The sequence below is a fragment of the Tamandua tetradactyla genome, chromosome 7, assembly GCF_023851605.1.
Source record: "Tamandua tetradactyla isolate mTamTet1 chromosome 7, mTamTet1.pri, whole genome shotgun sequence".
Classification (NCBI taxonomy): Eukaryota; Metazoa; Chordata; class Mammalia; order Pilosa; family Myrmecophagidae; genus Tamandua; species Tamandua tetradactyla.
In genome coordinates, this window is record NC_135333.1 from 73,152,785 (window position 1) to 73,213,732 (window position 60,948).

Genomic DNA, 60,948 nt, shown 5'->3' on the forward strand with positions numbered 1-60,948 from the left:
TTTAGATGAGGCTATTACCCTAATCATGAACATTTAATCTCATGTAAATATGTAAACAATGATAGGCAGAGCCCCTACCAATTTAATTGACCCAGTGCTGAATGCAAGGTAGATGACGTGCAATCTTATTTGAGGACAACACTATGTGCTCCTATTAACAACTGAAATTGCACTAAGCCACACAAACTTACCTTCAAGGAACACAGAGAACACCAGCAGCAGAGAGAGCCTGATAGGACTGTAAGGAAATCAAGCAGCTCCCTCTATTACAACCTTCCCCTCCTCTGACTCCAGACAGTATTTCCTGCACTTAGATTTGACTCAAATTTCCAGTAGATTTTTATTCAGCAAGAGAACCCCTCCCACCCTAAACACTTACCCCTACAATCCACACTGATTGCAACTCTCCAACTCCACCAGAAGTTTCCAAATAGACCTCCTAGTATTAACCACCATAGGACCTCTAATTTCTCAGGCAATAGGAATAGCGTGTTGCAGGACACTACCCTGACAATTAAAATCAAGAGATAGCATGTCCAAACAGTTTCCCATACAAATTAACCAAACAGCTAAAGCTCAGAACTCTTGGTCAAATTTCAATGTACTTAAGGAGCCTTGGGTGTTAGATAATTGCATACAAAGCCCTAGATTACTTCTTGGCTGCTGAAGGAGGGGTCTGTGCACTCACTAACATATCTTCCTACATATGAGTAGATAGAACACTCCAAGTTTTGCAGATAATCAGGGACATGTACTAAAGAGGCCATAAGGTCGAAAAGATTGACTGAACAGATTGAACAAATATTATTTAACTGTGAAAAGGAATTAAATTCTGGTACATATGACAACATGGATAAACTCTGAAAACATCACATTGAGTGAAATAAGCCAGACACAAAAGGACAAATATTGTTTGATTTCACTGATATGAAATAAGTAGAATAACAAATTCATAGTCAGAAAATAGAATACAGGTTACCAGGCATCACGGTGGTGATCAGAATGGGGAGTTAATGCTTAATTCTGCAGAATTTCTGTTTGGGGTGATGGAAAATTTTGGTCATGGATGGTGGTGATGATAACACAACATTGTGAATGTAATTAGCAACACTCAATTATATATTTGAACATGGTTAAAAGGGTAAATTTTAGATTGTATATATGTTAGTAGAATAAAAAATTAAACAAAAAACAACATAGGACTGTACAATAGAAACAGTGAAACCTAATATGAACTATGGACTATATTTAATAATGCAACTGATAATAATATTTTTTCCTCAATTTTAACAAAAGTACCCCATCAATGTAATATGTTAATAATGGGGGTAGGAATATATGGGAATTCTGCCTTATCCTTATGACTTTTCTGTAAACCTACAACTTCTCTAATAAAAAAAGAAATTAATAAAGCTTTTAGAAATTTAATGAAGGGAAGAATTTATGTTTTTTGGTCTATTTGCCTGGCTTTTCCACACCTAACAGGTAGACTGGCAATAAATAATCATTGAAAGTCTAGCTTGATTGCTTATAGGATCCCAGGTTGTTACGATGCTTTATTGCTTGCTCTAGACTCAGGCATTATGAAATAACACACATCTCAGATTATAAAACAACACAGGGCCAGGGGATGCACTACTATATAAAGAGCCAAAGGTAACCCTTGTGTCTGGCTTTGTGTTTACTTCTCCCCAGCAGACTAGGAAGCAAACTGAAATTCTTACAATTCAATTGCTTTTAAAATGGCTCAAATATAAGAAATTTTTAACCATTTAATGTTGACCTGCTTGGCATATACCTGGCAAAATTTCACTCAACATCAGCTAGCCACCAGTAAGTTAAAATCCTGATACTGTAAAGACCTGGAGCTGCTTTGACCCTTCTTTGATCTCTGACCCAGTGTCTCATCACTGTACTGCTGAGAGATGTCACCTAGACAACAAGCCCTTGCTACCTTTCCCTGCTCGCCTGCTCCACTTTCCCTTCTGGGTGGTCCCTTCCACAGCACACTCTGGAAGGTCTCCACTAAGGAACTGCCCCTCCCGTGCAACCTGTTCAGGTACTGCTGAAATAAAGCTTATGTCTTCCTGCCATCTAGTGGTCAAATCTTTTCCTGATTCATTCTGAAATTCTAGAATTCACAGTGAGATCATTAAAAGCTAGTATTCATTTCATTATTAAGTCATTAAAAATATATATTGTGTAACTAACTCCAGGCGGTGTGCAAAATAGTAGAAATACATTAAGAATCAGGAAGAAAAAGCTGAAATTTAATATGACCCTGTTTATATAAACTTTACTTAAATATGTACAAGAGATACATATATTTATTAATATTTTACAGTAGCCTAACTGGAGATACCCAAGCCTGATGTATTACTAGCTAAGAAGAATCATAAAACTGAAAATAGAAACCAAAACGAGATCTGGGTGATTTAGAATTAAGAAAGTTGAACAGTAAAATTAAGGAACATGGCACATATATTACCATGTTTTTGAAGGTTCTGTGTTTTTACCTCTGCCGACTAGAAGATTTTGAAAATTTTAACTCTGAATATGTCACCCTTCTTTACTTTATAACTACAATATATAGAAGATGTAAATGTTGCTTTTCTTTTGTTCTTTTTTTGTGTGTGTGTGTACAGAGATTTATTTTGAAGGAATTGGGTCACCTAATTGTGGGGGCTGGGATGTCTGAGACTCACCGGGCAACTGGGCAGGATGGAAATTCCAGTAAGAGTTAATGATGTGGTGTTTACCCCACAATCTACAGGGGTGACCAGTAAGCTGGATGCTGAGAGAGGAGCAGCGGGTGAAGAGTGCCTTCTTCCGGAAACCACAGTTCCTGCTCTTTAGGCAGGCAACGTGTGTGTTCCAAAATGACCAAGACTGTCTTCTTTTCAGAACTTTTCTTTGTTGATAATCCCACCCAGGAAAACCAAATGTGATGCTGGAGAAAGTTATAGGCTCATGGTTTCCTTGGATCAGAAGTCCTGGCCCAGTGTGGTTCAGCTCGTTTTCTGCTTGGTCTCATCAGAATGAAATCAAGGAGTGGGCAGGGCTGTGTTTCTTCCCAGAGGCTCTAGAGAGAATCTTTTTCCAGACTTTGTTGGTTGATGGTAGAATGTGGTGGTAGACCCGAGACCTCGGTTCCTTCCTGATTGTGTTCAGCTTCTAGGTGTGTTCACATCCCTTGTTGTGTGGCTCAACCATGGGTTGAGTGTCACCTGTGCTTTGACTCTCTGTCCTCTCTCTCCTCTACCCCTACCTCTCTCTTCTGCCACGTTTCTCTGACTTAAATGTTGCTTTTCAAACCATGAATATATATAAAGTAAAGGACTGGGAATTGAGATGACAGTAAACTAATAAATATTTTATTTAGTTAGATTTTATGTCTAATTTTTATATACTACCATGCTTCCCTATCTTTTTCTTTTTTGAAGCTTTACCATAGCCTTTTGCTGCCCCTCCATTTTTTATCATCTTATTCACACCTTAAAAGTTCCTTTAGCTCCCTATATAACTTTTAAGTCAGAAGTTGACTTTTAGAAGTTGGAAAGAATTTAGATAATATAAGAAGGTAAAAGAAACAGTTTGAACCCAACAGATAAAAATAATAGCTCTGAACAACAGAGAAACTATTTGACCTCTTGATCAATAGAACAACTACATTGGCTAATTTCCCTCTTTAAAATGCAAAGAAATCTTACTTGTCCCTTATGTCTTGAGAGTATTGATATTTTCTAAATATCAGGGTAAATCTACCCATATAATATTAATATTTAAAAACAAACCCAAATTAAGCACAATTTAACTTTCACTTGAAACAGTGCAATTTTAAAAAACAACAGCTCCTCATGTGATGGTTGGGTTCCGGTGTCAACCTGATGAAGTGATGATGTCACTTGGTCTGGTCAGGAAAGCACTAGTCTGACCATTGCTGCAAAGACACTTCGTGGCTGGTTGATAAACCAGAAGGCCAGCTTATTAAATCATCATCAGTTAATTGCATCTGTGGCTGATCACATCTGCAGTCAACTAAGGCATGTATCCCCTTAATGAGATAATCCAATCAATGGAAGCCTTTTAGGGAAGAGGGATTTATTCACTGCTTCTTCAGCCAGCAAGTCTTGCCTGTGGAGTCTGTCCAGACCTGTCATTGGACCTGCCAGTTTCACAGCCTGCCTTGTAGATTTTGGACTCTTCCATCCCCACAGCCGCATGATACAACTTTATAAATCTCATATTTATAGATATCTCCTGTTGGTTCTATTTCTCTAGAGAACCCTGACTAGTACACTCTGTGAACTTTATCATACTATTCCAACTCCCAACCCTCTTGTATTTATGAAACATACCTTAATAATTGTAATGTATCTACATTTCTATGTAGAATGAGTAGTATAATCTGTCATCTGGATGGATGGTCAAGCATTTTATTAATGCTATATTATATCACTATATTTTAATAGATTTCAATGTTTAAGTTTATGGTATCTTAAAATAAATAATCATTTTACAAGTGACTTTATGTCAATTTACTCTGTAATACAATGTGATCAAACCAAAAATAAGGCTCTTTTCATACATAAAATACAAAATTTTCAAATTTTAATCAATTTTTAGATCTGCTGTTTAACTCTATCATTTTGGCTTTATTTGGCTATCTACTTTGTTCACATAGTCTCAACATAGTGCAAAATAAAATTAATATTGCCTAAGATAATAAATTTATTATAGAAACTGAAAGAGGAGACAATGGTAGCATGTTCCTACTTCATACTTCTGAGAATTTTACTAATTTACTAGTTTCAAATTTTTTCTCATTCCCAATGATGTCATGAGACTAGGACATGAGACTAGGACAGGCTGAGAGGTGATTTAAAAGCAAATAATTGAAGAACTGATGATAAACGTATTCTCTCTAACAGTGCCAACACATGAGTCTGTATCTTGACTTGTTAAAATGGAAGTCCAAGAAATAAGGTGGGTTCTACATGCAGATGATAATCAGCAGGGATTGGGTACGAATATTATTAGCAAAAGTTGCTTGTTACAGTTTTTTCTTTCTTTAAATTCTAAGAGGAAACAAAACTCTTACTATTGTTGCAAATATATTTCAGTTGAAATATTTACTCATCTATACTAACCAGCAGACTACTATTTTCAGATATAACAGACTTTTTCGTTTACATACGTGAGATATCAATGATATTATCTTCTTACCAAAGCATTAAAACCATTTAAGTCTTAACCTACCTAAGCAGTAGAAAATGAAATAAAATGAGTAGACCACTGTGACCAAGTGATTAGAAAGCTTGTGATTAGATGCCCAGTGATTGGAAGGGCTGTTGTGTGACCAGTGGATCAATGGAGCAGTCTTCCCCACACCATCTCCTTCACAAGCTATGGCCCCAATCTCTCCTCACTCTTTCGCAATTCAGCACCTTGGGAGAAAAATTATCTACACTTGCTTTCTCTATTTCCTCACTGCCTACTTACTTCATAAACCATTGAAAACTGCCTTTTGTTATTTTACCATGCCACTAAAACTGATAATAGTGAGGTCACAAATCATGTCTCCAGAGCTAAATTTAATGAGCATTCTTTAGCATGAGCCATATTTATCACTCCATCATTCTTGAAATAATGTTTTTCACAGATATCCCTCTTTTAATTTTTACACTCTAGCTGATATCCCTCAGTCTCCTCCAATTTTTTTTACCCATATCCGCAATTTCAAGATGACTATTGCTCAGATTTGGTGCTAGGTCTCCTCAAGCTATACATCATCCTGGTACTCTACTAATAAAGAGTAATTATCATGTATATTTTGCTGACTTGTATACATGAAGATGAAGAAGGAAAAATGACCATAATTAAGAACACTCAGAATTAAAAATAATAATAATGAAATAAAATAAACCTATATATTATTAAATTTAGGTAAGAATAAAAAACAAACAGCAAAAATGTAATCACTATGATGTATTGTGTCTACTTTAATATGTATACTAGTTAACAAGAATTAAGTGCTTCAATAAATTGAATATAAAGTAAGATCAAAACAACTGAAAGTATTTATTTCAATGCACAGACATTGTCACCTACTCCAATAATTAAAAGTACTCTAAAAATAGAATAGAATACAAGATTATTTTAAATACTGGGGAATAAAGACCTTCCTAAATATTACATGAATTCCAGGAGTTGTCATTCATTTTAATCTATATGACAAAAATCACTATAAACCAAGTTAAAAAATAGACTAGGTAAAAATATTTTTCAAATACATAAATCAAAAAGACATAAAGTAATTTCTGTAATGATTAAAAAGCAAACAAACAAATAGAACAATCAATGAATATAAAAAAAAAAACAGCCATTCAAAGAAGAATGTGTGACCAATAAACAATGGAAAAATTATGCTCGCTCACAGGTTACTCTGAAGAAGGAAGAGGAATTAGGAGAAGAGACTGTAGAGTTTGTTTTTATTCAGTATACTTCTACATTCTTTTTTTTCTTTTTCAATCATTCTTACATCATTTGTGAAAATTTTTAAAACCACAAAGTGTTAAAATGGAAGTCCAAGAAATGAGGTGGGTTCTACATGCAGATGATAATGTACTTCCCAGCAGAGGGCTAATGAATGTAAGTAGGCCATGCTATAGTCCTGAGTTCGGAATTTACACTGCCTGAATATCAATTAAAAAAAAATAGATTGGCCGTTCCTTCACAAAGTGTTTAAGTTTTATGATATGATGCAAAGGAATCCAGCCATAATAGAGGAAGAAATCATACTATTAGTAATTCCTGGGTCATAACATTTATTTTTCCACCAACATAAATTCCAATTGAAACTTGAGTAAAAACTCATAGAAGTTTCAAGTCAATCCCCTTCCCATGCAGATGAAACTCTAAGACACTCCAAAGGTCTACATAGAACTGTAAGTTCTCTCACAGTTACCCTCACAAATGGAGCAATGCTAAGGACACCTGTGCTTTGCAGGTAAAAATTAGATACACCAGATCATTCATCATTTCACTGATCTTCACTCCATTCGAGATCAGAGTTAACATAATTCTTCCCACAAATAAAAAATAAAAACTGCCTGGTGAAAAGAGTGGCAATCGCTTTGGGTCCTGAGGTATAAGAAAGAGCTGTTTATATTTGAACCCTGTAGAGCCCAGATTCCTTGCTGTATGTGCTTTGCCCAAATTTTTGTTCAGAAAAGTTGTGTTACATTTTTGTCATACTAAATTGCTTAGCATGCTTTTTGGCTTTCTTATCCTTCACTAACTTCTCATCCCGTCATTCACTGTCTTTAGAGAAAACTATATTTAAACGTTAAGACTAATGGTTTGCTGTTAGGATGCCTTCAGGGGGTCAGAGACAGTTTGCCTTTCAGCCAGTACCACCAGTCTTGTACTCAGAAGTGTACTTTTCCAACTCAGTCTTCTCTCTGACAGGAATAAGGAGTTAAAGATGGGGAAGAAAAAAATAAAAACTGAGCCTAATGGTCAGATATATTTTTAGCAGATAAATTACTACAGCCAGAAAAGAAGGGTATTATATATGAAGCTATTTCTCTGTCTCTCTACTCAACAAACATTTCTTGAGCACAAGTATATGCAAGGTACTGGAATGCAGAACAAAGCAAAATCACCTCAGGGTGTTTGCACTCTGAGGGGATGACAGATTTGTGGGGCACAGAAGAGGGGTTTCAACCTCAGACAAGGAGAGTAAGAGTTTGCCCAGGAAAGCTATTAGGATGTGGTAATATTTAAGCTGAGTCTCAAACAGGTCACACACAATCTGTGGAGGGAAAGTGTCTACCTTGCTTTCCATTATAAATCCAGCCACTTCATGGAACCCTCTACATGATTTAGGAATTAAAGAAATACATGCAAGAATGAATAACCTAATCACCTAACATTGAAGCAAGAATTTTATCAGGTAAAGAACAGAATTAAGGGTGTGTCAGGCAAAAGCTATAGCACATACAAAGTTAGAGAGGTATGAAATAGCATGCTTCGAATGAATAAATGCAATTTGGACCATATGGTATACCTGAAAAATTTTAATACAGCAAAGAAAAGAGCTTACTATAGTAGTATAGTACAAAGAGGACCAAATTCAGAGCAGGTAGCCTAGGTCTCAGCTTATCTCTGCCATTAATAGTTGTATGAGTTTCTTAGTTTATTCAGCAGCTTTAAAATGAAACGTTTAAACCATCTGATCTCCAACATCTTTTATAGCTCTAAAGTTCTATGATTCTACGGTTCATTTGCTTTTTAAAAATGGAAAAAAATACATTGTACTAAGTCTAACTGATTTTCAAATTAATTCTTGGTAATTTATACTTGTGTACGACTTAGGACATACTTTGTTAGAAAGTGTATTAAAAATACATATAGCATAGCACTGTATAAATATTTGAATTAGACCATGGGACAAATTATTGAAACCCAAAATTTCTAGGCTCCCTCTGTATAATCCAAAATTTAGGAAAATTAATTGATATCCATATTGATAAATGCAAAAAGCATTTAATAAGCAACATCCAAGTACTTTATGTTGTGTGCTCTGGAGAAAACAAAGATGAATCATCCCTGATTTAGAAAGAAATTATATTCTACATTTGACATACAATGATAGAGGCCACTAGAAAAAGTGATTTAGTAATGTAGAGGAGAAATTCCAATTTAGGAGATCAAGAATGGCTTCACAGAGAAGGCGAATTTCAACTGGGAGTATAAAAGGAAAAGTACAGAAACACAGGAATCTGCAGTGCTTTGCTGATGCTAAGGATGTTTTATGAAACAAAACCTGATCCATTAGGGTTGCTGTTGAGGTCAGAACACCCTGCTGTCTGCAATTTATCTGAACAACTCATCCCTTAGTCAATGAAAAATTGACTAGAGGGATAGCCTAGTCAATTATGAACACAGGCATATCTCATTTTATTGTGTTCATTTGTATACAGTTTGCAGATGAAACATTAAAAGCAGTGGGTTCTCTGCCTGATGCACTCAAATGACTGATTCCTGAGACATCAGAGTTTCAAAGAGAGAAAGAGTTTATTGCTAGGTGCAGAGCTGGAGATTATATGGCCTATCAGCCTAAAAACTTGTCTCCTGAACTGTAGTAACGCTGATAGTTTTACAGTATCAAAAAATGAGAAGGTTTTAGGATAATGAGTGCAATGGCTCTAGATGATGTAATTAGAGGTGATTTAATTATTAAGTGTGTGCAAATTCATTACATCCTTAGCAAGATAGTTTAGGAAATGGAATGGGTTAGTTCTGGGCTGACTCCAGTTCCTTCATTAATAAACATTGGAGGATGTCTTTTGTGTTCCTAAAACTCTAAAGTTAAAAAACAGAATTGGGTACAAATGAGGACCAGTCACAAGGTATTTACAATCACAGATAAAGACTATATAGTTATACAATCATTATCAAAGATCAAGACAACTGGATTACAAGTAATAAAACCCTAAAGGACATAGTATTCCACATAATGGAACTTTTAAATTATTTTTGTAATTATTTATTTATTTTTGCTTGGGCAGGCACCGGGAATCGAACCCTGGTCTCCGACATGGCAGGCGAGAACTCTGCCTGCTGAGTCACCGTGGCCTGCCCTTGATGGAATTTTAAACATGACATTCCAAAACAGGAAAACGCCCATGATGGCTTTGTGAGATGGCCTTTTGTTCAGATACCTTGCCATTTGCTTCCTAGGACACTTAAGCCTTATCACCAAAGCTTAAAACTTCATCTGTAGCCAAAATATAACTAATACTTCCTGTAATTCCCAATACCAAGGGAGCCCTTTTCCACTTGATTTGCAAAGGTAAATCATTGTCATTTCACAAATGTGTTACTTTCAGGTGTTCTAGAAATTTTTCATTTTGGATGCATAAAAGATGAAAAATGAAATGTTCAAGCTTATTACCTGTTCATCCTTATCCTCTGTCTCCACAATATAGGGGTTCAATACAGAAATTTCTACTTTCTTCAAGGTTTTTATCTCTGGGAGAAAAATAGTGGCTTTCTCTCCACAGCAGGGCCATTTGTTTCTGTGTCACTGCACTTTTCTTATGAAAATAAATAAATAAAAATTAGTTTTATTCTGTCCCTAGAAGGTTTTTGTACCTGGAAGTTGTGATCCAGATACCCTCCCTAGGCCTACAACATTATTGCTCATCCTGAAATCTGAGGACATAGTGGCTGCCTCAGAAATAATATATTTGCTGCTGGGAGGGAAAGTGTAGTTTTCTTTTTATGCAAAGCTTTCTCCAAGATGCCCTGGGTACCACAGCAAAAGGAAGTGCAAAAGGAAGAAACATTTAAGTACTTACCAAATTTATTACTCTTTTCATTTAAAAAACCTATATTAACCCTTTTCCTCCAGGTCTTCTCTAACTTCATAGAAGCACAATAATTATTTGTTTAAAGAAAGAAAACAATCCAGTTTTCCCTTCTCCTACTCATTGAATTTTTCTTTTTTTGCATGGCCAAGGCACCGGGAATTGAATCTGTGTCTCCAGCATGGCAGGCGAGAATTCTGCCACTGAGCCACTGAACCACCAAACCACCACCCTAGAATTTCATTTACTTATTTATTTATTTTATTTTATTTTTGCATGGCAGGCACTGGAAATAGAACATTGGTCTCCCGCATGGGAGGCAAGAACTCTGCCTGCTGAGCTACTATGACACGCCTTTTTTTTTTCTACTCATTGAATTTTGATCTCTGAAAAGTATAGGAAGAAAATGTATGTTACTAAAAAGTCATCCTCAGTGTTATTTTTACAGAGGCAAAACCAAGATAATTGAATTATACTTTAGCAGGAAGCTTTTAAGTCAATTGTAAGCGATGGGCAATATGGACAAAAGATGAAAGTCCTACCCCACAGTGCTTATTCAAAATTGAGAAATAAATATGGATATGATTCCTCTTGAATTGAACATTTCATATGATAATTTATAGAAACTCCAGGGGGGTTCTAGGATTTTCGGGTTGCTCATGACTTTAAGAGACAGGATGAATTGCTCTTGAAGTTCTGTGTTTTGAAGTTCCCCCAATAGAGTAAGTCAGGGGCTAGAATCCATTTTAAGCAAGTTTAATTTTCCATTAGCAGACTCATACATACATCAGCAGAGATTTGCGAAAGCTCAATGGCTAACATTGGCCTATGATCAAATATGCACCTCTTACTAAATAATTATACTATACCATAAATTAAATAGACAAAAGAGCCCATCTGCTATTGATCTGGCTCTAAATGAGCTTAGAAAATCATTTCATTTCTGCTATTATTTGCAAAATCAATTAGCTAATGGCCTTATGAATGGAAGTTACTAAAGTCTGATCAGGTAGAACTGCAATCACTTTGAATGAAAAATAGCTCTACCACACAGTTTTTGTAAATCATTAGCTCTCTGGTAATGGAGATTGCCTGGCAATAACTTGTTAAACTAATTTTTAATCACTAATGTTTATTTTTACTCTATACCTGAGCTTAAGTGGTTCTTTGAAAGCATATATTTTTATATGGATAACGGAGTTCTCATATTCCTGGTTTCATTATCCAGGATTCTATGATATTTGTAAGAAGTTTGGAAGTCAGAAATTCACGAATATAAGAGAGTTAGGTTAACAGGTGAATTATAATGCTGTTAAACTGAGATTTCAACTTTACTTTCCACATGAAGAGAATATATATAATATTTAAAAACAAGAAAAAATTTAATTTGTTCTCCCATGGTTTTAATCTTGTTTCATTTACCTTAGAAATTATGTGCTTAAGATTCTAACTCTTAAAAAGCACATACATATTGCTTTCTTGTTATTTTATTTTATTTTTTTTTTAGAGAGGGGAAGGGCAGTGAGTTTGCTTGTCATGTTGGCTGAGAGACTGAGAGAGAGGCCACATCTGAGCAACAAAAAAGTTCTCTGGGGGTGACTCTTAGGCTTCATTTTAAGTAGTCTTAGCCTATTCTTTGCGGGTAAAAGTTTCAAATGAACAAACCCCAAGATTGAGGGCTAGGACTATTGATTTGGATGTCCCCAATACTTGAGAGAATATCAGGAATTCTCCACATGGGGAAATTGAATTTTCCGCCTTTCTCCCCATTCCCCCAAGGACACTTTACAAATACTTCTTTATTCACTGTTCAAATCACTCTGGGACTTAATGGGGTATCACACTGGACAAATCTACAAAATCTCATGCCCTATTCAGGTTCCATGTACTTTTGGTTCTCAATTAAACTGTCCATATAAGTTAAATTAGGAAATGCACTAGTCAAAATATAAATTTTGTATCAAATAAACAATTTTTGTTTTAGTCTCACACAGAAATTGAAGTTTTAAAATACAAATGACCATCTATTTTCTCTTGTTATTTTTAATACATCTTCATATGTAGATGGGGATTGATAGATCTAGGGCCCTTGGAGAAATTACAATCTTGTAATAGAATTCAGAAATCTTTATTATTTCAGTTCTACAAAGAACAGAAACTTAGGTTAAATTATCCTACATATTTTCTCATCCTTGTTATACTTGCTTTGATTATTTGGATACAAATGATTTGTTAAGACAGGAATTTAAGAGATTCCAGGAAAATTATCATCATGATTAAGATACGCTCCCTTTGCCAAAGTGCAGTCCTTGGATTTATATGTGAGCTCTTAAAAACAGAGTAGAACAGAGTTTTATTTGATTAAATAAACATTAATTCAAACATTTGATGCTAAGATATGAATTATAAACTGAATAAAAGAAAGGAGTTCTAATTACCTAGAAACTAGCAAAATGAAAAGGAAAAGAGAAGAGGAGATAATAGCCATTAAATATATTTCTCTTGAGATGTGTGTGTGTTTCTGCACATGTAAAATGACCCTGGAAAGAGTCAAGGTTTTTGAAAAGCAATTATAAGAAGCTATATGCAAATATTGTAAATATGACTTTCTTTGAGTAGGTCCTCAGCACCCTTTCCCCTTTCTTTTGGTAACAAAACTCCTTTCTTCTGTGGGAAGTGCTTTCATGGGGTCGTGGGAAGGAGTGAGCCCCTGATCGAAAGGAGATAATCAGAAGTTATGCACAGGACTTTTCCACCAATCCTGAAATGATGTGAGCCCCAGGCTACCAATGGAGGAAACCCATCTGAGAATAAAGCCAAAGGTAGCTGAGCAGAACTGAGACAGGAAGAGAGAGGGAGTGAGCCCTTACCACATTTCTTGAGTTCATGAATCCAGCTGTACTAACAGCCAACACTGCCTTCATAGTTGTCAGTTGAGTGAACCAGTAAATTCCCTGGTTTTGCTTAAATTAGTTTGAGTGTAGTGTCTGCCACTTTCACCCATCAAATTGCAAATCATTCCCTGGTTTTGCTTAAGTTAGTATGAGTTTAGTGTCCTCTACTTTCACCCCTCAAATTGCAAGCCATTAGAACACTGAAAATATATGTTTCTGGTAAGGTTATATGGAAAAACATCCACCCATACTTTGCTAATAGAAATGCAAGTTAATAACTCATGTTTAGAAAGTAACCTTGTAAAATACATTAACATATTTTCTATAAAATACACACACTCTTGGATGTACCAGAAATTCCAACTCGAAGAGTCTATCCCACAAAAAAGGTAAAGCTCCAGTATGTAAGGACGCATGCTGTAGGGTTATTTATAACGGCCAAAATTTGAAACGAAGTGAAAGCCCACCCACAGCGACTGGTTGAATAAACTACAATAAATTCTTATCATGGACTATGAGGTTGCTATTAAAAAGAATGAGTCACAGTAAACCAGGTGACTTGATTTCCAAAAGGTATGTTCAAATGAGAAAGACAAGAGGCAGAAAGAGCATATAATATGAACTCACTTTGTAACAACAATAGTGAATTAGGTGGTTCTTCCTCCAGGTACATGTAGGTGTTGTAACCTGAAAGCAGAGGGAGGCAGGGCCATGGAGGAAAGGAAAGGAGATATATAAAAAGACGGGTGAAAACAGGCACTCAAATATTAAAGGTTGTCATTTCAAATAGAAAATAAAAGACTGATCTAGTGAGACCAAATAAATTCTAGAGTCGCTATACACTAGTAATAATAAACCAAGAATCAATCTAAATACTATGGGTAAAATTATCAAATTATGAAAAATGTAAGCAAAATGGCAGAACTCTCTTAGCTTTGTCTTCAAACCAATGTCACAAATAATACATGAATTCAAAATAAAGAAACAGCTAAACGTTATTTTGATTGGATTCAAGGAATAAAGATGAACGGTTCAGTGGAAATGAAAAGGACCTTACGTGGAAATAAAACATGTAAGAGACATGATTCTCCCTGACTGTTTACTGAAAATACTTCCTGTTTTGAATTTACGGATATTTTTCTCAAGTCTGGAGAAAGACCTAGAAATGAGAATATCTCTGATATCAGGATATGATTATCTCCTTAGACTTTCCTTTTGCCTTCTTCTGGAGGGGCGGGGTGGGGTAAGATATATTTAGATAAAATTTAACATGAGAATAAGTATGTGTAATATATTTACACTTACTTGCAAAAAATGGTGATATTCCCAAAAGAATGAAACACACGATTCATAATACTACAGCAGGAATATACTCAGAAGTTGCTGCTTGGAACTCTGCCCAAGAGAACGTGTAAGATTGTAGAGAAAGTGTTGTGAGGCCTCAGCCAAAGAATTGCTTATCTGAGAGCTGTTGACTCAAAAAAGCATACATGTTAAAAATGGAACTACTGAATAAAATAGCCATTAAGTAGATTATTTAACCCACTCAACACCTTTTAGAAGTGTTTGCCTCTGATTTTAAGTGTTGATGCTGCTGCTTTAAAGGTTATCTGGGAGTGTAGGGGAGTGAGGAGGGTGCAATTTCCTGGTTTCTTTTCAAAACAACTCTTAACCTGTTAACATCATTAACCTGTCCTTTTCTTGAATTGCTTGCAAGATTGATTTGCTAGCATTTGATAGATCTACTTCACCTTAAATTTTATTACTTTTAGGGTAGAAAGGAGAAATAGCTATCATAAAAGTTATTGGTTTTAAAACTCAGGCAAACTACTTCTAGACCCCTTCTAGACCACCATGAAGAGAAAAGACATGTTAACAGAGAATGTCTCTGAAAAAACAAGTCAACAGCTGGAAAGTACTTTTTTATAGCAGAGTCAACTTGGAACTAGCCAAGATTCAATTCAAATGCCAATGGAGAAATTGCAAACTGAGGCAAGGAGATCTTCATGAAATGTAGAAAGAAAGAAATTAGGAAATTTAAGTCTCTGCCTCTCTTTCACCACACTAGTCCAAGCCACAGTCAAGCATAGCCTGCACTACCACCAAAACCTGCTAACCAATTTTCCTTTCATATAATGACTCAAATTAGACAGTCAATAAATACATTTAACTAGCTGAGTAAACTACTCAGGAACAAAACTGAGAAATTGGCCAGGTCACAATGGTCCTGTTGAAAAGCTCTGCTGTTGCAAACTTCAAGAAGAAAATACATAGTTTGAAAAAGAAAAAAAATGTTATATTTGGAATATACTCTATAAATAAAGGGAGAATTAACAATAACTTCTTAAAAATGGAACGCTTACCACAGGTTAGTGTCTTTACTAATATAATCACCAGTCAGCAGGCTAAGAACGAAGATACATGAGCAGAGAGAAAGGAAAAACTGTGATGTTCCAGCTCACCTTGCACAGGTCTCCCTCAGAGGGAGAACTTTACATAAAAGGTCTTTCCCTTTACATAAAATGGTGAAGCCCTGCAAAGTGTGCACAACATCAGATTATATGATCTTGTGTTCAATACTACATTTCAGTGCATGACCCACTGTTGCTGAGCTATGAAAATAGGTATAATAACAGTAAATAGAAAAATGTACATTATTCTCAGAATTCTGACCGGTTTTATTTTAAGAAGAGAAAGGCCCATTTTTAAGGGATTTTTAATTTAAAAAGTAGGATTCTAGCATGTAGATATTGGTATTATTTTTCTTTTTTTATCAAAGCAATATGTTTTCTAATTTATTCATCCAATATGTATATTTATTGATTCCATGGTTTTAGGTCAAGCTATGTTCTAAAAGTCAAGGATAGAGCAGTCAACAAATATAGCAAGTAAATGGTTCTGTGCTTCTGGAATTTATATTTTAAAAACATTAAATAAATCAAATGCATAGTATGTTAAATTGTGATAAAAGCTAAGAAGAAAAATTAATCGTAAAAGTGGTGACAAGGATTGTGGAGATTGCAATTTAACTAGAAGTGCTCGCTTGAGAAGACACATTTCAAACAAGTCTTGAAAGAAGTGAAGGGAGGTCATTAATCTAAATATAGATTGTTGGCTCTATCAGAGTAGAAGCCATGTCTTATAATTCACGAAATAAGTAACTGAAATGAATAGATTTAGAGCAACATCTCTATACTTACTATTTTGTCTATAAGTAAAAGTTCAATTTTCTGATAAAACAATCAAATCAGTATTACAAAGAAATAGATCAAATTATATATGGATAGTTTGGCTTATCACAAATAAGGCATTTTCAGATCTGTGATTTGTATGATGACTCTACTTGTAAGTCATTTCTCAGACCCCTATCTACATCTCTAGTCATTGTCCCCTCCCTTTTCTATAAGTTTATAACCCAATGCCATTCATTTTATTGAATTCACCATCTGCCCAACCCCAACCCTGTCACTGGTCTCCTATTCTCCCACACCATAGCTAGTCAAATGCTATTCATCTTCCAGTTCTCAGATGAAAAAATAAATCATTTCTTTAGGAAAGTTTTCACTGATTCTTAAACCAGGATACAGTCTTCAGCTCTATGTTCCCATTGCCCCCAGTATTCTCCTACCATAAAAACAATATGTTTCAGTGTTTTTACTCATTGTCTCCATTAGATTATATGACCCATGAAGTTTGAGGACTTACCTGGTTGCTCATTAATCTATCCCTTCCAATCAGAGCATAATTAAACACAAAAAATATGTGTTGAATTGTCTAATGAACAATTGAATAACAAATAAATTTAATTATTTTTGTAAATATTCTGTGAAGTAGGTAGGGCACTTTATATTTGAGCTAGCAAGCTCAGAAAAAAATTAAAAATCTTATTCAACATCAAAGCAAAATGTGGAGGAAATAGGACAGAAAGCCAAGTTCTTTCACTCATTTCCCTGAACTATGCATCTAGTCAATCTTAGATCTTTGCTGACACGAGATCAAAGTTAAACATACAAAGTTCATAAATCTTTGAAATACAAAGGTTCACGCTTCTCCCCAAAGGAGATATTTTATTGATTTATAATCTACATACAATAATTTTTACCCTTTTAAAAGTAGAGTTCCATGAGTTTTAACAAATGTATATAGTTTTTATCCACATATATTAGACATATCAAACATTTCTATCACCCCACAATGTTACCACATGCCCCTTTTTAGACAGCCTTCTCACTCCAACCTTGCCCCTGCAAATACTAATCTAATTTCTTTTACTATAGATTTCCCTTTTCCACAATATCATACAAATAAAAACATACGGTATGTAGATTTGTGTTTTACTTTTCTTTTCATGAGGCTACTGAGAGTCACAAATGTTGCATGTATCAGGAGTTCCTTCTTTTTTATAAGTATCCCATCATATGAATGTACAACTGTCATCCATTCACCAATTGATAGTTATTTGGGTGGCTTCCTGTTTGAGGTGATTAAAGATGCTATAACATTCATTTTATAGGATCTTGTGTTTTCATTTCTCTTGTGTAAAAGACTGGGTGTGGAATTTCTGGGTCTATGGTGGGATATACTTAACTTCATAAAAAATTGCCAATTATTTTCTAATGTGTGTACTGTTTCAGATCCCTACCAGTGACATGAGGCTTTTCAATTGCTCCACATCCTCCCCAGCACTTGGTATTGTCCATTTTTTAAGTTATAGCCATTGTAGTAGTTGTGTATTATCTCATGGTTTTAATTTGAATTCCCTTAATAATCAATGATGTTGAGCATCTTTTCAAGTACTAATTTTCCATCTCTATAACTTCTTTATTGATGTGTCTGATTGAAATGCTTAACCATTTTTAAATTGAGACATATAAAAGCACCATCAGTTCCTTGCCATGTGTTCCTTTTCATAGGGCAGTTCAAAACACGTCAGCTGACCTCCCTCTAAGAGAGTGAGGGAGCACCCAAAATGGAAACCTTGGTCTTGTAACCTAATCACAGACGTACCATACTGTTCTAGTTTGCTAGCTGCAGGAATGCTGTATACCGGGAACAGAATGGCTTTTCAAAAGGGGAATTTAATAAGTTGCTAGTTTACAGTTCTAAGGCTGAAAAAATGTTCCTGGCTTTTCAAAAGGGGAATTTAATAAGTTGCTAGTTTACAGTTCTAAGGCTGAAAAAATGTTCCAATTAAAGCAAGTCTATAGAAATGTCTAATCTAAGACATTCAGGGAAAGATACCTTGGTTCAAGATGGCCAATGATTCAGGGTTTCTCTCTCAAGTGAAGAGGAACACAGAAAACACAGTTAGGATTTCTGTCTTGGCTGGAAGGGCACATGGTGAATATGGAGTCATCTACTAGCTTTCTCTCCAGCTCCCCAGGAGGCATTTTCCTTCTTCATCTCTAAATTCGCTGGTCAGTGAACTCTCTGCTTTGTGATTCCATGGTGTTCTGTCATCCTTATCTGCTCTCTCTGAATCTCTCTTTTATCGGATTCCAGTAAAAAGTAATCAAGACTCACCTAGAATGGGTGGAGACACATCTCCACCTAATCCAGTTTAACAACCACTCTTGATTGAGTCACATCTCCAGGGAGATGATCTAATTAAAGTTTCAAACATATAGTACTGAATAGGGATTAGAAGAAACAGCTGCCTTTACAAAATGGGATTAGGATTAAAACATGGCTTTTCTAGGGTACATACATCCTTTCAAACTGGCACATTCTAGCTTTCCACATTTCTAGCAGATAACTTGTTTGAGTTTCACAGGTCCAGAGCCAGAGGAAAATTTTGCCTTAGAACAGACCATGCCTGTAACTTATTTGTATGATACTTTGTACTGGTTTTAACCTTGTACTGTATTTCTAATGTTACTGAAATGGCTTAAGATTCTCTGATATTATTGTGGAACAAATGTATTTTGCATATGAAAACCTTGTCTTTTTTAGGGTCCAGAAGATGGAATGTACCAATATGTTTGAAACTTTAATTAATCAACAGTGGTTGTTAAATTGGATTAGGTGGAGACGTGTCTCCACCCATTCCAGTTGGGTCTTGATCATTTTACTGGAATCTATAAAAGAGGAAACATTTTGGAGAAAGCTGGAGATTTTGAGAGAGCAGAGAATGACATAGCCAGGAGAAGCAGAGAGTCCTCTGGCCAGTGACCTTTGGAAATGAAGAAGGAAAATACCTCCCAGGTTGTTTCATGAAAGGAAGCCAGAAGAGAAAGCTAGCAGATGATGCTGCATTTGCCACATGCCTTTTCAGATGAGAAAAAAAACCCTGACCATGTTCTTCATGTGCCTTCTCACTTGAGAGAGAAACCCTGAATGTCATCAGCCTTCTCGAACCAAGGTATCTTTCCCTGGATGCCTTAGATTGAACATTTCTATGAACTTGTTTTAATTGGGACATTTTCTTGGCCTTAGAACTATAAACTTACAACTTATTAAATTACTCTTTTTAAAAGCCATTATGTTTCTGGTGTATTACATTCTTTCAGCTAGCAAACTAGAACACATACCATCACTTTTACCATGTCATGTCCTTAGAAAATAGTCACTAACGCCAGTCTCCTAAAAAGTGAGGTCAACAATAGGAGGAGGCAGGGATCACTGGCGGCCATTTCAGAGGCTGCCATTACCCTCATTTAGAAATACTATAAAATTGACTCTGACATCTTGAGATACAGTACAATTATTTATTAATTATAGTTGATTTTTGTGGATTTTTTGAGTAGATAATTTGTACACAATCATGTCATCTGTGAATTTTATCTCATCTTTTCAAATCTATATGCATTTTATTTCTTATTTTTAATTAACTGCACTAGCTAGAGCCTCCAGTAAAACACTGACACCCAACGGGGAGAGTGGATATCCCTACTTTGTTTACAATCTTAGGGATAAAGGAAAATCTCAGGGGTTCAGCGGTCATTCATTCATGTTCAAGTATGATGTGGGACATAGGTTTTCCATAGATATCCTTAGCACATTGAATAAATTATCTCTATTTCTACTTTGCTAAGCCAAAGAGTTTTGAGCTTTTAATCAAGAATGATTTTTGAATCTTATTCTGTGATTTTCCTGGATATATTGGGTTGAATATATGATTGTTCTTTTTTGCTGTGTTAAAATACTGAATTATATTAATTATATTAATTAATTATATTAATTGGGTTTTGCGGGGTATTTTTGTTTTTGTTTCTGTTTGCATGCGTGGTTGCCAAGAATTGAACCCGGGTCTCCGGCATGGCAGGCAAGAATTCTGCCTGCTGAGCCACGGTTGCACCACCCATGAATTAGTTTTTAATGTTGAAACAACCTTGAATTCCTGAAATAAACTCCACTTGGTCATGAGGGGTTACATTATTATTTTTTTATTATACATTGTTGGATTTGATTTGCTAATATTTGGTAAGGAATTTGTCATTAAATTTAGGAGGGATACTGGTCTGCAGTTTTTCTTTCCTTATACTGTCTTTCTCTGGTTTTTGTACAGAGTAGTGCCGGCCCCACAAAATGAATTGAAAAGTGTCCCTTCCTCATCTATTTATCAGAAGAGGTTATGTAGAGTTGGTATTAATGTCTACTAATGAAACCTAGAATATTCTTTGTGGGAAGACCTTTTAACTCCAAATTGAATTACTTTATAATTACTTTATTAATAGTTACATTAACTATTACTCCTAAAGTGAGCTTTGGGAATGTCTCTTTCAAGAAATTTATACATTTTTTATGTTATTAAATTCATTAGCAGAAAGTTGTTTATAATATGCCCTTGTATTTGTTAAATGTCTGTAGGATCTACTATCCCCACTTTTATTCTTAATGTTGGTAATTTATACCTCTTTTCATTTTTTCTCACTGTTTTTTGAATAATCAATTTTATTGATATGTCAAAAAACATTTTTTAATTTAATGCCTCTTTTTTTCTATTGCTTTTCTATTTCATGCATATGTGTTCATCTTATTTCCTTCATTCTGCTCGCTTTGGAATTAATTTGTTCTTCTTCTGATTGTAAAAGCAGAAGTTTGGGTCACTGATTTCAGACCGCTCTTCTTTTGTAAAGGAAGCATTGTACCTTATAATTTTCCCTTTAAACACTGCCCAAGCTAGTGTCACAAATTCTGCTATGTTGCACTTTCATTTTCTTTCAACTCAAAGTATTTTCTAATTTCCAGTGTGATTTCTTCTTTGACCTGTGGTATTTATGAGTGCACTGTGTAATTCCATATTTTGGAGGATATTCCAGATATATTTCTGTTGTTGAATTTTAGATAAATTCAGATATGATCAGAGAACAGCTATGTGTGATGTCAATTGATTTAAATTTGTGAACATTTGTTGTTTGATCCAAAACATGAACTAATGAACTATCTTGCTGTATGTTCCATGTGCACTGCTGTTGACTGAAAATTATATATGTGTGTGTGTGTGTGTGTGTGTGTATAATATAAATATATACACATACATACATTAGGTCAATTTGGTTGATGGTCTTTTTCCAGATTTTCTATATCCTTACTGATTTTTTTTCTGTTTCCCAATAATTACTGAGAAATGAAGTATTCAGCTAAAACTGAGGATTTTTCTGTTTCTCCTTTCAATTTCACCAGTTTTTACTTCATGTTTTTTCAAGTTTTGTTATTGGCTATTATACACATATAAGAAAGTTATGTCACCTTGTTGCATTGATGCCCTTGACATTAAGAAATAATCATCTTTATCCCTGGTGATATTCCTTGTTCTGCAGTCCTACTTTGGCTGATATTATGGTAGCCACTGAAGCTTACTTTTGATTAGTGCTTGCATGAAATATCTTTTTTCCATTCTTTACTTCTAACCACGTCTTCATTTTAAAAATAGGTTTTATTGTAGGAAGCATATAGTTGGTTTTTATTTTTTTAATCAAGTATGACAATCTATGCCTTTTATTTAGGGTATTTAATGACTTTTAATGTAATTATTTTAAACATTGGGTTTAGATATACCATCTTGCCATTTGTTTTTTTCTGTATTTTCGAAATATAGGATCATGCCATCTGCAAATAATGAAAGCTTTACTTCTTCTTTACTGATTGGGATAACTTTTACTTTTTTTATTTTTTTATTTTTTTGCATAATTGCTCTAGCTAGAACTTCTAGCACAATGTTGGATAGCAGTGGTGACAGTGGGCACCGGTCTTGTTCCTGATCTCATAGGGAAAGTTTCACTTTCTCATCATTGAGTATGATGTTAGCTGTGGGTTTTTCATATATGCCCTTTATCGTGTTGAAGAAATTTCCTTCAATTCATATCTTTTGAAATATTCTTTTAAATGAAAGGATGCTGAATTTTGTCAAATGCCTTTTCTGCATCAATCAAATGATCTGTGTTTTTCCCTTTTAATTTGTTAATGTGGTGTATTACATTAAGTGATTTTCTTGTGTTGAACCACCATTGCATAACTGGGATAAAACCCACTTAGTCATAGTCTATAGTTCTGTTAATGTGCTGTTGGACTCTGTTTGCAAGTATTTTGTTGAGGACTTTTATATCTATACTCATTAGAGAGATTGGTCTGAAGTTTTCTTTTCTTGTGGTAACTTCACCTGGTTTTGGTAGTAGGGTAATGTTGGCATGGAAGAACAAGTTAGGTAGTGCTCCCTCTTCTTCAACGTTTTGGATGAATTTGAGCAAGAATGGTATTCATTCTTCTGGGAATGCTTGGTGAAACTTGCCCGTGAAGCCATCCAGTCGTGGGCTTTCCTTTGTTGGTAGGTTTTTGGTAATTGATTTGATCTCTTTACTTGTGTTTGGTTATTGAGATCTTCTATTTCTTCCCAAGTCAGTATAGGTTGTTCATGTGTTTGTAGGAATTTGTCCATTTCATCTAAGTTGTTTAGCTTGTTGGCGTATAGTCATTCATAGTAACCTCTTATGATCTTCTCTATTTCCTCAGGGTCCATGGTAATGCACCGTCCCCTTGTTTCTGCTTTTATTTATTTGCAGCTTCTCCCCATTCATATTTGTCAATTTAGCTAAGAGTTTGTTGATTTTATTGATCTTCACAAAGAACCAACTTTTGGTTTTATTGATTCTATTTTTTTTGTTTATTCTACATTTCAATAATTTCTGTCTAATATTTATTTCTTTCCTTCCACTTGCTTTGGGATTAATTTGCTGTTCTTCCTTCTGTTTCTCCAGTTGTTCAGTTAGGTTTTTTATTTTAATCCTTTCTCTTTTTTAATGTAGGCATTTAGGGGCTGTACATTTCCTCTCAGTGTGCCTTTGCTGCATCCCATAAATTTTGATACATTGTGTTCTCATTTTCATTTGTCTCAAGATGTTTTCCGATTTCTCTTGCAATTTCTTCCTTGACCCATGGATTATTTAAAAAGCATGCTGTTTAACCTCCACATATTTGTGTATTTTTCCATTCTCCATTTGTTATTGGTTTCCAGCTTCATTCCATGATAATCAGAGAAAGCCCTTTGTATAATTTCAGTCTTTTTAAATTTATTAAGACCTGTTTTGTGCCCCAGCATGTGGTCTATCCTTGAGAATGTTCCATGAGCACTTGAGAAGAACTTGTATCCTACTATTTGGGGATGTAATATTCTACATACGTCTGTTAGGTCTAGTTCATTTATCATGTTATTTAGCTTCTCTGTTTCTTTATTGATTCTGTTTAGCTGTTCTATCTATTGGAGAGAATGGTGTGTTGAAGTCTCCCACTATTATGGTAGAGTTGTCTATTACTCCCTTCAGTTTTACCAGTGTTTGCCTTATGTACTTTGGGGGACCTTGATTAGGAATATAGATATTTATGACTGTTGTTTCTTCTTGCTGAACTGCCCCTTTTATCACTCTACAGAGTCCTGCTTTACTTCTTATAACATGTTTGCATTTAAAGTCTATTTTGTCTGATATTATTATAGCTACCCTAGTTTTCTTCTGCTTACTACTTGCATGGAATATCTTCTTCCATCCTTTCACTCTGAACATGTTTCCATCTTTGGGTCTAAGATGAGTTTCTCATAAACAGCATATAGAGGGATCATATTTCCTTAGCTGTTCAGGGAGTTTAATTCAAGGCAGTTTTTGATTCAGCCATCTTATCCTTTGGTTTTCATTTGTCAGATCTATTTTTTCTCTCCCTCTTTTTATCCTTTAATTTTTACCCTTACTAATATTCTTCAAATCTGTATACTCCTCAAAACATCTCTCTTCTGTCTTTTCTTTTCACCCAGCAGGGCTCCTTTAGTAGGTCTTATAGGGCCAGTCTCTTATTAATGAATTGACTCAGCTTCTGTTTATCTGTGATATTTTAAACTCTGCTTCACATTTTTTCTTTTTCTTTCTTTTTTGCATGGGCAGGCACCAGGAATCAAACCTGGGTCTCTGGCATGGCAAGTGAGAACTCTACCTGCTGAGCCATCATGGTCCACCCTCTCCTTCATTTTGAAGGAGAGTTTTGCGTATAAAATATTCTTGGCTGGCAATTTTTTTCTTTCAGTGACTTAAATATATCGAACCACTGCCTTCTTATCTCCATGGTGTCTATGAGAAATCAGTACTTGCTCTTATTTGTATGTGGTGAATCACTTTTCCCTTGCTGCTCTCAGAATTTTCTCCTTCTCTTTGACATTTGACAGTCTAGTTATTATGTGTCTTGGAGTGGGAGTATTCAGAATTATCCTGTTTGGAGTACATTGGGCTTCTTGGATTTGCATTTTTATGTCTTTTATAAGAGTTGGAAATTTTTCAGCCATTATTTCTTCAAATAGTCTTCCTGACCCTTTTTCCTTCTTTTCTCCCTCTGGGCCACCCATGATGCATTTATTTGTGCACTTTGTGTTGTCAACAACTTTCCTGTAACCCTGCCGATATTTTTCCATTTTTTCTCCATTTCTTCTTTTTTCTGTTCAAATTTTGTTGATCTATCTTTTAGTTCACTGATTCTTCTGCCTCATCAAATCTACTGTTGTGTTTCCAGTCTGTACTTAATAAAAGAAATTAAAACTAGTTTTGCCTAATTCCAAAAAAGATTCTTCTACAAAACCACTTAGGTTTTTTTGTTTTGTTTTGTTTTTTTTCAAAATCACTTTGTTTTTTACTTTCAAAGGATCACGAATAAAATTTAATTATGAGAGACAGGGATAAAATTGGGGAGGCTAAATTTTAGCCATCAGATGGTTAGTATGAGTTTACAGTGATAACAGAAAATGAATGAGCTTAGTGGTTAGTACAAGAATTTAAAACTAAGAAGATTAGGGTGGAATGAGAAGAGAAGCACTGACATCCAGCACCATTTTGCAGCCTAAATAAGGAAAAAGAGCTCACTCTTGTTACCCTGTTGAAAGCATTTCTGTTCACCCATCTAGTTTTCAAAATGATTGTTCAGTGCTTCTTTCTTGTCAGGCTTACATCTTAAATGTTTAGCAAGCTGAGGAGCCTGTAAAAGACCTTCAGCATAAATTCTTCTATTCATCTCAGGAAGAAAGTTTGTCTGATCTCGCTAACACAGATTTAAGTCCACAGTGCAGTGTCTTAATATCTCAGCTGGCCATGGGGCAGGACTCTTCAAGCCTTAGTGCTTGTTCATATGAAGCCAATCCTCTCCTTCTAGAAAGGGACAAATCACCCCAAAGGCAGCTTCTGGAAAGATAATTCCTGCACTCCAAAAAAGAGCTGCCCATATATTCTACACAGCATGTACATTCTGAGTTAAAACACTGAGGCCCAGTGTTGGGAAAATACAGTTAAAAATAAAGTCTTCTCCCAACCTGGAAGATATCTCTACCAAGGTAGAAGAGAAATAAAAATAAATTTATTATGAATAAGCATTAACCCAGAAAGTGATGCATCACAGGTGATCAGCAAGGATTTACAATGACCGGGAAAAAAAACAAAAACTCATCCTTTGTATGTGGCTAAGCAGATACAATCCATTACATACACATTCTCAAGATATTTCAGAGGTTAATTTACAATTGGAGCCAAGAGCCCCCAGGAAGTTATCCTAATATCTTCTGGGAAACTGGGAGATAATGGTGATGTCGTCCTTGATTACATTTCAAGAAGTCAAAGAGAGAACATACTTTTATTTCTAAAGTAAATACTAAGAGATAGGAGGGAGAAGGAAGTTTCCTCCTTTATATTCACAGGGAGAAGAGAGGGAGCCTTTCGTGTGGTGATGCCATCTGGTGGACTTACTGCAAAATTACAAAATCAGAAGTGGAAAAGATCCTCTGTAAACTATCAACAGCAAAATCAAATTTGTGAAGTGACAGCAAATACCACACATCTTACAAGTTTTCAAAAATCAGTCTTGTCATTTGGAGCTCTAAAAATCCTCAAGGGCCATATAAAATAAAACTTACAAACTATTTCAAGTGATACTCATTAATTATTCTACCCACCCTGAATTTCCAGAATAACTCCCACGGGGTGGATATTGTATTAAGTGCTGGGGACAGCGATGAAGGCACAGAGCATGACCTCAAGAAGTTTACAGCTAAACGGAGTACATAAAAACGAACTGGTCATTTCCAACTATGATGGCTTGGAGCGGTGTACCCTAGAAAAACATGTTCTTAAACTTAATCCAGTCCTGCGGTGCAAACCCGATGTAAGAGAGAACTTTTGATGAGATTACTTCAGTTAAGGTATGGCCCAGTTCAATCAAGGTAGGTCTTAAACCTATTCCTGGAGTCCTTTGTAAGCCGAATGAAAATCAGACAGATGGAGAAAAAGCCACAGAGGGAGCGGCCAGAAGCTGAAATCAAGGGAATCCATAAGAGAAGGGAGAGGCCTCCATGGGTGTGCCATGTGACAGAGGAACCAAGGACCAAGGATCACGGCAACCAGCCCAGAACACCAGAGCATCACTTTGATACGGCCTTGATTTGGGCTTAATTTGGAATTCTCCTGGCCTCAAAACTGCGAACCATTAAATTCCCGTTGTTTCCCATTATTACATGGTATTTGCTTAAGCAGCCAAAGAAAACAAAAACACCAACTTAGGAGGCCAGGGGCTTTTGCAAATGGAGAATAATATTTACTACAATATATAATTTGAGTGATTCTTATTTTATTAACTGTACACATCTAACTGTGGTAGGCAGCCTCTAAAATGGCCCTGAGGATTCCCACCTCCCCGCCTCACGTGATGTCTTTCTTGTGAGTGCAGACTGGACCTGGTGCTGCACTTCTAGCTTCTAGTCAATACAATAGGGTGAAAGAGAAGAGATGTTGCTTTCAAGAAAGGTCCACAGGGTGAGCTTGGAAGAAGAACCTCCCCCTTTTGAGCTCCGAGGTGACTGGCAGTCTAGGACAGCATCCTAAGGAAAGACTGGTGAGAAACTGTCAGTCAGAAACACACAGCAAAGCCATACCTGGATTCTGCCCCACAAAAAGGGTGAGACAAGTTTTGAGATGATTTTTTACATAGAAATAAATAACTAATCCACTAATAGAAAGATGCTGAAACACAATTAAACATTTGAAGCATAATTTCAGCATAATTGTTCAAAGTAAGTTCTATAAAAACTTTTAACTACAATAAAAAATTTAGTTTTATTCTTTTGAACACCTCAAAGTAGCAAACAAAACAAACACAAATAGAATTATTAGAAGCTCTGTTGCTATTCTTTATTCATAAATCTATTCTAAGATACAACAGTAGTTTAAACTTCATTTCTTTTTGTTATTCCCGTAATTCTTTACACTTCTTTAAGGCTAGAATTATACTTGATACCTTCTATAGGGCAGCAATACTTCCTTTGATGCCATTCCAAGCTTTCAACAATCTCACCAGATCAAAAAGCAAATATTTAAGGAAATGATTTATTGAACGACTGATTTTCAGTTGGAAGCCAGGACCTGTTTATTTTTCCCACAGTGATTTAACCCAGGCTGCCAGCTGTAAAGGTAGGTTTGTTTTAAAGTTCATCTATTCCAAAAATAAGACAATTTAAATTCTCATCTTTCACATAGATTTTGGATTCTTACAACCTATTTTCTCCATCTTAAATAATGTGTTTTAATATTTGCTTAGCCAACATTTCATTGTGTATTATCCTATCATAACCATATGTTGATATTGCCTGATAGCATTATAAATTATGTATAATTTATTTCATTATTTAAATTTTAGGGTCATTTAGAATTATATCTCCTAGGAAAAGAGGAATCAAAGTAGTATGTATTAGCTAGGGTTCTCTAGAAAAATCAGCAGGAAATATCCGTGGATATAAAAGTGTATCACATAACCATGGGAACATAGAGTCCAAGGTCTGTAGGGCAGGCCGCAAGCTGCCAACTCCAGTGAAGTTCCTCAATGAACTCTCAGGAGAGGCCCGCTGGACAACCATAGGAATGGAAGAGTCCAAAATCTGTAAGGCAGGCTGTGAAGCTGACAACTCTGATGAAGGGTCTGGAAGAACTCCAAGGGAGAGGCTCGCTGGCTGAAGCAGGAAGAGAGCCTGTCTCATCTGAATCCTCCTTAAAAGTCTTCCAGTGATTAGATTAAGCATCACTCATTGCAGAAGGCACGCCCCTTGGCTGATTACAAATGCAATCAGCTGTGGATGCAGCTGATGTAATCATGATTTAAGTACATGAATATCATAGCAACAGACAGGCCAACACTTGCGCAACCAGACAAACCAGCACCACCACCTGGCCAAGTTGACACGTGAACTTGACCATGACATAGTGTACTTACATTCCTTTTTTAGGCATTTGGTTAAGTCATCATTTGAAACCAGAATATTGAACTCCACTTTTCCTTTTCTACTTTCTTATTATATATGATCATCCTATTTTTGCATCTCCTTTTTTGCCTCCATAACCAGACTATTCTCTTAAATGTGTTTTACCCTTTCTTTCCTCCATTAAAATCCTTCAATGACTACACTTTGAGCTGAGGATAAAAATCTAAAATAATCTCATCATCAGGCCTCTAACCACTTCTCCATCTTTATCTGTCACTTTCCCCACTTTCCATAATCTCCCACAATATTGGCCTCTACTTAGATTTCTGTTTTAGTTTCCTGGCTGCTAAAACAAAACAAAAAACCATACAGTAGGTTGGCTTATAACAACAGGAATATGTTAGCTCATAGTTTTGAGGTCAGAAGTCCAAAACTGAGGTGTCCGAAGGCAGTACTTTCCTAGAAGGCTGTAGCATCCTGAGACTGGCTGCTGGCAATCCTTGGTCCTTGGCTTTTCTGTTATATGGCATGCACATGGCAGCATCTTCTTTTCTTTTCCAGGTTCCCTTGATTTCCAGCTTTGGGCTGCTCCCTCTGTTTTCTCTTTTATCTGACTTTCACCTTGCCTATGAGGGACTGGAGTAATCTGTACTAAAGTCCAACTTGATTCAGTTGAATCGCACCTTAACTGAAGTAATGTCTTGAAGAGATCTTATTGACAATGGGATCTCACCCACCCAATTATGGACCAAGACCAACAACATGTCCAAACTGGGGTACACAATTTAATCCACCACAATCTCAAATATACCAGCCTAGGTATTTGGGGATAATTCCTGTTCTCAGAGAGTTTTTAGACTAGTGAAAGAAAGCATTGCAGTAAACAACCATGACAGAAAAACCATATCTTCTTTTGCTATCGCTGGCACCTAGCACAGCACCCAGCCCGTGGGTGACCTGCAAAAGCATTTTGCGGTTAAAGTAAGAGAGTATTGGGCTAATTAACCAGATGAAAGGAATTAACGTATACCATAAAAATGTTGTTGCAACTTTGTTTCAAACAAAATAGATATTAATGTCTAGGTAAAAATGAAATAATAGAAGTATAAGATCACTGGACATGGCTGTAGCATAGTACAGAACACTTATCAATAAAAGACACTGAAAAAAGATGAATTTAAGGAGATCTTTTCATTGAGGTATGCTATGTATGTGCTGTAATCCTCTATGTCTGCCCTTGCCTCAAATATATGTGAATCAACAAATAATAATTTCCTATAAGTATCTAAGAATAAATGACTAGCGCACAGAGTTTTAACATTTAATAAGTCATTAAAGTGTAACTGAATGAAAAATATTTCTCCTTAGCCCAGCTTCCTAATGTCACTCATAGCAAATTACAGCATGTGTGGTTTTTCATTTTGCTTTGTTACTATAAGTTATAGTTTACTACTATAACTACAAGAACAAAAATAATTACAAATTATTGTAATTGTGAGAGGAATTTCCTGGAGCTTTCCAAAGCCATAAAAGCTAAGATATTTTCTTTCAGTTCTTCTACTGGTATGGCCATCTGTGATGGAGGAAACCCAAGGCCATGAATGGGGAATCCACTCGAATTATCAAAAAAGTTTGTCAGAAAACAACCATACAAGGAGAATGGTAATGTGTCCATACCGTATAACACACATATACATTGCCCTGACCTTATCTCCCTAAATAACAACAATCCAAAATAGCAAATACACATTAACCATAGTTAAATAAAACAAGATGGTCTTCTCTGTTTTTCTGCCCTAGAATTAATTCTCAGGTCCAGGAAAAGATGATGCCCTGTTGTTCTGAGATTGTGGAAGTACAGATGGCCCTGAGGATTATACTTGTTCTCCACCTTTGAAGGTTTATAAGTAGAATTTGGAGTATAAGATACAGGAAGAAATATTTTCATTCATATTTTTAAAAAATGTATTCTAGAAGCAGTTAAAACTGTGATTTGAATACCTAGGGAAAAAATAAGTCCCATTTCTCTGGAGTGTTCAAATACATGGACAACCTCTTGGCAAGGAAATTGGAAAGAGAAGAAATTTTTACAAATTTATTGGATGAGTGGACATTTAAGATCCTGTTCAAATCTATGATCTAATGATTCTATGAGAATAGGGGGTAACAATAATATTTCCTGCCAAAAGTTCTGGATTGTGATTTCTTTTTGTCAATATGAAACTTCACTTCTGTGTCAATCTCCTTCTCAGTCATTTCTGGAGAGGAGAGAAAAATATTAAAATAAGATATGGAGAAAGGAAAATTTCTATAATAGTTTAGGAAAGAAAATCATTATAATTCACACATCCTGCACAATACATGGAAAACAGTTTTGATCAAAATAATATATTAAGTGGATTTTCTTCCTCATTTACAAGAATTCCATAGAAGGCCCTTCTTAAGTAAAGATTAAATTGGAGTTTCCCATATGTACAGTTTCTGTAGATGTGAGGAATGCTGCCCTGCTAGTGATGGATGGAGAAACCATTTGATTTGAGAGGACAAAACTACATGGTGATAAGATGAAAGATTTATAAGATTTTACTTATGATCAACACATTTTAAATGGCCTATTATTTATACAACAAAATATATGTGAAGGTCAGAAGTCCAAGAGGGCTGCCTTTGAGAGACTGGAGAGAAACGTGGAACGATTAAACCTCTCCACCTGGGGTATTTCTGATATTCTCTCGTTAGGGACTCACAATTTAATAAGCCAAGCACTCAACCTTGAGGCTTACCCTTCTGAAACTTATTTCTGCAATGGCAAAGCTAAGCCTACTTATAATTATGCCTAAGATTCGCCCACAGAGAACCTCTTTTGTTGCTCAGATGGAGCCTCTCTAAGCCAACTCTCAAATAAACTCACTACCTTCCTCCTCATATGGGACATGACTCACAAGGATAACCCTGGCCCTGGCTTCATGGAATTAAGAATGCCTTCTTGATGGAAAGGGGGAAAAGAAATGGAACAAAATAAAGATTCAGTAACTAAGAGATTTCAAATAGAGTCAAGAGGTCATTTTGGAGGTTACTTTTATGCAAGCTTCAGCCAGATATTGCAAATTGCCACCATGTATGCCAAGCCCCAACCAACAGTATTCCTAAAAGCCCCACGCTCTAAGACTCTATAAATGTTTTACTTAGTAATTTTATTTTTTCAGAAACTTAAGGCTTCCAGATTGTTCCCATGCCAGATAAGCCCTGAAACCCAGAGGTACCAATCTCTCCAAGAATATCAACCAGTTTTATTCCTCTATACCATAAGACCATTTTAGCTTCCCCTTTGCAGCAAGAAGCCAAAAAGGTAATTGCCCAGATATCCTGAAGATTAAGAGGAAGTTCAAATGAGAGGGAAGAGGTGTAACTGAGAAATTAGAATTCAACAAGTGCTTGTAACCACTGACTTTTTACATAGATACTTCTTTTTAGAAACTCATGCTTTAGAATAGCCAGGAGGAAATACCTGATGTGGTTAAACTATAATTCAGTAGCCCTGTTCTTTGATAATGATTGTATAACTATATTGCAAGAAAAAAAAAAAAAGAAAAAGTCAGTTACCTGTGTTTGTAAGGATCTATTTCTAAATGTTTTGTTCTGTTTTATATATATATATATATATATATATATATATATATATATATATATATATATGAAATGTTACTTTAGTTTGTTAAATGCTGACAGAATGCAATATACCAGAAATAGAAGGCTTTTAAAAGGGGAATTTATTAAGTTACAAGTTTACAGTTCTAAGGCCATAAAAATGTCCAAACTAAGGCTTCCAGAGAAAGATACCTTGACTCAGGCTGATGCTCTGTCACATGGGAAGGCATGTGACTGGCACCTGCTGATCCTTCTTCCCAGTTCTATTGCTTCAGTTTCTGATGCCAGTGGTTTCCTCTCTAAGCATCTTTGGGCCTTCACTTAGCTCCTCCAAGATATAACCCTAAGTTCTGGCTTGCTTAGCATCTCATGGGAAGGCACATGACAATATCTGCTGGGTTATGCATCTCCAAATATCTGTGCTAGGTGTCTGCTCTGTCAGAACTCCAAGCATCTCCAAATGTCTGTCTGTCAGCTCTGAAGCAAAACCAAAATATTTCTTCTGTTAAAGGACTCCAGCAAACTAATCAAGACCCACCATAATGGGGTAGAGTCTAATCTAATCAAAAGTCACATCCACAGTTGAATGTGTCATATCTCCATGGAAACAATCCAAAGTTTCTGCCCCACAATATTGAATCAGGATTAAAAGAAACATGGCTGCCCCCACAAGACTGAATCAGGAAAAAGGAAATGGTCTTTCTTGGGTACAAAATAGCTTAAAACCAGCAAACACATGTATGTATACACACACACACACACACACACACACACACACACACATATCTGACAATACTATGCTGCCTTAGTTAATCTATCTCTATTGTAAGTCTTAAAATTGGGTAGAGTAGGGGGGGTGCATGTGTAGTTCAGTGGTAGAATTCTCACCTGCCATGAGGGAGACCCAGATTCAATTCCTGGCCCATGTACTTCCCAAACAAACAAAAAACCAACAAAAACAAATAAACAAACCAAAACTCAGCAAATGGAATGGTGACTCTAAGATTAGAGAGTAGGACTGCTGCAATAACAGGATACTCACATGGAAAAAGAATGAAATGTGACCCCACCATAGCAGCACACAAAAAATAAATATATTTTTTTTTAAATTGGGTAGATTACTGTAGAATATAGCAAGACCTAGAGGTACACAGATGCTAAAGATGGGGGAATGACTACCCAATGAGGTTGCACTTAAATACAAAAGGGAATGTATAGAAGTGATATAGCTAATTAGTGGGGTTATAAATAACATTACTATATTGAAGGTGAATATGATTGAGAGGGGATATATACTGCCATTTATCCCACTGATTAAATCTACAATTATAAATAAGTTCTTGCATGAACTGTTTCAAAGTTTTAATTCCAGACAAAGAGTCAAAAGTAGAGGGGTATAGGGAGGAAACCAAAAATGCATGCTATGGCCAAAAGTTAATAGGAAGACATCAACAGTACTACAGCACTACCAGGTGCAACTAATCAGTGGGGTTGGACAAGTGAAAAATGGTAGTTTTGATTTGATACTTGGTGACAACAACTTGATGTTTGTTGGTTCTTTGTCCCTATGAAACCAGTGAAAATTGTCTAAAATTAAGAGTGCTGGTGATTATACAGCCAAGTGAGGAAATGGTAAGTCACGTTTTGTTCATCTTGATCATTATCTACGATGCCAAATAGATGGAGGAAGTTGAAGGGTACAGTGACTGAGAAGCAGAATGATACATTTATATCATGGAATATGGCGCAGCTGCAAAAAGGAAGGACACTGAAAGGCACACAACGAACTGAATAAACCTTGGGGACAACATGTTGTGCTAAATAAGCCAGAAACAAACAACAACAAAAAAATTGCTAAGGTCTCTTTCAGAAAATACTTATAAGAAAATTGGAGCCTAGATGTAAGACCTTATAGAAGCCACACTTAGTCTGAAGTTGTAAGTGTATTTTTAGACTCTAAGACACTCCTCAGCTATATGTGTATAAGCTGATATTTCCCTGGAACACAGAGCACCCTATGATACCTAAGACCCAGAAATGGAATTCAGCAGCCCTGAAAGTTAGCATAGCTATATAATAACAGTTAAAGTAAATGAAAAAGAGATCAGGCTTCAATTAGAGATAAAAAATGAAGACAAACTGGCTGGTTTACTTAGGTAAATCAGAACACAGGACAGAAGATGATAATGAATGTACTAGACCTTCACCTACTATACGAGACCAAAAGCAGATAGGTTTATTATGTCTGGAATCTAAATTTTCTAAAATACACACTCTAATCAACTTGTCTGGACAGCTCATTTAAACAACCCAAACTCCTGAAGTCTAGAATGGGAACAAGGCCTTGTAATTCTGTATAGCTTAATGTCATACCAGGATACATCTCAGACTATGGTAGGATGATAACTGAACGGTATTGATAGAGTCCCTTGAGGGTCTGAAGGAAGAAAAAAATGAAGCTATTAAACTTTCCAATCTGGGAAACCCTGGGTACCATCTCAACCATTGGAGACTCCCAAGAAAACAGGCCAAGCCCTTGATTTTGAGGCTTGCCCTTAAAAACTTATTTCTGAAGTGGAGAAACTAAGACTTAGCTATAATGAGGTGTACGAGGTCTTTCCAGGAAACCTCTTTTGTTGCTCAGATGCAGCTTCTCTCTCTCTCTCCCTCTAAGCCCAGCTCTGCAAGGAAAATCATCACCTCCCCACTCCATGTGGGACAGGACATTCAGGGGTGAAAGTCCTTGACAATGTGGGGTATGACTCCTGGGGATGAGTCAGACCCAGGCACTATAGGATCAACAAGCCTTCCTGACCATAAGGGGGAAAAGACGTGTAATAAAATAAGACATCAGTAGCTAAGAATGATCAAATAGAGTCAAGAGGCTATTCTGGAGGCTACTCTTATGCAAGCTTCATTTAGATGGTGCTAATTGCCATTGTTTGCTAAATGCCAACCAATATTGCTCCTGTTAACTTTTAAGAATAACTGAGGCTCAAACTGAGACTCAATAAAAGCTTCATGCACTAAATTTATTTTCCTAGAAATTATAATTTCCAGAGGGTTCCTGGACCAGATAAATCTTGAAATCCAGAGGTATAAGCCTCTCCAACATTATCAACTAATTACATCTCCTTATCCTTTACTGCTGACACCCTTTCTCAGCATGAAAAAGTCAAAATGGGCATTACCTAAAGATCCCTATAAATTGGGAGAAGGATCAAAGGAGAAGGAGTTATAACAGAGAAAACAAGTTTTAACAAGTATGACTGCTGAATCACTATTTTCTATATTGATGTTTCTTCTAGCATCCAGTGTTTTGGAGCAGCTAGAAAGAAAAATCTGAAATAGTGGAATGGGGCATTACAAACTCTGAAATCTGTTCTGTCACTACTTGTTGAAGTGTGCTTTGAAATTATTGGGGTTTTTTTTTCCTTTATTTGTATATATGTTATATTTCACAATAAAAAACATTTTTAAAGATTGGGTAGAGTGTACTACTACTACTAATCAATAAGAGGGAAGAGTAAGGAAGGGATGTCTGGGGTTTTCTTTTTTTATTTTTATTTCTTTTTCTGAAGTAATGCAAATGTTTTAAAAATTATCATGGTTATGAATACACAACAATATGATGATACTGTGAACCACTGATTGTGTATTTTGGATGGGTTTTATAACGTGACTATATTTCAATAAAATTACATTTATAAAAAAACAGTACTTTACATTTTCCAAATACTCAATATCTATTCACCGTATAGAAGATTCACTTTCTACATTTATCAGATGGCCACATCATTAGTAACATTTCTATATCCAATGGTTGTTTATCATAAATAATTGACTGATTAATTAAAACCCCTAACTCACTTTACATAACTATTCAAATGCCAATGGTAGCAGGACAAAAATGAAACATTCTATGGGAAAGAGATTTGAATTCTCATTTGCAAAGCAAGGGCAAACGAACATGAAGTCAGCTGTCCCTATACCTCCATTCTAGGTATGGTTTGGATCCCAATGAAGGGATTGAAGATAATGTGAATTCCCTTCTGTAATACTGTAAATGTAAATGACAATGGCATTTATACTTATGTAGAGAGGGGTTTTGCCTCTACAGGCCACATCCTTATCTCAGATCCCTATGGATGGCTACAATTCTGCCTTTCATTACAAAGCACCATTTTAGACCTGACTAGGGTTTCTTCATAAAAACAAAGCCTGAAACAAATATTATGAGCTACTACCTAATGGGATCAGGAAAGGAAGAAGTAAAACTTTCTATATTTTCAAATGGTATGATCATATACATAGACAAATCCTAGAGAATTTATTGGAAACAAATAAGTTTAACAAAATCACAGGATATGTGACCAATTTACCAAAAAAATCAATTTTATTTCTATAAACTAACAACAAATAATTTGAAAATTTAATTTTTAAATGCCATTTACAATAGAACCCAAAACATATGTTTATTAGAATATGCATAAAACCCGCAACTTGAAATCTACCACATTCCTGAGTAAAATTAAGGAAGACTTAAGTGAAAAGAGAGAGAAATCATGTACATGGATCCTAAAACTCAATATTGTTTATATGTTGAATTCTTCCAAATTAATATATAGCGTCATCACAATCCCAATCAAAATCCCAGCAGTCTGTTTTGCAGAAATTTTTAGAAAATGCAAGGTCCTGGTATTCCAAATATAACTTTGAACAAAGAATGAATTTGAAGGAACTGAAGGTCTTACTGCAGCTAATTTCAAGGCTTCCCGTGATGCTACAGTAATCAATACAGTATGATACTGTAAGAATAGGAATATAGATGACCGAGACAGAATAGAGAATCCAGAAAGAGACTCATACGGATATGGTCAGTTACTTGTCCACAAAGCACCAAAGTAGTTCAAGGGAGGAGAGGAAAGTCTTTTCAACAAATTGTACAAAAACAACTAGATATCCATAAATGTGACACTTACCTCGCATCTACACAAAAATTAACTTGAAATTTATATAAGCAAGCTTATATAAGTTAAAACATAAAAACATCTAGAAGCAAACATAGAAGAAAAATCTCTGTGATCTTCATGTAAGCAAAAATATTTTAGATAGGACATAGAAACCATGAACCATAAAAGAAAAAATTGATAAATAAGACCATTAAAATTGAAAACTTCTGCTTAAAGGCACATTAAGAAATTGAAAAGACAAGACACAGACTGGGAAAAAAATATTTTCTATCTGTATGTATATCTCTATCTATCTGACAAAGGGCTTATATTCATATTATATGAAGAACTCTTACAATTCCATAATAAGAAGACAATCAAATCCAATTTTTTTAAATAGACAAAAGATTTGGACAGACATTTTATAAAAAGATATAGGAATGTCCAATAAATGCATGGAACCATATCATTAGTCATTAAGGAAATGCAAATTTAAAACTGCAATAAAATACCACTGTACACCCACCAAAATGGCTAAAATTAAAAATACTGACAAAATCATGTGTTAACAAGGGTGCGGGGCAACTGAAACACTCATATGTTGCCAGAGAGAAAGTAAAATGATATGACCACATTGGAATATATTATGATTGTTTCTTATTTACCCTCAAAGAAATGAAAACATATACCCACACAAAGACTGGCACACTAATGTTCATGGCAGCTATATTCACAATAGCCAAAAACTTGTAATAAGTCAAATGTCCATTGGTGAATGAATTAACAATTTATGATATATCCATAAAATGTAATACTACTCAGTATAAAAAAAGGATGAACTTCTGATACACACACACAGTTTCAAAACTATGATGAGCAAAAGAAGCTAGATATAAAAGAGTACATGAAGTATGTTTTCACTTATATGAAATTCTAGGATAGGCAAAACTAATTTATAGGGAAAGAAAACAGATCACTGAATGCCTGGGGCCAGAGTGGGTGGTAATTGATTACACGGGAGCAGAAAGGGACTTTGAGGGAGATGAAAATGTTCTACATTTTGACTGTGTTGGTAGTTACAGAGGTGTATATATTTTTTAAAACCCATTGACCTGTACACTGCAGTAGACAGGTTTTCTTATATGTAATATATGCCTCAAATAAGCTGATTTTTAAAATGTCAAGGTCAAGAAAGACAGAAAGCCTTAAGAATAGTCCCACATTAAAAGAGAATAAAGAGACATTACAACTAAATGCACTGCATGATCCTGAACAGGAAAAAAAATATCTGTGTATGACATCATCAGTGTAATATATGTCTCAAATAAGCTGATTTTTAAAATGTCAAGGTCAAGAAAGACAGAAAGCCTTAAGAATAGTCCCACATTAAAAGAGAATAAAGAGACATTACAACTAAATGCACTGCATGATCCTGAACAGGGAAAAAAATATCTGTGTATGACATCATCAGGATCATGGACAAAATTTAAATATAGAAAAGTTTGTAAATTGCAGGAATGCAATATACCAGAAATGGAATGGCTTTTAAAAAAGAAATTTATTAAGTTGCAAGTTTGCAGTTCTAAGATCATGAAAATGCTCAAATTAAGGTACCAACAAGAGGTTACCTTCACTCAAGAAAGGCTGATGCTGTCTGGAACAGCTCTGTCAGCTGGGAAGTCACATGGCTGGTATCTCTGGGGTCTTTGGGTTCTGGACATCTCTCTCAGCTGGGAAGGCACACATAACATCTTCTAGCTTTCTCTCCTCATTTCATAACATTTCCCTGGGGGTGCCTTCCTTCCACACCTCCAGCGGTCTCTGGCTGTGTGGATTCTGTTTGTTCTGAGTTTTTTCCAAAATAGTTCCTCTTAAAGGCTCCACTAAGCAACCCCACCTAGAAGGGGTGGTAACACATCTGTATGGAAACCATCTAATCAAAAGTTATCACTCACAATTGGGTGGGTCACATCTCTACAGAAACAATAAAAAAGATCCCACCCAGCAATATTGAAGGAAGATTAAAAAGCAAGGCTGTTCTGAGGTACGTGACAGTTTCAAACTGGCACAACCATAGATTACATCATAGGACTGTATCAGTGCTAAATCTCCTATGTTTGATAATTGTGCTATGGTTATTTAAGACAAAGTCTGTGTTCTTAGAAAACAGTTAAGGACAAAGAGACATGGCATCCCTAATTTATTTTCAAATGGATCAGCAGTGATTGAGAATGACCAAGTGAGAACTCCAGAGTAGATAAAATGAAATATAAACAATAGCAAATATGGGTAAATGTTATATCGGTGTTCCTTATACTATACTTTTGAACTTTTAAGTTTGAAATTTAAGTAAAATACTAAAAAAATAAAAGGAGTTAAAAGGTAAGCTTCTGGATGGAAAAAAAGAAGAACTATTTTCCAGTTCTTAATTGTACTATCTATCACAGCCAGGGTATATTGAAATGATGCATCCTACTGATAGTAAGGGAAGAGACCAGACTATTTATTAGGGACCTCTAGTTGTTTCTCTGGGGGAATTCAGGGAAATAAAAATGGGGGAATAATTCCTCAGAGTCATTAAAGAAAGTATCACCTGCTCTTCAAAGACAGAATCTTTCCTTGTTCCCATGAACCAAGATGGCATCAAATTTCTCAAGCTGTGATCTAAAAGAGCATTTTCTTTCTCTTCCAGATCATCTCTGTCTCTTTCCACAATGGACTAAGAATGACAGTGAAAAGCATTTATTTGTAAAGAATCAAAATTAATACAGGAAACAAAAAGTGGGGGGAAAAATTCCATTTCCACTTTTGTCTTCTTTACCTATATGGAACCAAGGGAAGTGTAATGAATTCTCTTCTTACAGATACAGTTGTAGGTTTTAACGCAATTGATACTTGCTACTCTTGTTGCGGTTAAAAATGCACATTCTCCTCTTCCAGAAGGCAAGTTCATTATGGCAAAATTACTGTAGAACAGAAAACATACATGGTCAATCATTTAATTCTTGATTTTTTTTTCAGTCTGTTGCCTAAAAATCTAGAATGTGAAAATGTTAACCATGCTTTATGACTAAAATATTTTCTTTTCCTCTTAGCCCACTAAATAGAATAATGGGCTCTTGATCTCACCTATAATCTCCCATTTTATTCACAATAGAAATTTTCGGTCAGAAGGCAAAATGATCTTGAAATATTGCTATAGGATTAAAATATACCAAGCCTGACATAAATATAACCAAAGATGTAAAGTATTTGCACTAGGAAACTATAAAACATTGCTAAAAGAAATCAAAGACCTAAATAAATGGAAGGACATTTTTGTTGTCAGGGATTGGAAGACCAGACATTGTCAAGGTATCAATTCTACCAAAAGCAATTTACAGGTCAATGCAATCCCAACCAAAATTTCAGCAGTGACCTTTACAGAAATGGAAAAGCCAATCATCAAATTTGCACGGAAAGGTAAGGGGCCCTGAATAGCCAAAGGAATCTTGAAAATGAAGAACCAAAGTGGAGGACTCACATTTCCCAATCTTAAAACATATTACAACATTACAGTAATCAAAATAGCATGGTACTGTCACAAGGAAATCAACCCTCACATTTATGGCCAAATGATTTGGCAAGGTGGCAAAGACTAGTCAATTGGAAAAAAATAGTTTCTTCAACCAATGGTGCTTGGAAAACTGGATCTTCATATCCCGCCCCCCCTCCCCCAAGAAAAAGGAGGATGCCTAACATACACCATACAGAAAAATCAACTCAAAATGGATCAAAGAGCTAAATACAAGAACAGAAATATAAAAAACTCCTAGAAGAAAACAAAGGGGAGACTCTTCAGGTCCTTGTGTTAGGTAATGATTTCTCAGACTTTATTCCGAAAGCACAAGCAACAAAGAAAAAACAGATAAACGGAACCTCATTAAAATTAAAAACTTTTGTGCATCAAGTAATCTTATCATGAAAGTAAAATAACAACCCACACCAAGGGAGAAAATATTTGGTAATCTCATATCTGAAAAAGGTTTAATATCCAGAATGTAAAAAGAAATCCTACAACTCAACAACATAAAAACAAGCAATCCAATTAAAAAGTGGGCAAAGACTTGAATAGGCAACTCTCCTTAGAAGATACGTAAATGGCCAGAAAGTACATGAAAAAATGTCCAGCATCATTAGCCATCGGGGAAGTACAAATCAAAATTACGAGATACCATTTCACACCCACTGGAAGGGTACTATTTTAAAAAATGGAAGATTACAAGTGTTGGAGAGGATACAGAGAAATAGAAGCACTAGTTCATTGTTGGTGGCAATGTAAAATGAGGCAGCCACTGTGAAACAGTTTGGTCATTCCTCCAAAAGTTAGGTATAGAATTACCATGTGACCTAGCAATTCGACTTCTAGGTACATACCCAAAATAATTGAGAGCAGGGACTTAAACAGATATTTGCACACCAATGTTCATAGCTGCAATATCCACAATTGCCAAAAGATGGAAGCAACCCAAGTGTCCATTAGTTTGATGAATGGATAAACAAAATATGTTATATACACAATGAAATATTATTCAACCATAAAAAGGAATGAAATTGGCAACAACTTGGATGAACCTTGAAGACATCATGTTGAGTGAAATAAGCCAGACATAAAAGAACAAATTTTGATCTCACTGATATAAAGCAATTAGAAAAAGTATACTTATAGAGTCAGACTGTAGAATACAGGTTATTAGGGGATGTGGTATGGGTAGGGAATAGGGAGTTAGTGCTTAAATTGTACAAGTTTCTATATGGGATGATGGAAAAGATTTAGTAATGGATGGTGGTAATGGTAACATAATATTGGGAGCATAATAATAAGCTCTGAATTATATGTTTGAATGTGGGTAACCTAAAATTTCTCCTTTTATCCACATTCAAATATATAATTCAGAGCTTGTTATTATATATGAGACAATAGATATGAGATATGTATATGTATCAAATGGAAATAAATGAATTGGAATATAGTCAGAGATGAGTCTTTTGATTGATATTTTTCTTTTATTTGGGGGTTTTTCTTCCCCCTCCCCTATAAGGCACAGGTTTAACAGCTATAGCTAAAACATGATGAATCCAGTGAAAAAAATCTAGAATAGGACTTTTATCACTGCAAAATGTTGGATTAGGTGCCAGAATTACCTTCCTACTGAAAACAACTAAAAATGCTGAATGAAAGTTGTTTTTTTTTTTTTTAATCTTCTTGAATAAAGCCATGAACTGGTCAAAAGCAGATTCATACTCAAAGTCTCAAAAGAGGTGGGACACCCCCCCCCCAGAAGAATATGTGAAGTAATAAGCTAATTTTCTTGGAGATATGCTGAAGATGGTGAACTTAAGCATTGCTTTCTCATTGACTCAAAGGATACAGGCCAAAGCCCAAGTTCCATTCAAGATGGAATTCCAAATGTAAGACTAGCTATATAGAGCTGGGACTGTAAAGAACTATACGCTCAATATAAATAACTATAAAATGGTATAAAGAATTAAATATAAAATAAATAAAATGGACTATCTTGTAACTTGCATTTAAGCAGAAGGGCAAAGAATAATCTCACCTAAGAACCTGAAGTCAAGGCATCTCTCATGTGAATGCTATGTTATTTAAGACCATTCAAATCTGCCACAGGAAAAAAGAAACAAACAATAAAGGACAATAAATTAAATTAAGTAGCTTGTAAGACATAGGAAGAACTCATTAAGATGTGTGAAATACGGATAAGTAAAAGTTAGACTTAGACATAAGATCTAGGAACAGTAAATAGAGCACGTGCATGCTGAACATAGATGGAAAAGGAGGAAAGGACCAAGTAGAGACTAAATGTCATGCATAAAATATGCATGAGGCACACAGGCACTCCACATTCATGAGGTATTAAGTTCACCATCCTTTGGCAATACACATTCTGGCCCTTAGCCCAAGAAATACAAATAAAATTCATAACTGTTCCTCAGATTCCTTAGCGCATTGCAGCTGGAGCCAGGCGAACATGCCCTCCATTTTCCAATAGAGAAAATGTGTGTTGCCTCCAAGCTTCTTCTGTCTATTTGAAGAAGGCCTTCTTACTCAAACCTCAAGTCTAATAACAGAAACCACACCATCATCAGGGAAGGATCACACAGTAGAGACAGGCCATATGAAAAGTGTGTAATGTGAGATTCAGGTAATGTGGTCCTATCTTATCCTAAGTCTTGCAGTGTGTTTTAAGTTGATTTAATAAACTGTGTGATGTAAGCATCTTAATTTGGCTTAAGTCTCTTTGTTCTGTAACCTCTGGGATAGTTTGCCTGGCTATCATTATGTCAAGGTAATTTCCTACAGACACCTTTTGTAGGTGTGCACTCCAAAACTGCACTACTTGTGGGCTGCAAATTTTGAATTTAAAGTGATCCAGTTTCACAATGCCCCAAGGTATCCAATGAAAGAAAATTCTTAAAAAAAGAAAAAAAAAAGCAAATTCTTCCTGGAGGAAGCCACTTTAATATTAGACCTCAATTTCCACACAGCTCAGGAAGAAAAATAATACACTGAACACAGAAAGAGAATTGTATCATAATCAAAAGCCAGCATAAGCAACAGAATTGGAATTATTGGATACTGAATGTAAAATAAGTATTTTTAATATCATTCAGGAAATACAGCTTGAAAACGTAGGTAGTAAAGAGAGTTGAAAACATGAAACAGAAGTCGTAGAAATAAAACATACAATACTTAAGTTTTTTTTTTTTTAATCAATGAACAGTCTCATAGCAGATTAGAATCAAACATAAACCCAAGGGTTTGGGTTGTCGTTATTACTGTTGTTGTTGATTTTGGTTTGCTGGTTGGTTGGTTGGCTTTGGATGGAGCTTGCAACACGATTATAAAAGTTATATAATTATAAAAGTGACATCTTTCTGAAGAAGAACAAGGTGGTAGGAGGGCACGCTCAATCATATATCAAAGCTACAATAATTAAGACAGTGTCTTATTAGAGCTGAGACAGACTCAAATAACCTCTGAATAGAAGGCACAAAATAGGCCCACGGATACATCGGCATTTAAAACTGACAGAAGTAACACTGCTGATAAGTGGGGAAGGGATGGACTATTTTAATAAGTGATTCTGGGAGAATCCATACAAAACAAATTAAAAGAGATCCCTAACTCCCTATTACACACCATTCCAAGTGAACTAATGGTCAGAAAAGACAAAGGTAGAAAACTCTTAGTAGATAAAATGGACATATTTCTTAAAGTTCAGAATCACAAGACATAAAGAAAAAGATCAAACTACATCAAAGTAAAAATTCACTGAAAGACAGTATAAAGAAAATGAAAAGACAAGCCACAAAGTAGGAGAATGTATAACATAGACATTTGAACAAAAAAAGATTAGTAGCTCAAATATAAAAATAATTCCTTAAATCATTAAGAAAAAAAAGGTAAGCTAAAATAGAAAAATGGGAAATAGAAAAGTAAGGTGATTTATAATGGAAGAGGAAGTACAGCTAGCCCACAACATGAAAAAATTTCAAACTCATCAGAAATCAGAGAAATGCTCATTAAAACTACAATGAGATGTTATATGCACACACTAGATTGACAAAATTAAAAAGTTGGATTATAAAAATGTCGACCACTAGGTGGATCAATGGTCATTCTCACCCACCACTGGTAGAAGTATACTTGGTAAGACCACATTTAAATCCCTTTGGAATTCCTAATCAATATTTTCAAACTCTTCAATAAAGCAATTTTTCTTCTAACAGGTAACCAACCCTTATTGGCAATTCTAAAATCAAAAACTCTGAAAACCAAAGATTTTTAAATTTATGGAAAACTTGAAAAACATTGTGTCAAGACCTCACCTAAACCGACATGAAACTACTTAGTTTTAATGAATCCCACCTAATAAGAATCTTCTCATATGTCACTGTATGAATATTAATGGATTTTAGGATAGATGCTACCTTAGACTCTGCTCAGGATGTTAAAAATATACAAAATAAACACTCTATCATTTTTTAAAAAACTGAAAAAAAAAATCCGAATTGCTTTGACATACTGGCCTCAGGGATTCTGGATAAGGGATTATGGAACTGTATAGAATTTAAAGAAAATTTTGCATGTGTGTAACAAGAATCATGTACAAGTATGCTTCAAGTATCATTTGTAGCATAACAAAAAAAGGAAAACAATCAAAACTCTATTGAGAGTGGAATGGATAAAGTATAATATATTTATTCAATGGACTACTATACAACAATGAAAATAAATCAACTATCCCTAAACACATCTACATAGATGGATCTAGAAAAAAAAGAGATTCAAAAAGAGAAAGAAGTCATAAAAAAATGTACATAGTATACTTCCATTTATATAAAGTTTAATATCAGACAAACTTAAGCAATTTATTGTTTAGAAACATATACATTGGTGGTTAAAAACTATAAGAAAGACAATGGGTTTGTTAATATAATGTAATTTGATCAGGCAGGGGTTAGAGGGATACTGGAAAATAAAAATTTTCCATTTGGGACCTGGCTGATAGGTTCCTTGCCTTAGTTTTATCATTGTTAATAAAACTGTATGGATGAAATACATTGTTCATATGAAAGTCACACTGCAAGTACAAGTACTATTTACAGATAAGTTGTACTTAACAGTAAAAAGACATGTCTAGGACTTCCAGGCCAAGATGGTGGCTTAACAAGGTGCACATTTTAGCTCGTCCTCCAGAACAACTACTAAATAACCAGAAACAGTACAGAACAGCTCCTGGGGCCACATCAGTGACCAGACACACAGCATACCCCAATCTGGACCAGCTGGACCGGCTGCAAGCCCCCAGAACCGTGAGTTCCCCAAGGCATGGTGGCTGGCACCCCTCCCCCACAGGCTGCTTCTCAGAGGGGAAAGGAAAGAGATTTTACCAGCGGCAGGGGTTGAGCCCAACCAAACGCCAATTGTGGCATTAATTTAAAAATTCTGACCTCTAAAAATAGGCCCCCAGCTCAGGTGAACCTGGTCAAAGTGGAAGTTGCTCATTTTTGCCCTGGTGCCAAGGGGGCAAGGCTGACGGAAAAAGAAAAAAAAAAAAAAAAAGAAGGAAACAGAGGTTTCTGTGGCTGTGTTTCTACAAAGGCTTGACTGCCTTTGGATACAGTGGCAGGGCTTCTCAGGCCACAACTGCCCCAGGCATAGGCAGAAGCAAGCTTGTTTGACAGCTTGCTGGAGCCTGCAACTTCCCCAGGGGAGGGGTGGAGCCCAACTCAGGTGGAATCCCTCCCTCAAGGAATTCAGACACCAGGGCTTGGTAATTTGAAGCCATTAAAACCAGCCTACAACCTCTCCTCTGTCTACACCATGTCCCCAGCAGGAAGAGTCTGCCAAAGTTAAAAGTACTGCATCATCTTATGCTGGTGGGACCTGTAGGCAGACAAGCGCCACATACTGGGCAGGATAAGAAAAACAGAGCCCAGAGACTTCACAGGAAAGTCCTTTAATCTGCTGGGTCTCACCCTCAGGGAAAACTGATGCAGGTGACTCTTTCCTCCTGATAGGAGGCCAGTTTGGTCTGGGAAAATCCGGCTGGGGTCTATAATACCTAAGGAGACCCCCCTAAGTGTGTGTGGGGTGGGTTACAAGCAGGGGGTGGCACCATACAAGCAGGGCAATAAACAAGAAAACAAGAACTTAAAAATTCTCCTCTGTTAAACAAAACTCAAGCTAGAGGTCCAGATAAAGCTGAACTGAATGTCAAAGAACAGATAGACAACAGATCTATCCAGCAAGAAAACCCTAGGTAAAAGAAATGAAAGCAATCTCCAGAATAAACTAATTAAGGTAATTAAATGCCTAGATGCCAGCAAAAAATAACAAATCACGCCAGGAAAATTGAAGATATGGCCAGTCAAAGGAACAAACCAATAATTCAAATGACATACAGGAACTGAAACAATTAATTCAGAATATACAAACAGACATGGAAAACCTCATCAAAAACCAAATCAATGAATTAAGGGAGGATATAAAGAAGGCAAGGAATGAACAAAAAGAAGAAATCGAACATCTGAAAAAACAAATCACAGAACTTATGGGAATGAAAGGCAAGGTAGAAGAGATGAAAAAAACAATGGAAACCTACAATGGTAGATTTCGAGAGACAGAACATAGGATTAGTGAACTCGAGAATAGAACATCTGAAATCCAACAAGAAAAATAAAATATAGGGGAAAAAATGGAAAAATATGAGCAGGGACTCAGGGAATTGAAAGACAATATGAAATGGATGAATATACGTGTTGTGGGTGCCCCAGAAGGAGAAGAGAAGGGAAAAGGAGGAGAAAAACTAATGGAGGAAATTATCACTGAAAATTTCCCAACTCTTATGAAAGACTTAAAATTACAGGTCCAAGAAGTGCAGCGTACCCCAAAGAGAACAGATCCAAATAGACATACTCCAAGACATTTACTAATCAGAATGGCAGAAGTCAAAGAGAAAGAGAGGATCTTGAATGCAGCCAAGAGAAAAGCAATCCATCAGGTACAAGGGAAGCCCGATAAGACTATATGTAGATCTCTCAGCAGAAACCATGGAGGCAAGAAGACAGTGGGATGACATATTTAAATTACTAAAAGAAAAATTGACAACCAAGAATTCTATATCCAGAAAAACTGTCCTTCAAAAATGAGGGAGAAATTAAGACATTTTCAGACAAAAAATCACTGAGAGAATTTGTGACCAAGAGACCAGCTCTGCAAGAAATACTAAAGGGAGCACCAGAGACAGATACGAAAAGACAGAAGAGAGAGGTGTGGAGAAGAGTGTAGAAAGTAAGACTATGAGTAAAGGTAAAAAGAAGGAAAATTAGATATATAAAATCCAGAAAGCAAAACAGTAGAAGAAAGTACTACCCATGCAGTAATAACACTGAATGTTAATGGATTAAACTCCCCAATCAAAAGACATAGTCTGGCAGAATGAATTAAAAACAGGACCCATCCATACACTGTCTCTACTCAAAGGACATGAGGGCAAGGACACAAACAGACATTTGCACATCAATGTTTATAGCGCATTATTTACAATTACCAAGAGATGGAAGCAGCCAAATGTCCATCAACAGACGGTTAGCTAAACAAACTGTGGCATATACATAAGATGGAATATTATGCAGCCGTAAGACAGAATAAAGTTATAAAGTATGTAACAACATGGATGGACCTTAAGGACATTATGCTGAGTGTGATTAGCCAAAAACAAAAGGACAAATACTGTATGGTCTCACTGATATGAACTGACATTGGAATATTTTGTTGGTAACAGAGACCATCAGGAGATAGAAATAGGATAAGATATTCAGTAATTGGAGCTGAAGGGATATAGATTGTGCAACAGGACTGAATGTAAAAACTCAGAAATGGACAGCACAATATTACCTAACTGTAATACAATTATGTTAAAACACTGAATGAAGCTAAATGTAAGAATGATAGAGGGAGGAGGGCTGGGGGCATAAATGAAATCAGAAAGAAAGATAGATGATAAAGATTGAAATGGTATAATCTAAGAATGTCTAGAGTGTATAATGATAGTGACTAAATGTACAAATTTAAAAAATGTTTTTGCATGAGGAAGAGCAAAAGAATGTCATTACTGCAGGGTGCTGAAAATAGATGGTAGTTAATATTTTAAAATTTCAACTTATGTGTGAGACTAAAGCAAAAAAATGTCTATTTGGTGCAAAATTTATATTTTGACTAGTGCATCTCCTAATATAACTTACGTAGATAGTTGGTTGAACACCTTAAGTACATGGAACCTTAGGTAGAACATGAGATTTTGTTGGTTTGTCCAGGTGATGCCCCATTGAGTCCCAGAGTGATCTGATCAGTGAGTAAAAAAGTAGTTGCAAAGTCCCCTTCAGGGAATGGTGAGAATGGGGGAAAATTCAACCTCCCCAAGTTGAATTATTGATATTCTCACAAGCAGTGTGGACAACCAAAGCTATAGGCTGAGCCCCCAATCTTGGAGTTTGTTCATATGAAACTTAACCCCACAAAGGATAGGTCAAGCCTACTTAAAATTTAGGCCTAAGAATCACCCCCAAGAGAACCTCTTTTGTTGCTCATATGTGGTCTCTCTCTCCAGCCAACACAACAAGCAAACTCACCACCTCCCCCTGTCTGCATGGAACATGACTCGCAGGGGTGTGGATCTTCCTGGCAACATGGGACAGAAATCCCAGAATGAGCTGAGATTCAGCATCAAGGGATTGAGAAAACCTTCTGGACCAAAAGGGGGAAGAGTGAAATGGGACAAAGTGTGAACGGCTAAGAGATTCCAAACAGAGTTGAGAGGTTATCCTGGAAGTTATTCTTACGCATTAAGTAGATATCACCTTGTAATTCAAGATGTAGTGGAAAGGCTGGAGGGAACTGCCTGAAAATGTAGAGCTGTGTTCCAGGAGCCATGTTTCTTGATGAGGATTGTATAATGATATAGCTTTCACAATGTGACTGTGTGATTGTGAAAACCTTGTGTCTGATGCTCCTTTTATCTACCTTGTCAACAGATGAGTAGGCCATATGGAATAAAAATAAATAATAGGGGGAACAAATGTTAAAATAAATTTAGTTTGAAATGCTAGTGATCAATGAAAGGGAGGGGTAAGGGGTATGGTATGGAAAATTTTTTTCTTCTGTTTTTGTTTTATTGTGCTGTTGTCTTTTTTTTTTCTAAATTGATGCAAATCTTCTAAGAAATTATCATGATGATGAACATGCAATTATGTGATGATATTGTGAATTACTGATTATACATGTACAATAGAATGAGCATATATTAAGAATGTTTGTGTTTCTTTCTCGTAATTTTTTTTAATTAATAAAAATTTTTTTTAAAAAAGACATGTCTAGGGCAAAACCTCTCCAAATAATGAAAAATAAACTTAAAAAATATTCAATTAGCATTGGATGTAATAAAAATTTAGTTTAACTATAATCAAACCACATTACTGCCCACTTAAGCTGCATGAACTCCCAACCCTGGTTACTCCTTCCAATTAACTTTATATAAGATCCCTCTCTAATCCCTGATATTCCACCCATTGTAGTACAGTAAAAGGCTTTAGAGGGAGAGTTACATAGATTCAAAACATGATATAGTCCTTCTACTGACTGAGTGATCTTTGGAAAGGTCTTACTTAACATCTCTGAGTCGTAGTTTCTTCCACTGTAAAATATGGCTATTGATATCTCAGAGGCTTTTGAGTATATATTTATGTATTTCATAAGGATTATAAATGATACATATAAAGAATCTGGAACTTAACAAATGGTGATCTCACCAATACTACATGTAGAGAACCCACACTCACAACCCATGTCCTGTGTTTAATTATTTGATCTGATGCACTGATGGGAGATGGGCTTCCCAGATTCTAATCATCTTGCCCACTATGATGGATAAAGCCTGGCCTGGAGTCTAGCAACAGGTAGCCTCTGTGACTACAGAGAGATGTATCAGCTCAGATGGAGTCAGCAAGGGATGGAACCTACTTTGATATGTCTTGAAAACTTGTGGGAAATAAAACTGGCTAGTGGTCTATTTTTGGAAGCTATTTCTACTTCATTATTATTTTTATTCCTTAATAAAATGCCACACTTCAAAACAGAAGGATTACAGTGAAGCACAAGCTATCATGTTTGCATTCAAATAATTAATTAGTTAAAAACTACCTATTAAGTACCTACTTCATACATGCCAGGCACTCTCAGAAAAATATGCTGTGAGTGTGTGTGAGTGTATAAACTCCTAATGTAAAGGAGCTTCAAATGAATTTTTAGGATATTCAAGATATTCATTTGTTGTTGATAGGAAGGATTGCTGTGTCTTAGTCATGGTGCCCCAATCATTTCATATCACCTTGTTTTATGATTTTGTTTCCTATTTTGTGTACCTCATCATGCATGATTCTGAGAATGTTATTTAGCATCACACTTTTATTATTACTCATAACTCTGTATGACACTTCTCTTCCTTTTTAACTGTACTTCACGGTATGCTTTCTTAATCATTCTACTCATTCTTACCAATGATTTTCATGTGAAAATTAGTTAAGCTGTGTGAAATGAGAGAAGATTCTTCTTAGATACAAGCCTTCCAACTGCCACACCTGTTTTCAAGTTTGAATAAATTCCAGACTTACATTTCAGAAGATGTGCTATTATCCACCCATCTCCATTTGTGATCCTTTTCATTATATGATAATCCAATCCAGTAGTTATTTCTATAAATTTGGGATCGAACAAAGACCTATAAAGTAAATAAAATATGACTGAATTCCCAATTGTTAGAAGAATGACGTGGATAAGGAAAGGGGTTAGTTACTTCTACGGTCAATACTCTGCTATTTTCCATATTATTCTTCATTGTTCCTTCCTAGAACACATGTTTCCTCCTCAATCCCAGTATTTCCATTATCTGAAATAATTTCCCACCAGTAGATTATTTATTTATATTACAAATGGGTGTCAGTCTTAGAGATTATTTAAAACATGGAAAATTAAACAAACCAGCAATAGGAGATTTTAAAAATAATTTTAACACTCTATGCAAACATTAAAAATCACAATCCAAAAGAGTATTGAAATATGCAGGAAAATGATCACATATTCTTAAGTGAAAGGAGGGATCAACAAGATAAATTTTTTTAAAATAAAAGGTCTGTGTGTGTGCATTAAAGCCATCAGCCTCACAGCTGAAAGCCTTGCTTTGTAAGTTCATCAGTTGGGAGGAGTGGAGGGAAAAGGAGCAGTGTTTAGCATGTCCAAACTGTAGTAAGTCAAAAGAGATAACAAACAGCACATAGTATCTGATTAAGTGATCAAATGTAATTTTAAATATAGCTTTAACTTCACTATATTTCACTACTGCATCAAACATAGAAAATTATTTCATGGCCTAATATGAACTGTTTTATGTTACAATTTGAAATATCTACTAGGTTTTTTTTAATTTTCTTACATTATGTTGTATATATTTTAATCTTTCATATTTGCCTGTAGTTGTCTTGCTGGTCAAGCTATTGCATTTTTTTAAAACTTTTTTAGTGTATAGTGTAACATATATAAAAAGCAAAAAAAATTAAAAAGCAATAGTCTTCAAAGCACTCTTTAACAAGTAGTTACAGGACAGATCCCAGAGTTTGTCATGAGCTATCATACTATCCTCTCAGATTTTTCCTTCCAGCTGCTCCAGAATATAGGAAGCTAGAAGGCTTAAATATTTTTTAATATCACAACCGACTTTTTTCCCTTAGTTTTTGTGAAAAATGAAATATATACAAAAAAGCAATAAATTTCAAAACATAGCACCACACTTAGTTGTGGAACATATTTCAGAGTTTGACATGGGTCACAATTCCACAATTTTAGGTTTTTTCTTCTAGCTGCTCTAAGATACTGGAGACTAAAAGAGATATCGATTTAATGATTCAGCTTCATATTCATTTGTTGAATCCTATCTTCTCTGTATAACTCCACCAACACCTTTGATCTTTCCATCCCTCTCTTTAAGGTTGTTTGGGCTATGGCAATTCTAAATTTTTGATATTGGAAGGGTTGGTCACTAACATGGGGTAGGGAAATGGAACTACCTGATGTTCTGGAGAGGCTGGGCTAGGTTTCAGGATTTATATTGACCAGGGACCCATCTGGAGATTGCAAGTTTCTGGAAAGTTACTCTAGTGCATGGAATCCTTGTGGAATCTTATATATTGCCCTAGATGTTTTTTAGGATTGGCTGGAATGGTCCTGGTTGGGGGTTGGCAGGTTATGATAAGTAGCAATGTCTAACTGAAGCTTGTGTAAGAGCAACAGCCAGAGTAACCTCTTGACTCTATTTGAACTCTCTCTGCTACTGATACTTTATTAGTTACACTTCTTTTCCCCCTTTTGGTCAGGATGGAATTGTGGATCCCATGGTAACATCTATTAGCTTTATATATATATATATTTTGCATTGTTTTTCTACAAGATAAAGGTTTCAGACTGATCTTTGCAAACATTTCTCTGTAAAAACACATTTTGTTTGTGAGTAGTTTTTCTTAGTAACAAATAAAAAAGGCAATTTCAGTATTGTTATTACCATATTTTCTCTTTTTACAATTCTTTCTGAAAAATTTACACGTCTTGACATAATATATAAGAATATTGATCAAGTAGATGCAACTTACAGGTGCAGTGAAAATCACCAGGAAACAAATTTGTAAAACTGTTATTACGTTTATTTTCTGGTTATTTTATCTCTAGCTTGCAAACGAGGAAACTAAGGCCCAGAGAGTTTCAGTAATTTGCCCAAGATCACCCAGATAGTAAGTAACAGAGCTAGAGTTGATCCCAGGAAGTCTGGCTCCTGAGTTCCTAATAGTAATACTAGACAATCCTGCCACACAATTCTTAGTGACCCCCTTAGAAGGATAAATAGCTGCTGATTCCAGGCTGCGATTTGTCAAAGTGTTAAATACTTCACCAAGGGAAAAGCATAACTCTCTACGGCTGGTAGTTTTACAGACTCCTTAATAACAGAGCTGATTTCTAAGACTCCAACTGCATCTTAAAGGGAGGTTACATTCTGAGAACAATAATAGCCATCATCATAATAAATACTATGTATTGAATGCTTGGTAAGTAGCAGAATCATACGCCTATTAGCAAGTAGGGATCTCCTGGGAGATGACACAATTTTTGCTCAAACAGAAACACAAAAAAAGAAGCGCTAAAGGTTCCTCCCTCTGTACTCCCCAGTGTCCTCAGTATCTTGGGTCAAAGGATAACAGAGTTCAAGAGAACAAAAGTAAATGTAACAGTTGATGATACCAGTTCGGCTGGGTCATCTATCTTCAAAAGGGATGATTTGTACTTTTGGCAAGTCTGTTGACATTCCTTCCAGGTTTTATTTCCAGTGATAAAAAGATAACATGTTATACCACAACAAAACCATTCTTCTTCCCAGAGTTTACCTACAACATATAAGGTGAATCATTAAACTTCTTGTCAGTTGGTATTAACCAGAATCATATATTTATCAGTCCTTTATACCTAGAAATTAATAATGATGATATGAGGCTCATCAAGATTCTGGAATGCCCGCTACATAAAAGAAACATTATTTTTTTGGAATTGTTTTCTTTTACTCCTTTTCCTTGCATATTTTATATATCCCCAAATTTTAAAATATTATTGGTCTTTCAATAATAAAGACAATAAATTTCTATTAACCACCACTATATCTAAATGAGATTAAATATGCAAAATATATATACATATGAAATTTTAACTTTAAGCAGATATTTATTAGTTGCTGATTCCATCATTATGCAAAATAGCAGAATTTACTGTATGAGAGTTTACCTCTTGGGCATTTTTAATGGCATCATAATGCACAGCTGCACAAACAAAAACACTAGAGTAAATCCTGCAAATGTACCTCAGGGAATATATATACTTGTCACAAATACACCAAATATCAGAAATCAAGGCAGAATGGAAAAACACACACGCATACACAATCTTCACAACTACCTGCAAATAAAAACCACTTCTGACCATTCTGGCCAAAGAAAATTTTTACTGGTAGCTTCTATACTCCATGTCAACCACAAAGTCTGAATCTCCAATTTGCCCACAGATTCAAATTATCCAAATTTTCAGGGGAACTAAACATTTTCTGAAAGCAATAGGAATATAAGAACCACCCCCTGAGTTTCAGGAAAAAAATAGCATTCTACTAATTCGAACATGGCTCCCAGGGTCTCAACCCCATGATTGAAACGAGCAGACCCAAATACTTCATTGTATCTAAGAGACACAACTTCAGGAGACCCACAGATCACTAGAGTATATCATGAACCTGCTTATCACATTTCAAAACTTCTGGAGGAGGAGGATATAAGGCAAAATTATGCAAGCTTTCATTCATGATTTCTTCCATACCTGTGTTTTGCAAAGATTCTGAAGAGTTCCCAGGTTTTCTATGGCATATGTTCTTTTTTTCAAAGAGTGAGTCAAGTTCCTGTTTTTGTTGAAGCACTTCATTTTTGAAACTGTCATATTCTAAAGTCTTATTTGTCAAAAGCTGCTCCTTTAAGTAGCTATCATTTTGCAAAATATGATAGTTTTTTCTGAGGTTTAGAAGAATTTCCTCCTGCTGATGTTTTTCTTGAATATACTGAAAAACTAAAATCAATAACATACATAACACAAAAAATTACTCATAATCCTTAAATATTAAAACTTAGGGCACAAGAAACTATCTCACTTGGTCAACAATTCATTTCATTACTTAATTAGTAATGTGACATTTAGAAAGTAACAACTTAATGAACTGAAAATAAAAATGGAAATATCAAATTTCTCAGCATTAGCAACTAATGTAGTTGTAGAATGAATAAAACATCTAAATAAAACTATGATCTTAATATCTTCCTTTTCAGTTTAATTTACTTTTAATAGCACATCATTTGCAAATAGGTGCCAAAACAAAACTCAGTCAACACTTAGCAAAACTTCTTCTGAGTATGAAAATCCAAACTAAGAAACATAAAGAATGTGAATATATAATATATTTCAATAAAATTGCATTTTAAAAAAGGAAGAAACATGAAGAGATAGCACAATTATTAGTGGAACAGATAGACTATCCACAGGAGAAAAGAAAGTGAGTAGATCCAGATATACAGTTTTGTCTGAGTGTAAGTTATTGGTGACGTTTTCTAAATACATCAATGAAAAACAAAAGATGACATTGAATTGAGGATTGTCTAACATTTTTATGGAATCACTCTTTTTGTTAAACCATTTCCTCATACACTTAGAGACTCAAGATGAAGACACATTTCTTTTGAACAGCTGCATCTCAAATGTTTAAGATTCATAATGATCTAAATTCAAATGGCAGAATATTACTAAGTCCTGTATCAGGGAGAATATTACCATGCCTCCATACAGAATGAAACAGCTCGTCATAGCTATAGACTCGATGGAAATAGGTAAATAAAAGGAAAATGACACTGTGATAAATCTGGGGAAAAATCACCAACAAAGTCCATAGCCATCTTGGGCAGCCTCTGATTGTAGCCAGAGAACAAGTAATGGTGTTTACCGCCATTACTCAGATCAAAAGGACATATTTCCATTACTTACTCATTGCCCCCATAACTGTGACTGCAATCAACAGTAGTAAACAGAGAGTTCCCAGAGTCACTGCAACGAAATGCCAGGGCACTGAACACTCTTTGAATGAAAAAGAGAGAAAATAATCATCAGAAAAGAGGCAGACCCACTATTAACCTTAACCTGGTATACCATTTGAAACAGACAGTCTTCTCTGAAACTTTTTTTTTAATACTATATCATACAAATTGACTTCAATGTGTAACCTTGGAATTATCAGTTTTAAAGTTTCACCTTCTAGCTGATTTATCACCCATCACAGTAATCCTACATACATCAGTTGTGTAAGATTTCAAAAACATCCTTTATACAGACGGCAATCAACACAATACACATTTGTGAGAATCCACATTAACATCTGTATGCCTTCCTGTGATCACAACGAAGGATGAAGAATGAGACGTTGGTAGCCAATAGTTATTCGGAGGCCCTGACTTGAAGCAGGAGATAGGATCAGAATCTGTCCTAAAAGGAGTTTCTAGAGATCCACTTTTCCTTACTCCATTAATTCTATTTTCCTCTAAAGAGTACTGTACTTATTCTCTTACTTTTGAGGTCCTAAGTATCTGAAAGTTGACATCTCATTATCATAAACTAAAACAATAAAAGCTATTTTCAAATTAGAGTTTGTGATAATATTTGAAGATACAGAGATAAAGTAGATAAATTAGAAAGCCCCTTTTGATTTGAATACGTTCACTGTTTCACTGTCACTAAAGGTTTTGGTAAATGTTTAAGACTCCTAAAATATCATTTGTCTGAATAAAAACTTTGTTTTTAACACATAGTTTACACTTCTTAAACATTGTCTCAGACTTTTATTTCCATAGGAGATTAAGTGTTTTCTTGAGACATTAGCCTGTCTCACTTTTAAGGGCCTCACAAATTCTTTCTGACCAGATTCAAAAGAAAACATTTTATTTCTTTTCAAATTTAAAATAATTTGTTAATTTCTCCCTCCTTATAAAGTTTATAAAAAGAACAGTTCGATTCTACTCTATTGCATTATGCCTTCATTTACTAGCTGAAAACATGAAATAAAAATAGGGAAATTTTGCTCAAACATCAAAAGTTCGGCCATCTATTAGAGGCAGGTGAATCTAGATACTTAGAATATACCTTTGCCATTGGTGTTCCCAGGCCTTTGGGTACCAGCAGGCCTTAATGTATTCTGTGATTCTGCAGGAGACTGAAGAAAACTCAGGACTGAATAAATCACTTCCTGGTCACTCATCTCTAGAGTTAGAAGAAAAAATACTTTGCATTAAAACTTTGCAATAGGACAATTCCTGTCCAAAGAAAAATCAATATGTCAGCCTAGAGGATACCAAGATGTGATGCTGAGAAGAATTTTTGTATGGGCTTATTAACTCCTTCAAGTGCCTAAAGCCTACAAAATGAATCTGATTTATAAAGAAATGGAAAACCGTCCAACATTTCTGTTAAAAAACCATTTATGCTTATGGTACTCAATTCTATTGTTATTAGGAAGTATGGAAAGAATTTTTAAAATCTGTCAATAAATTATCGTCTTATTCTCCAAGTCAAATGTTAAAGCTGTTAAAAATGCTCAACATACATGTATACATGTTAGGCAAAATTGATAGCATCTCAAATCCTGAAGCACTTTTAAAACTATCAATTCAAGATGCAAAAACAAATGCTACATCCAGAAATAATATGAGTCTCTTGGCCTAAAAAATAAACACACTAAAGAGTGCTTTTTCTCTTTAATATACATGATCTGACCTGCATATAAATATAAACTAAGTTTTTGCATTTTTCCAATTATTACATGACACTACTAGGATTTCTCAGTGTGTATCCCATACACCATCTACAAAGGAATTGTTTGAGGGAATCAGTTAATATTTAAAAATTCAAATACCCCATGCAAGATGTGCTAAATAAGAATCTCTTAGGTTGGAGCCCAAATACCTGTATTTTTTCATCACAAATGATCAGACATTAAAATTTTAGAAAAAAATCTTCTAGTACATGATGACGCCAGAGACGCTTATATGAAAGGTGGTCATCATATAGCATTCATATAGGATTCAATCTATTAGTGATACCAACACAGAAATTCTTAAATAGTAAATATTTAAAATTGACCTGGCTTTTAACATTAATCTGTGTTAAAAGACAATATCCAAAAAACAGGAAATTTTGAAAACAAATTGCACATAAATCCGATGAGTGGTGTCCTTATAAGAGAAAAAAGAGAAGGAGATTTGAGACACAACACGGAAGGCCATATGAAAACGGAGTAAGATGCTGGAAATATTCAGCTACAAGCCCAAGAAGGAAAAGGTCATCAGCTGCTATCAAAATCTAGGAGAGAGCTAGAGAGTCAGAGAGTTCTGATTTTCCCTCAGAGCCTTAGAAGGGACAATAACACTTTGATTTCAAACTTCAAACTTCCAGAATGTATTCCAGAGAATACATTTCTGTTATTTTAAGCCACCAAACTGTGGTAATGTGTTACAGCAGCCCTAGGAAACTAACACACTGCTCTTTTTTATTTTGATAACACAAAGCAACAATTGGAGCATATTGAGAAAGAGAAAATAACTTTCCAAAAATGCTGAATGACAAACAGTTTATGCATCCTACAGAGTTACCATACTTTGAAAGCAATCAATAGAGAATGAGAATCCCATACTTAAGCCAAGGCATTTGTGGAAAAAAAAACAAAACAGATTTCTTGTTTTTCTAGAGTCTTTCCTATAAATAGGACTAATAGGGTAATCTAGTACAAAGATCAGAAGGCGCAACATTAGATGTTACCTGTGTCTGTGCCGTGCCGTGATATACGTGGTGAAAGCTGACTCAAAACAAGGTGGGAGAAGCTGGCCTTCTCAGTACTGGTTCCCCTGGGAGGATGGAGGGGTTGTAAGACTAAAGGCGGAAATGAACTGCTTCTGAATAATACTCCAGCTCTAAATGTTTGGCCCTCCCCTTGACCAAAATGATAGAGGAAATTGTATGACAAAAGCTGATGCTGATGGGAAAGGAAAGATGGTCATGAATAGATCTTCCTCCATTTCAACCAACCAGCCTCATGGTAATCTTTATAAAGCATCTTCAAAATCCATTTTTGAGGACTGAGAAGATAAAGGAACACGGTTTTGGAGAAAAGAAGAACTAAAATCATTAACAAAAACACTAACATACTTTAAAGAAGTTACTAGTAAAAACAGATGATTAAAATGCATTAGTATAAAATATATGCATGCATATATATATATATATATATACATAAATGTCATGACTAAATTCTTCAACGCAGTTTTAATACAGCGGCTCTATTAAAAGCGTTCATGTATTTGTTACTATTTGAAAAGATTATTCATTTTTAAAATTTATGATTATTACAGAAAAATATATTATAGAAATTATTTTAAAACATCTATAATTCTACTATATATTATATTCCATAAAATTTTGATATATATATTCCAGTATTTTTGTACATTATGTATAAAAGTTAGTATCATTAAATAGCCAGACTGTTTTAAATTTGTTTTTTCTAATAAATTTAATATATTTCTCATTAAAAAATATTTTTTCAGACCATGCACTTAAAAACCACATATGATTATTATTACACATGTATATACCATAATTTATTTAGGCATTTCCCTACTGTTGGACATTTAGGTTGTTCTAATTTTTTGCTAGTATAAAAAATATTTTACCTGTACTTTCAAATATTTTCTGAGGAAAATTTTCTAGAAAAATAATTATGGGGTCAAGGGGTATACACATTTAATGAACTTTGAAAATTATTATAAAATGCCCTCCAGAGAAGTTGCTCCTGCTTATACTCCACCAATCGCACATGGAAGTGTTCATATTTTATTTAAGATGAGATACTGGTGAATTAGCCTTGCCCATGAATATTATTTCAAAGATTTATCTCTACAACCCTAAAGTTAGGTCTCACATATCCATACATGTTGAAGACTAAAAGTAAATTCATTTCTATAACTCTATCACCAAAAGCAAGGCCCTGCTAGCCTATACCCCAATCTCTCATCGAAGTTCACTTTCATTTGCTTCAGGCCTTTCCAATTTCTGAGGTACAATTTTATGACCCCAA

The 60,948-nt window shown here is 35.3% G+C and overlaps 1 protein-coding gene across 2 annotated transcripts; it reads right to left on the minus strand.

Moving 5' to 3' along the window:
* Positions 1–27,900: 27,900 nt before the first annotated feature.
* On the minus strand, positions 27,901–59,775 carry LOC143691503 (killer cell lectin-like receptor 2). Of its 2 annotated transcripts, none has more exons than XM_077170045.1 (8): positions 59,634–59,775; positions 58,959–59,050; positions 57,963–58,079; positions 56,814–56,903; positions 55,605–55,847; positions 54,489–54,631; positions 51,818–51,924; positions 27,901–31,237 (listed from the first exon to the last, which is right to left on the minus strand). In XM_077170045.1, exons 3-8 carry the CDS (start codon positions 58,075–58,077, stop codon positions 31,228–31,230), a joined length of 708 nt encoding a protein of 235 aa, XP_077026160.1. In that variant the 5' UTR covers positions 58,078–58,079; positions 58,959–59,050; positions 59,634–59,775; the 3' UTR covers positions 27,901–31,227. The 2 variants fall into 2 exon arrangements, with proteins under 2 accessions (XP_077026160.1, XP_077026158.1); XM_077170043.1 differs by lacking the exon at positions 27,901–31,237 and adding an exon at positions 37,030–40,545 and having other exon boundaries at positions 59,634–59,773.
* Positions 59,776–60,948: the final 1,173 nt, after the last annotated feature.

Excerpts from the sequence above, each read along its gene's own strand:
- LOC143691503 (XM_077170043.1), bottom strand. The coding sequence starts at position 58,077 with ATGAGTGACCAGGAAGTGATTTATTCAGTCCTGAGTTTTCTTCAGTCT. Across the intron at positions 56,904-57,962 it reads TGGGAACACCAATGGCAAAG|AGTGTTCAGTGCCCTGGCAT; the intron begins GTATATTCTAAG and ends TTTCATTCAAAG. Across the intron at positions 51,925-54,488 it reads TAGATGACCCAGCCGAACTG|GTCTTTGTTCGATCCCAAAT; the intron begins GTATCATCAACT and ends TTTACTTTATAG.